The sequence below is a fragment of the Theropithecus gelada genome, chromosome 11 (genome assembly GCF_003255815.1).
Source record: "Theropithecus gelada isolate Dixy chromosome 11, Tgel_1.0, whole genome shotgun sequence".
In the NCBI taxonomy this organism is placed as follows: domain Eukaryota; kingdom Metazoa; phylum Chordata; class Mammalia; order Primates; family Cercopithecidae; genus Theropithecus; species Theropithecus gelada.
In genome coordinates, this window is record NC_037679.1 from 51,397,330 (window position 1) to 51,469,418 (window position 72,089).

At 39.4% G+C, this 72,089-nt stretch overlaps 1 protein-coding gene and 1 long non-coding RNA gene across 2 annotated transcripts; one reads left to right on the forward strand and one right to left on the reverse strand.

The window, feature by feature from the left end:
* Window positions 1-9,643: 9,643 nt before the first annotated feature.
* BTG1 (BTG anti-proliferation factor 1) lies at window positions 9,644-13,138 on the reverse strand. The gene is made up of 2 exons (XM_025400855.1): window positions 11,904-13,138; window positions 9,644-10,963 (listed from the first exon to the last, which is right to left on the reverse strand). Exons 1-2 carry the CDS (start codon window positions 12,049-12,051, stop codon window positions 10,596-10,598), a joined length of 516 nt encoding a protein of 171 aa, XP_025256640.1. The 5' UTR covers window positions 12,052-13,138; the 3' UTR covers window positions 9,644-10,595.
* LOC112633990 lies at window positions 12,601-31,189 on the forward strand. The gene is made up of 4 exons (XR_003121708.1): window positions 12,601-12,754; window positions 13,172-13,275; window positions 15,818-16,082; window positions 30,748-31,189. It is a non-coding gene; the product is annotated as an uncharacterized LOC112633990 (long non-coding RNA).
* The last annotated feature ends 40,900 nt before the right edge of the window (window positions 31,190-72,089 follow it).

The window sequence follows — 72,089 nt, forward strand, 5'->3', positions numbered from 1 at the left end:
TCTGATCCTCAGCACCTGTCACCATCTAATACAGCATACGTTTTCTTTGCTTGTTTACCTCTCTGAGGGCAGGGATTTTTGTTTGGTTCACTGCTATGTCTCCAAGTGCCCAGAACAATGCTGGGTGCATAGTAGGTGCTAAATAAATATTTATAATTGAACAATCTGTTCATCTAATGTTGGCATCTTCTAAAGCTGTGGTCTAAGAGTTGTCCCTGACTTTAATATCTTCCTGTCTAATGGAAAAATCAGAATGAGTGCAAACAATTACAACGCAATAGGATCAGAAAAGAAACCAATGCTTGAGGAGGTGATATGTATTGGTTAGAAGCTAGTGCTTGATCTTACACAAACCTGGATGCTAGCCCCAAGTCGGTCCATAGCTGTGTGACCTTGGGCAAGTGATATAACATCTCTGTATCATAACATCCTCAAATGACAGATGACTATAACAGCAAATGTCTACACTTCAGGCTTGTGATGAGGAGTCAGTGAGGGGATGCACGAAGGTATTTAGCACAGTCCCGGCACTCAGGAAGGCTGCGGGAAGTGCCTGAGGCATCAGGACAGACTTTTACAGAAGCAGAGCAGCAGAACAGGGGGTCAAAAGCCGCCTGGTGGCACTGGGACGGCTTGCCAGGAAGCCAGGAAGAGGAGGTAGGAATGAAGAAAAAATTGTCCTCAATATGCATAGCATTAAATGTCACATTGACTAGTCCTGTGCTTAATGAGCGAAATTTCCTTTTTAAAATGAGGAACAAACCTACTAGTGAAATGAATGTGTAATCAGAGTAGCAGCTTCTCCAGTTGAAAATGGGTTATTAACAAGTCTTTCCACTGACCAAATCTGGCTTTAACCGATGTTATATCTTCACTGATTTGCCATTCTTTCTAAAATGGAGTATAGAGGGAAAAAAAAAAGGCAAAAAGCCCAACTAGTACTGAAATACTATGTATTACTGAACTGAAAAAGAAATGCCTACAAACCACCACCACAGCCCACCAGTGCTTTGACAGCAGAGGTTTTGCTAAGCAGAACAGATCGACTCTGTCAGGAAAAAAAATAGTTAATTCAAGATCTGGTCCCAGATCAGGCTCCAAAGGAGAATCTGAAAACTACAGGGGGAAAAAAAAAGGAGTAAGCTCCCTTTTCAATCACTATCCCTCAGTAGATCCCAAACTCATTAAGAACAGTGTTTTTAGGACAAGTCTTTGTCTCTGATTCAAGAATCTTTCAAGACAGTGACACATAACCCTTAAATTGAATCAATTTCACAACGAATTGCACTGTAACTTAGGTCAATATTCTAACTGCTCTCTGGCAACTGATGTTGAGAATTTTGAGAGGAAAAGAAGTCCTCAAGGCTAGGGACTCAGCTATAGAACACTGGCTTGACACTTGTCCTCCCTTCTTATTTTCATAACTCACTACAGAGTGCCATAAACAGGCTGAAATGAAAAATAAGGGAGGAGAGAAAGGTATTATGTAAATGTGACATTATCACAATCTTTTTCGATTGATCAAGATTCTAACGCTTAGGCCTAATAATAAACAAGCAATCCTTAGTAAGTTGATGAGTCAGTGATGGGGATATGACTCAGATTTTACTTTAAGGACAAAAAACCCATAGCAAATTGGGCAGGGATGTACTATATTACTAACCACTAAATCATAACTAGTCAAAAGGCAACGGTTTCTTCTGGAGACAATTGGATTCGTGTTTAAAGTAACCACTGCCACATGTTTAGGAAGCAAAAATAAAGTTATAAAAGGAGAGGGCAAACAACTTATTTCTAATCTGAGGCCTGGCTGCACAGCCGTATTTCTTAATCAAACTTTAAGTGTCCCAAAAGGGAATTTTCTGGGGTGGCAAAAATGTTCTATCTCTTAATCAGGGTGTAGATTACATGGGTGTGCACAATTCCCTGAACTCTTTGCATATTACACAAATTTTTACATCAACTTAAAGAAAATAATTTAAGCAGCCCATACTTTGGACGTTATTGTCCAGGAGGTACTTAAACTCAAAATGTAAACCTAAAAGGAAACTATTTTTTAAATCCTATTTAGGCCAGGTGCAGTGGCTCATGCTTGTAATCTCAGCACTTTGGGAGGCTGAGGCAGGTGGATCACTTGAGGTCAGGAGATCGAGACCAGCCTGACCAACATGGTGAAACCCGTCTCTACTAGAAATACAAAAACTAACTGGGCATGGCGTCTGTAATCCCTGCTACTTGGGACGTTGAGGTAGGAGAATCACTTGAACCCGGGAGGTGGAAGTTGCAATGAGCCGAGATTGCGCCACTGCACTCCAGCCTGGGCACTCTATCCTGGACACTCCAGCCTGGACAACAGAGTGAGACTCCATCTCAGAAAAAAAAAAAAAAAGAAATCCTATTTAAATAAAAATCCTTTGCAAAAATGACAAGTGTATAATTTTAAAATGTAGAAAATATTCAAGATCTGTTTGAATTGTGCTGTTTCATACACCATGAAAGTGAGTCTAATCTAGTAGCTCACAATAAAATCCATCTTTTTATGCCAAACTTTTAAAACGTAAAAGGGTCACTAATATCTATATCAAAAAAAAAAAAAAAAAAAAAAAAATTCAATCTAGCCGTTTGGAAAAACCCAGCCTTTGAGTTCCATTTGGATCCTTTTTGGACTAACTCCCTGACACTTTCATAGGAAGTAAACACACTGCTGGCTGCCAAGCCTTTAAAAAGAGATAATACTGTTAACAAGGCCTATAAAAGCGAGGTGACCATATGTCCTGGCTGATGCTTATAGTCTGTGTTTAATAATTAATAGCACCCTCTCTTACTCTCAAGAATCATGGTTTGGTTGATAAAATTATTTTATCAACCAAAATGGTCACTCAATCTGTAAATGGTTATCAATCAAATGGTCACTCTACCTGTAAAGCCCCATGATTTGGCCTCACTCCCATTAATTTCTCTCCACTCCAGTTGCACTGGTCTTTGTCCAGCCCCTCCCATTCACCATCATTCTTGAGCCAGATTTTGTGCATATTTCTCTCTCTCTCTTGCCTGCCTTCTCCACTTAAACCCCTACTCATTCTTCAGATCTCAGCTCAAGTGTCCCTTCCTCTGGGAAACCTTTCTATGACAGTTATATCTCTCTATTAGAGCTCTCAGGACACCACTTCACCACTTCCCTTCTCCTTAGCATGTCTCAGATCCAGCCCAACATTTGTTGGATAACCCTCTCTCTGCTACTAGGTTTCATGCTCATTGAGGGCAAGGACAGTGACTATTTTTGCAACCCTAATGCTTACCACAGTACTTGGCACATGGAGGGATTCAACAAGTATGTATTTAATAAATGAATGTAAGAGATATAGGTGACAGACACAAGACAAAACACCGTTTGTATATTAATGACCAGAAAATATCTCAGGAAAGTTAAAAAATAACTGACAGACTTGAAGGGTAGTAGAAAAAAATGCAAGAATCTGAGAGTTAGGGAAAAAGAGCTTGTATCTAGTGACATTACCTAAGAGGTCCATCTTTAACTGTAACAGTGACTACTGGCTTGAGAGAGGTAACTATTCCTGATAACACCGGCCACCTAACCCTTGTTTCAATGGGTTCCAAACTCTTATTCTTACATCACAATCTTAAATATTATAGGGGCACACTGACTGATTTATAAGGCTACACACAACTCCAAGCATGGCCTCAACTACACAGGGGCTTTAAGATGCAAAACTTCTGAAAAGGTCAGAGGCTGATTTTCCCTAAAGTCTCTTCAGGTTTTTTTAAGAATGAGCCCTTTGTTTCCTATAGGATTGCAAAATAAGTTAGCACAAAGCTCTGCTGGCTATCTACTTCCCTGATGTAAACCATAATGCTATACAAGCCCAACAGCAAGCTATTCAATGAGGATATCTGCACACAGAAAAGGCAACTTGAGTATAAACTAAAAGAATCAATGATCACTGACTCATTTATGACTGGCTAGGGGAAATCAATTACATTATTTGTGATTCAGACAAACATTGCATCAGGTTACATCACAAGAAGAAACTCAAATCCAAACTGACAATTTATGAAAAGGCTGTTTTTCTTTGCAGTGAAGGAAATACTCACACCACTCTAGATTAAGAAGAGATTGAGAACCACTGAGTTCTGTTTAAAAATCACTGATTGAAAATCTCTTGCAAAAGCATGACCACATACAAATGGTTTGAAGGACTAAAAACCCTGGGAAAAGTCAACTTCATATAGCAAAGTGGTGTTGTGAGGATTAAAAAACATAATGGAAGCAAACATGCTTTGTAGAGGGCTATATTGCTATATACGTTTAGTTGCATTACTCCATCTCTCAACTTAAGGTGTCTTCAGTATAGACAAAGGATCTGAAGGACTCTTTTTTACTGAGAAAATAGCTCTGAAAACCACAATGTTAAGCACACAGCTCAGGAAAGCTCTATAAAATAAGATGCAAGGCCTGGGTTGTCTATTTCCATCCTTCACAATGGAAGAGCAGTTCATTTTCCTTCCTGTATTACTGTATTTCAAAAATGCAAGTACATTTCTTGCAGCTATAGGCTTAAGCAATCTTTCAAGAAACTCCTAACAATCATACTGTGATTAAATTGTTAACACACACACACACGAAAACAATCAGCTATATTTTTTGGCCTCCATGATAGAGTATTCAAATTCCAAACATTCACTAGCTATATTATTTCATGTTTACCTTGACAACAAATGACTTGTCTCCATTATTACACATGGAATGATGGGCTCAGAGAGGCTAAGCAACTGGTCCAGAGTCACAAGTTGGTACAAGTCAAGATTGCAACTGATTGGTCTGAGTCCCAGATTAATATTCTTTATGCTAAATTCCAACTGCCTCTCAAAGAAAGGAGCCTAATTGTAGACTGCTATATGCCTCCTGAACATAGAGAGTGAAAGAGTTTCAAGGCTGAAAAATAACCAAAGATGGCCAACTGACAATGAGAGGTTAAAATACATGTTCCAACAGTGTGAAGGAAGGTAGATAAATCATGCATCACAATATAACAATAGTTAAGAGCTTGGATTCTGTGATCACAAAAGCCTGAATTCAAATTGTGAATTAGCTGTTTACTAGCTGTCTGGCTTTAGGGCAAATTACTTAAGCTCTCTAAGCCTCAGTTTTCTATCCATAAAATGAAGATTAAAAAATACTGACCTACTTGCCAACCTCATCCAGTTGTTGGAAGGTCAAATAAGAATATATATTGATAACTTGAAGACTCACAAGTATAATTTGTGGGAAATACAACTCCATTTAGTCTATTGACTTGAGGGGACAAAACTGCCATAAATCAAGACAACTACTAGAAATGTACTCAAATCTGCTCATAACGCAATTGTCAAGCCTAATCATTTTATGGCTTATGGTCATTTATGGAATCTTCTCAAATAAATTCCAATTTGTTAGTCATCTTTTCCTTCAAAAATTTAGGGATGCCTCAGAACAAGAGGGAAAAGATACAGGGCCTTTCTGGCTAAGCCATAACTACTAAAAATAATTAAATCACCCATCTACAACTTTGATAATTCAGTTCTCTTACAACCATGCATATCAATGTTACAAAGACCCTAAGATTTAAAAAAAAAAAAACTTCTGAGAAACAAAAATGTGAATTTCAACACACAGCAACACATAGTTGAATATATGGGAACATATAGATTTCAAATTGGTGTAACACAATTTGGATATCTGTTGGCTGTAAAGGATGACTTAATTTTATTATTATAAAGACTTACGCAGATAAGTTAAACTTATACAAGGCAATCTTCTTTGTCTTGCTGCAATAACTTGTCATTTTAAGACTTACCACTTAAAGAACATAATTATGAGTTATTTCGGGGACAGCAAATATTCATCTACTTTAGTGAAAATCAAAAGAAATAGTCTCTAAACATTTCTGATCATGCATCCTATCAACAAAATTTTTAGTGTATGTCAAATATACGTATATTTGTTTAGAAAATGTGCCACATGCTTTTGCAGGCACACATGAAAATACATACAAAAATATTCTAAAAGAATGACAAAATAACTTTGGAGATGACCATCTAGAGAATCACTAAAAGTAAATGTACCCATGGGTGAAGTAACTCCTATCAATGTTACAGTTTGAAATTATACGTAGTGTTTGATGTAATATTCTCCAAATACAGGAATCCAATTAACTGTAATGGTACTAATGTGACGTTATATGTCTGGCCCACACTTGGTCATTTTTCTACCACCAGAAATGGGGTCACAAATGGCCTTCACAACTTAAAGGTACAAGAAAAGAGGCTATAATCATCAAGTGGTTTACAACAGATACCTTAAAAAATATTCTCCCTTTAGAAAATACTGAGAGACATTTGTGCTTCCCATCCACACCTCCCCCAAGCCCAGTTCCCATGAAGTTCCACCTGTACTACCACGTTCACCTGCATGTTCACAGAAACAAATTGAGCGCAGTCTCTCCGACAATTCATGAACTGCAGAATCCCTAGAGTAGTGATTCCTAAACTCTGCCAAGAGACTGTGCTGTGCAAACCTCTTCATATACACCTATGACCATAGCGAATGAATTTTACCACCAAACCTTGCAATTCCTTCTCAGTTTAGCTTCCCAGTTTTCATTTTCCCCATCCTTTCCCTTTTTATCCAACTCTAGATTCAAATCATTTCACCTCTGAGCATCAGTACTCTCTTCTAAGCATACGTGATTGCCAAAAGAACACTGCATCTTCAATACTAAAATGATAAATATCATGAAAAGGCTCATCAATAACAGTCAGAAGTTGAAGTCCATTTTTTTTATTCCTATCTTGGACATACTGAGCAGTACGAAAAGTGATAAGCCAAGTTAAACCTGCAGTCAAAAAGAAACTGGCATCAATCATACTCCACAAAGTGTTGAGGAAATGGTATCAATCCTCAGGATTAATAATCTAAGGCTTACTTGTTTAGGAGCATTTCAAAAATACAACCCTTAACATCAGAAGAAAATGGTCTATAGGGACAAATAAAGATCTATAGGCATAACCAGAAATCAGATCAAATAATGTACAGGTTTCTCTATTTACAGTCCTATATATTAAATGACTTAAGGACTCAGTTAAGCAGCTCAGTCAGCTAGTAATACAAACTATCTTATTGTAAAAGATTTTGTGATACTGTTATATTATGTTCCAAATATGAAAATAAACCAGTTCTATTTTGATAGCAGCCATATATAAAAGTTCAGTGGCAGAGACTGAGAGATGAGTCTAAAATATTTGCAGTCTGTATACCTTCAGATAAGAAATCTATTCAGTTTTAGACAATCCAAGATATGTTTTTAAGACTTCTATGCATAGATAAAACTACTGACAAATATTCTCCATATAGCCTATCAAGAGCATTTTATCGCATCATCTGAAATAGGGGTGAAAAGGGGAGATTAAATATCTTTAAACTTCAATATGCAAACTACAACTTTAGTTATCATACCTCTCTTCTGTAAAGAGGAAGAAGAGAGAGTATCAGAAATGTTAAAAGTCACGCAGGGAAAAGTCCAATAGTAGATTTATTTGTTCCCAAGATTAAAGGGAGCCTGGAAACCTGTAGTCATTAAACACTAGCCATTGGGAATACTGCTTCCTTCCTTTTAACTTGAAGGCCAGTTTCATAATCTGCAACACCTATACAAAACAAAATTAATTACTTGCAATGTGTGAGTTATAATGACTTAAGGAAACTATTTGTGCAGTGTATCAGAAAGCCACTTTCTGGTGGCCTTTCCAGTCTATTATTATAGAAATATTGCGAATAAGGGTAAGAACATGTGATTCCCATTCCAGATGACAAAGATAACAGCCACATTATCCTGCGTGAACCAGGATAACTCTTGCTATACAATCCACTTGAAGCCTTGTTTCAACATTACAGAGGGAGGCACTACTTAAATTTGGAAAAAAGGAAATTTCAAAACTACCTGTTAAAACTTAGAAAGTAACATTCCTCAAACTTACTGCCAATCACAACTATGAATTCCTGGTGCCAACGGCAACAATAATTTTGAAAATAGTCATCCTATCTTAAAAGAATTTGTAATAAAATATTTCAAAACATTCCCTAGGAACAGTGAACAAGAAATACACAAACAGCTACTGTACTCAGATATAGGTTCAACTCAATTGTCTGGGGAAGGTTAAGGTTAAAGTCACAGGAAACAGCTGGTCTCAGAGTGATGTGTGCAAGCCTTTCAAAGAGAAACTTATGAACAGCTCCTCACAAGCCAGACATCACCTGAATTCTAAAACATTTTTATTAACTGTTTCCATTATTTTTAAAGATTGAAAAAGTCTGATGTCAAGATCTTCAAAAACAACTTTCCATTTGAAAAAAGGCTTTACAATACAAAAAAAAAAAAAAATGGTTGCGGTACTTAGTTTCAAAGGAGTTACCAGGTGAAATGTAGTTGGTAAACAATAGTAGTCAGCACGGGGGTTAAGACCCATTTAAAAACTACCCTATCGGGTGTTTTTATTGTAATTCAAGTTTGAAATACCGAGGAGCTTTTTCACAGAATAGATTTAAAATTAAAACCATAACAATTGGCAAGGGTAGTCATGTGTTGTGGGTCTACGAATTCAAACTCTCGAAAATGGCGTGCCAATAATACCCACATTGTACTCTAAATACCTGCATATTCAGCGGCCTATTCCTGTGTTGCCTACAAAATCAGAATTTAATCCTGCATGTAGAAATAACTTCTTGAAGTTATTTGAGATACTGACTTCAAGTAATTACAGATTTTAATGTAGACTGCGAACTTCCAGTGTCAACATGTTTATACATATATAGCAAAAAAAGGCCACTACATGTTAACTGTGTAGAGCAAAATTCAATTTTTCCACTTTCAATTTTCACTGAAAAACGCTGTTATCCTCTACAACGAAACAGCAAGTCCTTCTATTATATGGGGTAGTGGACTAACCTACACTACAGCATTATCAAGGTTCACTTAGGTTCTTAGTATTTATCTGAAATAAAAGTCTGAAAATGGGGAATCGAGAAAGTCAGCATTTCAACTCTTGAGAATAAAAGTTCATAAACATACCTTTTGTTGAATTCCAGCTTATGTGATTTTTATGTAAATCTTGCAGGTGATGAAAAGCAAAAAGCAACCAATCTCTCTGTAGTGTTTAGCCTGTTCTTTTAAGACTATGGGTCACCTGCCCCGGGAAATTTCTAATTGAACAAGGAATCCATGGGGCAAAGTAAACGTTTTTTCAAAGGTGGGTCAGAATGGAACATTTCTATCTTCACTTCAACAGGGAAGCAATGAAATGTAATCCTTTTGAGTTATCACATTTTTGGTAGATGCTACCGTGGTCTCTTATCCTTATTTCATGAGATCCTTAGCCTGTGAATGTGTCCATGTTTTGACTTTAGAAATTTTTAAAGCATGTTATTCCTATGTTGCCTCTAACACCTAAATATGTATACACAGAGCATCTTCATTCCTCAAATGTTTTTTCAGCATGACCAGTGTGCAACTGATATTCAGTTTATAGAACCTGTCTTCTAAGAAAAAATACTTTTAGCTAAACCTCTATAATCATGACAAGAGATTGATTAAAATGCCAAGATAAGAAACAATTTATTATAGAGAGAAGAAAAATTTCTCATCCAAAATATAGAAATCTGTACAACTTTGCCACAATCAATATACATGAACTGTACAAATTTACACCAGTTCATAATTTACCAAATAAAAGATGACTAACAAAGTTCACAAAATAGATGGTGGTTTGTGGAAAAGACTTTTACCCAATTAAGTACAAGGAAAGTTACAAACCAGACCTCCACTTTCTAAAAATAAGAAGTTTACTCAGTCTTAGAAAACTACAAGCTAGCAAATGTACAGAGAGCTGGCTGGTGCTACCACCACAGTTGAGACAGTGTCTTTTTTAAGGGTCTTTTTAAAAGCCTGTTGCCATGGCAGATTCTGGTCACTTGCTACTTTCAAGGCCAAAAACACAATACAAGGTCTGACCATTTCCCCAGGTCATGCTTACTAGTTTGTCTTTATGTACATTTATACATATTTTAAGTGCTAGGTAAAAGTCTTGTAAAATATCCAGTACTACCATGTTTAAAACGTTCAGCTTTCCTATTGAGCTGCCAAAAAGGTTAACAGTAACAATTTTCAAGTGTAATAGTGCAAATTCCTCTGCGAGATTTACTGCAGAGAAAGGTTCTTTGAAATACAGATTTTCTTTAAAGGGACTGATGTAAAAATTCAGGTGTGTCTGGGAGAAACTGAAACCACCCTAGGACTTCCCTCCCTAGCAAATAAAGTGATCATTTACTTGGACTCACAGGCTATTAAAATTAATCATTGAAAGGTACTGTCCAAACTATGGCACTGTCACTTAAAAAATTTTTTTTTACCATTCTATCTTGTGCCAGATCTTCACAGCTGTGACATGGTTTAAATTCCATAATCCATCCCCAAGAGGAGCCCACCCAAAGCAAAAATCAAATTTATCCATCATTATAAGATGATCCATCCACAGACTATATCTTAACCTGATACAGTCATCATATTGTAGTTTTTGGAAGGGCTCGTTCTGCCCAAGAGAAGTTCCTCCTTACAGCTGATTCGGCTGTCTACCATTTGCACGTTGGTGCTGTTTTGAGTGCTACCTCCTGCTGGTGAGGCTTCATACAGCACACAGATGGAGCCATCCTCTCCAATTCTGTAGGACACTTCGTAGGGGTCAACCCAGAGTGTGAGTTCACTTGGGAGAAGCCTGAACAGCTCTTGACTGCTCAGTCCGATCCGCTGTGCTGCCTGTCCAATCAGAGGATCCATTTTATGGTTGATGCGAATACAACGGTAACCCGATCCCTTGCATGGCTTTTCTGGGAACCAGTGATGTTTATAATGTTCTATAGAAAAAAAGAAGAACAGAGAAACAACGCTTAGGATCGTTAGCTCCCAGTGTGATTTCCTCCTACCCCAGGCTCCCTTGAGGAGCGAAAATGAAAACTATCAACTTTTTAAAATGTCCAGGATTGCATCCGTTGTTGTGTATGTGCGGGGATGGAGAAAAAGCGGGCAGGGTTTTAGAAATAACGCAGTAGTACGGGACAAAACAATCTCCAGGAACCAACTGGTTGAGCCGCCAAAACAGGAATCAGGCGCGCAGCCTCGGCCAGCCGGGAAACCAGTGGCACCTATGGCCAGGCGAGAAACTGTTTACTTTCTCCACCCCACCCCAGATGCACACAATGGAGTTGGTGGCTTTGGAGATGAGAAGCGCCACCGGACTGTTAAGCCCGAAGGGAAGAAAAACAAGCAACCCTAAACCACGCTCTGGGAAGGGCTGTAATTGTGCCGGTGACAAATCCGATGATTAATGGGCAGGAGCAAGAGGCGCGGGGAGACTGCACGTCCGTTCTGAGCTGGCTCCGGAGCAGTGGCGCGGCTTCCCACCCCGGGGCTGGGCCGCCGACCACGCAACGGTTGGAGAGGACTGAGGGAAGGGGGCGTCGAACCCACCCCAGCCCCGCGGCTCCTTTGTCCCCAAATCCGCCGACGGTCCTCGGACCGCAGCTCCCGCCTCGGTGGGTTTAAGTTTCTTTGTTGTGCGTGTTTTCTTCTCCACTTCGTTTTGCCAGCTGGGGGGAGGGGGCGCCCTCCGTCCAGCCCCCAAAGCCTCGCGGGCAGCCGGGGTTAGCGGCCACCCAGCGCGACCACACCGGTCCCGCGGTGGGGCCCAAGCGCGACCGGCCCCGGGGCGCTGCCGAGGTTCCCGCAGCCCCGACGGCCGGACTCTGACCCAGGGATGTGGGGCCCGCGTCCCTCCGACGCCCTCGCCCTGCTCACCTGCCAGCAGCTCCTGCAGGCTCTGGCTGAAGGTCTGCAGCTGTCGCTCGCTCGTGAGCCCCTTGGTGCGGAGGAACTTGGAGATGAAGGACACGGCGGCGGCGATCTCGCCTATCATGGTGGCGGCCCGGGTGTAGAAGGGATGCATGGGGGCGGCGTGCGGGGACGGCCCGGGGCGGCCGGGGCTCGGCGGCGCGGCCCCGACGGCGGAGCGGCCACCCCGGGCTTCCTCACCGGGCAGAAGGCTGAGAGAAAGAGAGGGCGTGAGGGGCGGACGGCTACTTTTTTTTTTCTTTCTTTAGACTAAAAAAGTTATTTTCGAGACAGGAGGCGGCAGGAGAGAAGAACAGACGAGCGATGGCGGCCTGGTCACATCGCTCGGACCTCCCCAGCCGCCTCCGCCTCCAGCTCCGCAGCATCCGAATATCTCAACAGTCGCATTTCCAGCTCCGAGGGGCGAAGAGATGCAGGCGCCGTGCAGCACCCTTTATAGTGCCACGAAAAGGAAGTGGCGTAGCTGGAGCGTGACGGCCGACTCCAGCCAATCCGAATATCGCACCATTGTGACGCAAGCCGGTTCGGGGCCGAAAGGGGCGGGAAAAGAGTCCAGGAGGCGGGTCCAGAGACAGGGAAGAGAGGGAGGAGCTGACGTAATCCGCTTGTAAACAAATAAACCCGGAGTGGCGGCTGGAGACCCAGTTGCTGTGTCGAAGGACGGAGGGAAGCGAGGGTGCGCGTGTGAAAGCTCCGCCCCCAGCCCTAGCTCCGCCTTCCCGCTTCAGCAGGTCCAGGCTCTGCGCCAGTGCATCCTTCTGCAAGAGTGCGCTGCCTGGGCCCGCTTGCCCTGGAGTGTAAGTGCTGGATAAATAAGAGCCGCCTGGCGCAGGCTGTGTCTACTCTCGCGCCGCCTTCTCAGATCGGGCTGCATGTTCCCACTCCGTGTTTACATCTCGTTCCCGCTCCGGATCTCGGTGACTGGCTCCTCAAGCCGGAGGCGCGTGTGGTGCCGGGCGATGCGGGCTCCAGCGCTGTGTGTGCTGGCGGTGCGCTCCGCGAGTGCGGGGGAAAGTGGAGGGAACGGTCCCGAGGGGCGTTCAGTCCAGGGAAAAAGACTGCAGCCTCGGGGAGCCAGGGTCCCTCGCAAACGAGCTGCCAACGCCGCGGAGCCGTTTCTGCTCCACCCTAGGAGAGGAGTAGTGGGATATCTTTGTAAAAGTGTAATTGCAAAATAAGTAGGTTAGTAAGGCCATTTGTGGTTACTGTTTCAGTAACTTCAGCAGTCAATGAAGAGAAGAGTGGAAACCTTACTGGATGCGGACAGGAGAGCCAGTTACTGAAGGCAAATATAATAACGCAGATCCTGTAAAGAGTGGTCTGTATCCAAAAAAAAAAAAAAATCTGTACAATGTATTTTAAAATTTGTGTACACAAAACCAAAGATTTTCTTTTTTACCTAGTCCAAATGCCCTCCTAGCCTGAGTCCTGCTCTTTATAAAAATAAAATAAAAAGAATTTGAAGCTTGTGAAAGTATTAAGTGTAGACATTTAAGTTTATTTGAAACCCTACCGAAAAAAAGAAAAAAAAAAAAAAAAAAAAACTTAGAAACCAGTGTAGCAGGAAGGCGGGAGCCTGCTACAACGATTAGGCCTAGGACAGGGTTAACCCCAACTCCATTAAGGAGAAGGGGGAAAAGAGAAAAAAAAGATGAAGGGAGGCAGGCAGATGGAGAAAGCAAACAGGAGGCAGAAGTTGAACTCTACCAGATGGAAATAAATATCCCGACCTTAGTTGGTCATCAATATTGCAAAACACACCACTTTGAGTTTTTTTTTTTCTTTTTAATACTGAGCTAAAGGATATAGAAATGAAGCAAAAATATGACATTATAAAACAGGATAAAACGTTTTATTGCTTAAAAATATGTAAAACTCGATTTGAAAAAATAACTTCTAGATTTTTTCATTAGGACACATAACTAAATAGTTATGTGTGAAAAAATTAAAGATAGTGGGTTTTTTCTTCTAGAACTTTTCAGATAGAACTATGCTTAAAAATAATAATTTCACTGAAGGCATGAAATCTCTTTTACAACTCAAAAAGAAGATAGAGAAGCAAAAGAAAATTCATGAAATTACTGTAACATTAGAATAAGAACTCCTGGTCTCCCACCTAACCTGACCCATCCTTAGTTCCCTGCGTTCACTTACATTGTCGTTCATGTGTCACTGAGTACAAATTAGAAGTCAAGTGAAAGTTTTTCTCTTCTAAACCTGGTCTCCAACTTGGCCTCTCGGTCATGTGCTTAAATTGACTCATCTAAAACACAGAAATATTAAATCAACAAAATGCTAGGATTGGACTCAGACTTCCCCCAAGCCCTTGTTCTCCACACTATTTTTAACTGCCTGCACTAGCAGCAGCAGGACCCCTTCTGAAAGCCTTATAAAACCAGTTGAACAGGGTTAACAGAAAGTTTAACCCACAGACTCAGGGAGAGTTACTTCCCGCCCTGAGTTTTTTTTTATTGTATATGTGTGTTTCCCACCTTAAATCATCCCATTAGGAGACAAATTGATTTGAGAAACTATAGCAATTTTTAACCTGGGAAATCTAGAGAGTACTCAGGAAAAAAACTGGAAATAAACATTAGTCTTAAACACAAGTCTTAGATGGTGCAGAATGTTAATTGCTAATAGTTTTCAATTCCTGACATATATATACGTTTAGTCACATTTTCTGGAAGTTTTGTCAGGCCCTTCCCATCTGGGAAACAAGCAGGTATTTCTTGACACTTTTTGAATTATAAAGGCGCTTTCTGTGTTGTTATGCTAAGTTTACCAAGGCTCTCCCAAGTACTGTGTTATTATCATGCAATTTGATAGTAATTTATGAAATTTCCTTTTTTTTTTTTTTTTTTTTTGAGACACAGTCTCACTCAGTCACCCAGGCTGGAGTACAGTGGCGCGATCTTAGCTCACTGCAGCCACCGACTCCCAGGTTCAAGTGATTCTCCTGCCTTAGCCTCCTGAGTAGCTGGGATTACAGGCATGCACCACCACACCTGGCTAAATTTTGTATTTTTAGTAGAGATGGTGTTTCACCATGTTGGCCAGACTGGTCTCAAACTCCTGACCTCAGGTGAGCCACCCGCCTCGGCCTCCCAAAGTTTAGGGATTACAGGCGTGGGCCACCACGCCAGGCCTGTCTAATTAATTTCTAAAACTTAGAACATTTCTAATCAAAGTATTAAAAATCTTAGGAATGCTGTCAAAACAAATTCAAAAAAATGAACCTGGGTTTTAAAACAAGTCGACAAATAAAAGCACAACTATTAGATATTGTTTCCCCAGTTGGACCCGCCCTTTCCCTGAAGGCACATTCAGGGCCAGGGCCTTCCAGACCGAGCCAGAGGCAACCTGCCTGTTGCTAGTCAGCTAGCTGCAGTTACTAAAGTTGTGCCTATTATGCACCAACTTCCAGATAGAGTGCTAGGTATCTAGAAAACTCACAACCAATAAGTAAAAAGTCAAGTGAGAGAGTTCTTGATGGAGTGTTGATGGCAAGTAGAAACAGGGCATTTATTTATTTGTGTGTTTCGGGGCAGAGGAAAAATAAGAAAGCCCCGAAAGTGAACAATCTCAGCTAAGCCAATGAAAGTGATCCAAGATGAGTTCTCCTTGGAGGAAAGGAAAGGGCCTGATCTTGGAGTATCATAAAGGTATAAACCAAGGAGGATAAGTATTGTTGACAAAACTGGTAAATGGAGGCAGGCATAGGGTACTTGAGAGTATTTTTAGCAGGCAGATTATATGATCAGATTTATTTATCTTTAAATAATTTAGCTTTTCTTGTGGGTTTATGTCTTCAACTAGAGACCTATGCCTCTTATTTATCTATTTTTGGTTACCCACAGAAAGGAGGAGACCACTTTTAATTGCCTCCCCGCTAACACCTGACTTGCTTTGCTTGCGTAAGTATCCAAGGACACAAGCTGAGACATTTGCACTGGGTTTAGATCTACTGCGATTCAGAAAACACAAAAGAACTTGCAATCAGAGGGTGACACATAATGATTTTAGACAAAACTCAGTTTCTTCTTGTGGAAGCTATTCAGATTGTTTGGAGAGTGGGAGGAAAAAGGAGTGAAGCGTTGCTTAACAACAAAAGTAATAATGCAGGTTATTATCATTTTATCATTAACAATGCATCAGTGCTAAGTGTTTTACATGCTTTTTTTTGTTTTTGTTTTTGTTTTTGTTTTTGTTTTTTTTTGAGACTCACTCTGTTGCCCAGGCTGGAGTGTGGTGGTGCGATCACAGCTCACTGCAACCTCCGCCTCCTGGGCTCAAGCTCATCTTTCCACTCAGCTTCTTGAGTGGCTGGGACTACAGGCGCGTGCCACCACGCCTGGCTAATTTTTGTATTTTTTGGTAGAGACGGGGTTTCACCATGTTGCCTAGGTTGGTTGTAAACTCCTGGGCTCAAGCGATTCACTCACCTCAGCCTCCCAAAGTGCTGGAATTACAGGCATGAGCCACCGCACCCTGCCATGCTTTCTCATTTAATTCTCTAAGAAGCTCAATCAAGTGAGTACAGTTGACAGCATTTAACATATGAGAATACACTCTTAAAGAAAATAAGTTATTTACCCAAGGTTTTACAACCAGATTTGAACTCTCAGTCGTGGACTACAAAATTTGAGCTCTAAATACCTGGTAGGGTTTTCAAGGGAGTTCCTGATACTGGCTTTCCTAAAAATGACCTTGAGAAAGAAAACCTGATAAAGTTAGAAGGCCATCTGGAGATGAGTAGAGATAGTAGAAGAAAAAAAAAAATCAAAACTCAAGGCAGCTGAGGGGACATCTCATAGCTGACATAAACTGGAAGATACAGCTACATTTATTAAAAGGCCCACTGGAAAATGAAACAAAGAACATATTAAAATGTTAATCTGCCAAATAATTTAACTGGAATGAAAATTATCCCTAGGTACAGATAAGAGAAAGTAGCAAAAGTGCTTTCTATTTAAGACCATTTCAACTTTTCATTTCCCCTTTGGCCTAAATTGACAAGAGGAACGAGGGGCCTGGTCAGTTCCACAGTCTCTCTTACCCAGCAACTGAGGGGAGCCCTGGAGGGTTCGGTGGGGGAGGTGGGAGGGCAGCCAGGAGGGATGGTTTTGTGTCCCGGTCACTGTTGAATCTGATCAGTGGCCTCCAGGAATTCTCACTCAACTTTCTGTTGCATAGCTGCAGGGCCATTTCTCAAAGCTGGGCTCCTCCCCAGACCTTTTCCTTCCTGGTGCCAGAACCTCCTGGCCTATCTCTTTTTAAAGCTCTCACCTTCTATTTTGTCACAGAAGGCAACTCCCTGGGTTACTGAGTGTTTATCTGCACCTTCCCAGCTGCCAAAGACCTCTTCAATTTTAAGGTTTAACAGTAGACAGCCGGGCGCGGTGGCTCACGCCTGTAATCCCAGCACTTTGGGAGGCCGAGGCGGGTGGATCACGAGGTCAGGAGATTGAGACCATCCTGGCTGACACGGTGAAACCCTGTCCGTACTAAAAATATTTAAAAAATTAGCGGGGCGTGGTGGCGGGCGCCTGTAGTCCCAGTTACTCTGGAGGCTGAGGCAGGAGAATGGCGTGATCCCAGGAGGCGGAGCTTGCAGTGAGCCGACATCGTGCCACCGCACTCCAGCCTGGGCGACAGAGCAAGACTCCGTCTCAAAAAAAAAAAAAAACCCTAAAAAATCCCACATTTTTTTCAGGTATATATCATATCCAATAGAAATCTCTTTCCTTAAAAGAAAACGTTAGCACATCAATTGAATAGGTAAAAGCTGCCTTTAAAATGAACTAAGTTTTTAGTGAGTTGTTAATTGCTTCCTTTAGGTTCTATAGTCTGGGTAAACTCCATTCTTCCCAGTTTCTGAGACACTAAGCAAGCCAGAGATACTCTTGTCCAGTAATGGTGTCCACATTTTGCTCTCAAGAGAGGGGATAATACTCAGGAAGCTTGGTAGAATACCCACATAATCAAATGTTGGCATATTCTATACTTTATTTTTACTTTATTCTACATTGTATTTTTAGTTTTTCTTTTATTTTCAAAGAAAAACAGCAGGGCTGGGCGTGGAGGCTCACACCTGTCATTCCAGCACTTCGAGAGGCCACAGCAGGAAGATAGCTTGAGGCCAGGAATTCAAGACCACCCTGGGCAACACAGTGAGAACCCCCTGTCTACAAAAAATAAATAATTTACCTGGGGTTGGTGGTGCATGCCTGTAAGTCCTAGCTACTTGGGAGGCTGAGGCAGGAGAATTTGAGGCTACAGTTAGCTATGATTGTGCCACTGCACCCCAGCCTGGGCAACAAGCGGGAACCTGTCTCAGAAAAAAAAGGAGAAGAAGAAGAAGACAAAACAGTAACTTTTTTTTTTTAATGGAAACTCAAATATATAATCTCAAAGTAGATTAGAATTTAAGTGCATTAAATTCTAATGTACTTAATTTAATTTAATTCTAATTAGAATTTAATGCATTAAATTAAGTGCATTAAATTTTTGTATTTTTAGTAGAGAGGGGGTTTCACCCTGTTGGCCAGGCTGGTCTCTAACTCCTGACCTCAAGTGATCCGCCTGCCTAGGCCTCCCAAAGTGCTGGGATTACAGGCATGAGCCACCATGCCCAGCCAAATTGCATGTTTTTTCTGATGAGGATGAGGATAAAGTGAGAGCCTCCCCACTATTTTGTGTTCTCTTATCCATTTGCTTAATAAATACTTATTTTCCCTAAGTGAAGCAGAAGCAGTCTTCAGCTAGATAACATAGTGGGCCTTCTGAATCCTCAAGTTCTGCACTCAGGAATTCAACCAACCATAGATTGAAAATATTTGGAAAAATCCCTGGCACGGTGGCTCACAGCTGTAATTCCCGCATTTTGGGAGACTGAGGTGGGAGGATCGCTTGAGCTTAGGAGTTCGAGACCAGCCTAGGCAACATGGCAATACCCCATCTCTACAAAAAATATAAACATTAGGCATGGTAGTCCCAGCTACTTGGGAGGCTGAGGTGGGAGGATGGCTTGAGACTGGGAAGCAAAGGTTACAGTGAACCAAGATCGTGCCACTGCACTCCAGCCTGGGCAACAGAGGGAGACCCTGTCTCAAAAAAAAAAAGAAAAGGAAAGGAAAATATTCGGGAAAAAACGAAACAATAAAAAATAACAATACAACAATAAAAATAATACAAAAAATTAAAATACAGTATAACAACTCTTTACATAGCATTTACATTTTATTAAGTGTTGTAAGCAATCTTGAGATGACTTAAATTACAGTCATGAGCATAGTGACATTTCAGTTAATTAGAGGCCGCTTATAAGAAGATTCTTCCCCTAAAATTATAATACCATATTTTTACAGTTCCTCTTATACATTTAGTTATGTTTAGATACACGAATACCATTGTGTTACTATTGTGTACAATATTCAGTACCTTAACATGATGGTACTGAAGTTTGTAGGCTAGGAGAAGAGGCCATATACCATATGCCCTAGGTGTGTAGCAGGCTCTACCATCTAACTTTGTGTAAACACACTCGATGATGTTGGTACATGATGAAATCGCCTACTGACACGTTTCTTAGAACTTTCTTTAAGCAATGCATGACTGTATACAAGAGGATGTGCATAGTTTGTATGCACATACTATGCTATTTTATATTGGGGACTGGGGTGGGGCATCTTTTAATTTTGGTATCCTTGGAGGTTGGGGACCCAATTCTCTGAGGATACCCAGGGAGAGCTGAGTTCACAGTCTGATGCGGTTGAATGTTGTTGGGTCAAAGAAAACAATTCCCCAAAATATGACACTTCGCCATACTGACTGCTTTGGAAATTGAAAGTTCTGAAAAATTAACCTCGGAACCACAGTATCTCTGTGGCCTTTCTCCTTTCTCCCTGCCTCTCATATCCTCTTTCCCAAAGCACCAGGAGAGACTCTGGAATTTCCTTATCTGACTAAGAAAGCTTAAATGCAGTTGTCTTAATACTTCCTCCCAAGAAATCTGGTCAAATAACCAGGAAAGATCAACCACCAGAGAAGAGCAGAGGCTGAAGTTACTATGCTAAGACAGATTTTTCATCTATTCTTCTGAGCGCAGCTCCAAGCAATTACCTGGGGGACTCTATCTGTGAAATATGACAATGGTTGTTTTTGCCCAGATCCACTCCTCACGTTCCCATAGTGTCTGCCTTCAGACAGTCTCCCTAACCTATCCATTCTCCCGAATGAGTTAATACCTACCAGAACAATTATCTACATTTCCCATCTCCCCTTGAGAAAGGGTATATAAGCATCTGAATCTGTGAAATTCTGAAATATACATTTGGTTTCCCTCCTGCTTCCTGGAATACAACCCCTAAAATCCTTGGAATCTCCAAAGTTCTTTCTTTTTGTATGCTAAACTAGACTGATCGCTTCAGGGTGGGACTGGTCACCTGAAAGCCAAAAGCATGATTAGAGGGTTGGGACTTTCAGCCCTACCTTCCAACTTCCATCGAGGGGAAAGGGGCTGAAAGTCCACTTGCTCACCAATGGGTTAATCAATCATGCTTATGTAATGAGGACGCCATAAAAACTCAAAAGGACAGGGTTCAAAGAGCTTCCAGATAGCTGAACATATGGAGTTTCCTGGAGGGTGGTGGGCCCAACGAGGGAATGGAAATTCCATGCCCCTTCCCCTATACCTCACCCGCCCAGATAGAAGGTCTTGGAAATCTCAACTTGAAGCCAGTAGACCAGAAGTTCCAGAGGCCTGCTTCTTGATGACTAGATAATGAAAAGAAAAGAAAAAAAAAAAAAGAAGAAGAAAGAAAGGAAGAAAGAAAAAGAAGTTCCAGAGGCCTGAACTTGCTACTGGTGTTTGGGGTGGTAGGCAGTTTTGGGGTCTGAGCCCTCAACATGTAGGATCTGAAACGATCTCCAGGTAGATAGTACTGGGATTGAATTGAAGGACACCCTTTTGTGTTCCCTGTAGAAGTGATTGGTTGGTTGATGGTGGAGAGAAATTCCCACATATTTTGGGGTCACAGAAGTCTTCTGTGTTGGTTGTTATTGTGTTGGTTTAAAAGCAGAGGAAAACATGGTTTTAGAATTTTTCTGAAACAGTACCACACTGGGTATTATGGTAATTACTCTGTGATTTCCACCCCATGCATGTTAATAAATTTGCATACCTATTCTCCTGTTTTACCTGTTGTCAAATTTTCAGTGAACCTTCAGGGGGCAAAGTGAAAGTTTTCCCTTTGACCCTAAAATATGAAAGCAAAGCATCCTTTTATTAGCATTAAAGCCTGTATTAAAAACATTCCGTATTTGCATGGTTTTTATTTAAACCTTCATCAAGCAAAATGTAGAAAACATTATCTTCTGAAAGCCAATTTGAATTTTAACTGTAATGCTAATCATCAAACTCGAAGAATGGTTGCCATGTGTTTTTTGTTGTTGTTGTTTGTTTTTAATGTCCGACCCTACTGCTTATTTCACAAGTAAATATAAAAAGCAAAACAGTAGTAAAAGATAAACCATTAGAGTACTCAAGGAATGGTTCTTTTCTTGGTTTTCTCCCTTGTAGAAACAAAGCTGACTGTACACTATTTAGATGATGGGAGATTGTAATAGTTAAGAGAACTTCTATCTTTATACTCAAAAAGTTCTATCCTTAGTCCCTTTGAACAGATGACGATCTTGCCTTTTTTTTAAGGAGCTTTATTGAGATATATTTTACATATTATAAAATCCTCCCATTCAAGTGTACAATTCAGGGATTTTTAGTTAATTTACTGAGTTATGCACCATTACTATAATCAGTTTCAGAACATTTTCATAACCTCTGATACAATTTCAACTTGCCCCCAGCCTCCTGCCCCCTGCCCTGCCACTGTCCACCTCCTCCTCCACCCCACCCCCAGGAAACTGCTAGTCTATTTTCTGTCTCTATAGATTTGCTTATTCTGGAAATTTCTTATAAATAAAGTCGTACAGTAAGTGGTCTCTTGTGTCTGACTTATTTTGCTTAGCACAATGTTTTTGAGAATCATCCATGTTTATCATGTATCAATAACTCACTATTGATGTACTTACCTATTTTGCAGTTGTATCTTCCCAGAATTTTCTCCTGAGGAAAACTATCTATCAGGAAAGCTTAATTTTACAGTTGCATGCCAGGCTCCACAGACTTTTGAAGGGTATTTCTACTTCTTTCCATGGCCTTTCCCTTTCAAACATTCTTCTCTCTTATCTAACGCCTTCAAGATGTCATTTCTCTATGGCTTAACCTAGGCAGTCCCCTCCTAGCCCCTTACCTGATGCAGGATTGATCGTGCTCACTTGTGGTGCCTAGCATATTTCATATACCCACACCCACACCCCAACATCCAACTGCACAAGGAATAGGTTAGCTGAATGAGAGGGAAAGCTGCTTATTCAAGACACTCACTTCCTGGTAGTCCTCAGGAGAGGGAGAGACACACATTTCAGATTGGAAAGAGAGTAATGAGCGGACTGTGGTTACATCATCCAAGGACAAATATTCGCCAGGTAATTTAGCCAAGAGGATTTAACTAAACAGTTAAGCTCTTAACAGAAACTTTATTTAGGCTCATTCTAACAAACATGATCAGCAGACAAGTTCTTTTTAGAGAAAGTTCTCTTTCATCTGGCTAAAAAGAAGGAACACATTTAAACCAAAACAGGAACTACTCTGGCAATATATGTGTGCAAAAATAAGCACCCTATGGGGTTCTTTTTAAATTAGCCAGAATGCACAGAGAAGTCTTTGAAAAGAAAACTCTGGGGGGAAAAACATTTTTCTTGATTTCATAAACACTCATTGTTTAATCATCTAAAGAAAAGGCAAACGTATGATTAAATTCCCCCACCTCCTAAACTGATGAACTCTTAGTTCACCTCCTCTCCCCAGCCTGATGTACTTAAGGAGGCAGGAGGAGTAACTTAAAAACCAGCCTACCAGAGAAGCAAGAAGTGGCCTAGGAGGTCCTAGCCTCAAACTGGATGCACACACGTAAGGCTACACCCTGCAGGTCTGGCACAGAAAGTAGTGTTGCCAAGTTGCTGCCACAGTATATTAATATGCTATTTACATTTCGTAAGCAGTGGATAACTGGCTTCAGTTTATTTTGCTAACTTAAAAAAAAAAACTATTAACTTCTAGGACATCACACCTACCCCTTTCCTCTCCCCCATGAGCAAGACAGTCATAGAATTTCAATCAGGACCCTTAGAACCTCTGAGACCAGCTGTAGCTTCCATCCTTACCAATTGTTCAGATATGGCCAAAGAAGTGCTATTTATATGCTTTTCTGGACTTACTCTGATGAGAAGAATGAGTCTTAAACAGAGTTAAGATGCAATTATGTGGCTTATGTGACCAGGTGCGGTGGCTCACCCTGTAGTCCCAGCACTTTGGGAGGCTGAGGCAGGAGGATTGCTTGAGCCCAGGAATTTGAGACCAGCCTGGATGACATAGTGAGATCTTATATCTAAAACAAAAACAAAAAACAAACTTGAAGAGACTTGATATGAAGCAAATACTTTTTTGATCCTCCTACCTGAGCCCCCCAAGTAGCTGAGACTACAGGCATGTGCCATCATGCCCAGCTAATTTATGTATTTTTAGTAGAAATGGGGTTTCACCATGTTGCCCAGGCTATGAAGCAAATACTCAACAGATTTAAAAATAAACAAAAAGGCTAATAAGCTGTGTAAATAAGATAGGAAGAAATTTTACCAGAAATGTGGGTTTGGAGAGCATTGCTATAAATAAACAATAAATTTATTTTTGAGCTTCCTGGTATCAATTAAGAAAAAAGAAATGCAATAAAGTATATTGCTTTCTTTAAAAAAAAAAGAAAAGAAAAAAGACTATAAAAAAAAACATATTAGCATTACACTCGAGTTAGTGGATCACTTCTTAATTAGATCTTGATAGAAGGAACAACTTCACATAATTTTGTAAGACATTCATGCTTCAGGTTGCGCACCTTTTTTTTTTTTTTTTTGTGATGGAGTCTCGCTCTGTCACCCAGGCTGGAGTGCAGTAGTGCAATCTCGGCTCACTGCAACTTCTGCCTCCCGGGTTCAATTCTCCTCTCTCAGCCTCCCAAGTAGCTGGGACTACAGGTGCGCACCTAATTAGGTGCCTGGCTAATTTTTTGTATTTTTAGTAGAGACAGAGTTTCATTATGTTGGTCAGGCTGGTCTCAAACTCCTGACCTTAAGTGATCTACCCGCCTCAGCCTCCCAAAGTGCTGCGATTACAGGCGTGAGCCACCGTGCCTGGCCCAGGTCACTCACTCTTAATTTGACTCCCAATAACTACCGAGTACAAATTTACTGCAAAATGTCTGATGTGTAAGTGTTCTAATTGTTCATAAATTCATTCCATGAATTTGACTGCTCTGTATCAGGTACTTGCTAAGCACTGGAGCTACATCCACTTACAGAAAAAAATCTGTCCTACACTTTATGGAATCTAGTAGAAACACAAAACTAAGGAAATAGCATAAACAAGTAGATATTTGCTATTCTGAAAACTGCTGTGGAAGAAAAATAGAGAAGCTATGAAAGTCTAACCTAGATAGGGACAGGGCAGAGGGACGCCACCGAAGTCTTTCCTAAAACAGTGATTTTTACTGAAGGATGTGTTGGAATTAACCTGGATGGAGGGTGGCAGAATAAGAGCTGCTGTTCAGACTAAGAAAACAAGTGTTCAAAGGGGACAGAGGTATGTTCAGAGTGGAAGTGTTTGATCTCCTAGTGAAGAGAATGAAACGAGAGACACCAAAGATAAGGCTGGAAAACTATGCGAGGTCAGAATCTGAAGCACCTTGTGATTGTATTTAAGATATTCATCATATCCAAAGAATGAGGAAGATGTTACCCAAGAGTTTTAAACCAAGCAATGACATGATCAGATTTGCCTGTTAAAAGTTACACTCACTCGGCGGGGCATGGTGGCTCACGCCTGTAATCCCAGCACTTTGGGAGGCTGAGGCGGGCAGATCACTTGAGGTCAGCAGTTTGAGACCGGCCTGGCCAACATGATGAAATCCTGTCTCCAGTAAAAATAAAAAATTAGCTGGGTGTGGTGGCGGACGCCTGTAATACCAGCTACTCAGGAGGCTGAGGCAGGAGAATCTCTTCAACCCGGGAGACAGAGGTTGCAGTGAGCCGAGATTGTGCTACTACACTCCAGGCTGGGCGACAGTGCAAGACTCTGTCTCAAAACAAACAAACAAAAACATTCATTAAGCACCAGGGGCAATGGCGGCAAAGCATTCTAATATTATGAAAATGTGAAGGTAAAGATCTGCTCCTTATTTGCTTTTCAGGAGAGATATGAGCTCTGTAGGTAAGGCTGGATCCCTTATGAATGCAAGGCTGCATCCCTTTAGATCTGCTCAAATATTCAATAACACTGTACTTGAAGCCCCAGAAATCGAGATCAGTAATGGTCAAAACTTGTTCTATAAAGGGCTAGGTAGTACATACTTTTTGACTTTGTGGGCCAGAGGAGCTTTGTCACAACTACTCAATTCTGTAAATTTTTTTCCATTTAAATTTCATCAATGTTTATATATCTAGAGGGTACAACACAGATTTCTTACGTGCAGATACTGCGTAATGGTGAAGTCTGGGCTTTTAGTGTGTCCATCACCTGAATAGTCAACATTGTACCCAACAGGTAATTTTTCAGCCCTCCTACCTTTTGGAGTCTCCAGTGTCTAGTATTCCACTCTATATGTCCATGTGCACCCATTGTTCAGCTCCTACTGATAAATGAGAACATGTGGTATTTGACTTCCTATTTCTGAGCAATTTCACTGAGGATAATGAACTCCAGTTTCACCCACATTGCTGCAAAAGACATGATTTCATTCTTTTTATGGTTGAGTCACATTCCATAGTATATATGCCACATTTTCTTTATTCATTCACTTATGGACATGTAGGTTGATTCCATATCTTTGCTGTTGTGAATAGTGCTAGAAAAAACATATGAGTGAAGATATCTTTTTGATGTAATACTTTCTTTCCTTTTGGGTGCCTACGTAGTAGTAGGATTACCAAACTAAATGTTTTATTTTTAGTTGTTTGAGGAATCTCCATGCTGTTTTCCATAAATGTTGCACACATTTACATTCCCACCAACAGTGTATAAGCATTCCCTTTCCGCCACGTCCTTGCCAACATCTGTTGCTTTTTGACTTTTCAATAATAGCCATTCTGACTGGTGAAAAATGATACCTCATTGTGGTTTTAATTTGCATTTCTCTGATGATTAGTGATATTGAGCTTTTTTTTTATATATGTTTGTTGGCCACTTGTTTGTCTTTTTTGAAAATTGTCTGTTCATGTCTCTTTTTTTAATTTAATTTTATTTTAAGTTCCAGGATACATTTGCAGGATATGCAGGTTTGTTACATAGGTAAACGTATGCTATGGTGGTTTGCTGCACAGATCATCCTATCACCCAGGTATTAAGCCCAGCATGCATTAGCTATTTATCCTGATGTTCTCCCTCTCCCTGTTCATGTCTTTTTCTTTTGCCTACTTTTTTTTTTTTTTGAGGTGGAGTCTCGTTCTGTGCCCTAGGCTGGAATGCAGTGGCACAATTTCGGCTCACTGCCACCTCTGCCTCCCTGGTTTAAGCAATTCTCCTGCCTTTCAGCCTCTTGAATAGCTGAGACTACAAGTGCCCACCACCATGCCTGGCTAACTTGTATTTTTAGTAGAGAGATGGGGTTTCACCATGTTGGCCAAGCTGGTCTTGAACTCCTGACCTCAGATGATCCACTCGCCTCGGCCTCCCAAAGCACTGGGATTATAGGCGTGAGCTACTGCGCACAGCACTTTTTTTTTTTTTTTTTTTTTTGAGACAGGGTCTTGCTCTGTCACCCAGTGCAGTGGCAAGATCTCGGCTCACTGCAGCCTCAACTTCCTAGGCTCAAGTGATCCTTCTTCCTTAGCCTCTCAAGTGGCTGGGACTACAGGTGCATGCCACCACGCCTGGCTAATTTTTGCATTTTTTTTTTTGTAGAGATGGGGTCTTCCTATGTTGCCCAGGCTGGTCTCAAACTCCTGGGCTCAAGGGATCCTCCCACCTAGGCCTCCCAAAGTGCTATGACTACAGGCATGAGCCACTGCACCCAACCTTTATCGAGTTTTTAATGGAATTATTTGGTTTTTCCTTGTTGAGCTCTTTGAATACCTTGTAGATTCTGGACATTAGCTTTTTGTCAGATCCATAGTTTGCAAATATTTTTTCCCATTCTGAAGGTTGTCTCTTTACTCTGTTGATTATTTCTTTTAAGCTTTTTAGTTTAACAGAATCCTGTTTGTCTATTTTTGTTTGTTGTATTTGCTTTCGAGGACTTGGTCATACATTCTTTGCCTAGGCTAATGTCCAAAATAGTTTTTCCTATATTTTCTTCTAGGATTTTTATAGTTTCAGGTCTTATGTTTATGTCTTTAGTCCATCTTAAGTTAATTTTTGTATATGATGAGAGGTATGAATCCAGTTTCATTCTGAATATGGCTATCCAATTTTCTCAGCACTATGGGTGTCCTTTCTCCAGTGTATATTCTCGTTGACTTTGTTGAAAATCAGTTGTTTATAGGTATGTGGCCTTATTTCTGGGTTCTCTATTCTGTTCCATTGATGTATGTGTCTGTTTTTATACCAATACCATGCTGTTTGAGTTACTCTATAGTCCTTTGGTATAATTTAAAGTTAGGTAATGTGATACCTCCAGCTTCGTTCTTTTTTCTTAGGGCTGCTTTGGCTATTTAGGCTCTCTTTTGGTTCCATATGAATTTTAGAAGTTTTTTTTTTTTTTCCCCCCCTCATTCTCTGGAAAACAACTTTGGTAATTTGATGAGGATTGAGTTGAATCTGTAGATTGCCTTGGACAGTATGTCACTTTATCAACATTGATTGTTCCAATCCATGAGCGTGGGATGTTTTTCCATTTGTTTGTGTCATCTATGATTTCTTTTATCAGTGTTTCATAGTTCCTCTTATAGAGATTTTTCACCTCTTTAGTTAAATATATTCCTAAAATATATTTATTAAATGAATAAATATATTCATTTTTTTTTTTTTGTAGCTATTGTAAATAGGATTGCCTTCTTGATGTGGTCCTTGGCTAGATCATTATTGGTGTACAGAAACACTACTGATTTCTGTACATTAATTTTGTATCCCGAAACTTTACTCAATTCATTTATCAAATCTAATAGTTTTTTGGTGAGGTCTTTAGGATTTTCTAGATAAAAGATCATATCTTCAGCAAACAGGGATAATTTGACTTCCAATTTGACTTCGTCTTTTCCAATATGCATGCCTTTTATATTTTTCTCTTGCCTGATTACTCTGATAAGGACTTCCAGTACTGTATTTAATAAGAATGGTGAAAGTGGTCATGCTAGTTCTGTGCATTTGCATTTGTATTTCTGTGGTATCATCAACTCTGCTGTTATAGTGTGGAAGCAGCTATAGACAATTCAAGTTTGGCTGTGTTCCAGTAAAGGTTTATTTACAAAAACAGAAGAGAGCAGATTTAGCTCTTGGGCAATACTTTGTCTATCCCTCATCTAGATCAACAAGCATCAAAGAGATGATCACTATTGTCCTCTAGGTATGGGGATTTAAAAAGCGGGGGAAAAAAGAGATGATCATGATAGAAGATTTTGGAGGCCAGAGTAACCATCTAAGCAAAAACACTTTTAACAGGATAACTTTACTTCCTTAGGGCTTTAGTTTTGAGCAGTACTGCATTGTGATGGGATTGCCAGTATTAATTAAGGACAAAACGCACCTTTTGTGAGCTGAACAAATTGACCTCATGAACAGAATTATCATCCATGTAGATTCTGAAGTTTATAAGCTCTTTAGAGGCAAGGATTTGTGTCTGTTTTGGTCAATGTTTTTTCTTGTTGTTGTTGTTAGTTTCTTTTTTGTTGTTTTTGGTTTTGTTTTTATCTCAACTGGATGAAAGGATACCCATTTTGTGAATAGAATAAGATGTTAATGAGGTGTACCTCACAAGACGAATGTTTAATTAATGACCTTTCAGCAATACAGCTCTTGCAAAGTCATATCACTATTGGTAAAACTCCTTTTAATTCCTAGCATAAAGACTTTTTAACCCAAATACATTAAATATACACACTAAGAGAAATTGTGTCAACATTATGATTCCAGGTATGAACACAGTCACCAAGTCACTCAGCAGAGTTTCTAGTCAAAATATCACAGGAAAAAAAAATTAAATGGAATCCCCTATTTGGATAATCCCAGACATGTTTGTTTTGCTTGTGAACACCAAGCAAGATATGAAGATATAGCATCTTCATCTCTTATAACCCTTTGGTCTGTGTGTGCATGCACTATTTCCATTCGGTGTATGTACATTGTTTGTGCTTTGCTTTTTTGTGCCTGAAAAATGATGTTTAAAGCTTATTTTAAGCAAAACTGACCTCGGTAATAAGATTCTTCAAAATATTAAAAAATTCATAAGAAAAATAGTGCAAAAAGAAGGAGCTTTCTAAATCCAGATTTTCTCACTTCTTTCCTGCACGTCCATCACCCACTATCAAGTCATCTCTTTCTCCTTCGCTGAGTACAAAAATTATTCGTTGGATTACTATGCTTGATTACTTTCAAATTCTTTATTATTACTTACACAGATGTACTTTTATTATAAACATGTATGGAGACATATGAAATATGTATATAATTTTTTGAAAATTATTTGGGAATCTTAGGTTAAGATGTACTACATAAACTTTCTCATTAAAATGAATGAAGTTTATTTTGTTTTGTTTAAAGAGGTTACTTAAAAGCAGGGCTTTAAGAAATTAACCTTAGTCTCAAAAAAAAAAAAAAAAAAATTAACCTTATTAATCAAGGTATAGGTCAATCAGTGTCCTTTGTAATCCAATGTATTTTAATTAGTACATTATAAAAATATTGTTCAGAGAAAAAGTTTATACTCTTACACTGCTAAAAAGCTCTATGACACACACACACACACGCACACACACACACACACACACACACACATCCTAGGCCTGAATCCTAGAACAGTACCTATATTCACTAGGGACTCAATAAATATTTCTTGAATACCAAATGACTTTTCACCCATAGAAACAATACTGGTTTTGTTAAAAAGATGCTAAACTATTTAGACAAAAATTGTTTAAAAAGTGTCATGATGATACCTACAGCATAAAAATCTTCTCTTTAGATAAGGAACAGCGTTGAACTTGATGTTTTTTATGGCAGAAAAGCATACAAAACACAAAAATCTGCATCATGTTAGTGTAAATGCTTCGAAGGAGAATTAAAGACAAAGAATGATTTCAATCACATTTAGAATTAGAATTTGCTCAAAGAAGTACATAACCACCCAGCACTGAGACTGTTTTGTTCACCAGTACATTCACAGCACTTAATATAGTGCTTGGTAAATAGTGGCATCAATAAATATTTGAGGAATGAATGAACTCCGAAATTCTGTGGCAGTAAAAGCTCTGACGGAAGATTAAAAATCTTGAATCAATATCAAAATCATATGGCCTGGCTAAGTGGTACCTGTCTATGGAATCAAAGACTGATGAGAGATCTATAAATATTGCAGAAGGAGTCTTGGGTTATTTTTAACTGCATTTCCCCCTCATCCCCTATAGATTTAAAAGTACCAAAAAGGTCAGTAGCAGAATAGCGCTGTTCCAAATGTTCTTTCTTTTGCAGGCAGAATATTAAATGAAGAAGCCAGACCTACAACACATAGAAAAGAAAGCTAGTTCAGAATGTTGAGAGACTTGGGAGCTGATTGATTGAAGGTGGCAATTAGAAGGCTGCCCTTTTTAAAGATAAAGGCTGATACTGTGACTCTGTCCCAGGGGAACTAAGTAAAGAACTCCTCAGAGATGTGGGACCACTGTTCAGAACAAGATTTGGAGAGCTGGGGCAGAGAAGATTTTACCTTGGGGATTTCTTCAGCTGGGAGTAGTAAACTGGTTGTGCCTTAATGAGTGAAGTTTGTCAGATTTTAAGATATGATGTTATTATGCCTTTTAAAAGAATGAGGTAGAGTATACCAACTGATTTGGAGTTCTTTCCAGCATTTTAAGGTCTTTAAAGAAAACAAACTGGAGAAAAATAAATAAATATAGATCATGCTGTACATATAGTATTTGTGTGTGTGTGTGTGTGTATCAAAGGATTATATATACATAGAAAAAAGTTTAAGACAACACATCAAGGGGGTACTCCTCTGAGGGGTATTTTTAGAGAAGTGGATAGTTATTTACTTTTTATAATCCTGAGTATTGACTTTCTAGATGAAAGAAAGTTAGATTGCTACATTGTATATAAAACAAATTCTATTTGAATTGCATTACTAAAATAAAGACCAATAAAAGAAAAATCAGGAAACGTGTAGATTTACAAGTGTGACTTTCTTTGTTTGTGGTGCTGTAACAGATACCATAAACGGGGTAACCTATAAACAACAAACACTTATTTCCCACAGTTCTGGAGACTGGGAAGTCCAAGATCAAAGCACCAGCAGATCTGGTGTCTGTGAAAGCCTGATTTCTGATTCACAGAGGGCCATCTTCTTGTTATAGCCTCACATAATGGAAGGGGCAAGGAAGCTCTCTGGGATCTCTTTTATAAGGGCATTAATTCTATTCATGAAGGCTCCACTCTCATGACTTAATCACCTCCCAAAGGCCCCACCTAAAAATAGCAACACATTGGGGATTAGAGTTTCAAGATATGAATTTGAATTTGGTGGGGAATACATTCAGTCTATGGCAGTGAGGATGGGTGGAAAAACTTTCTAAGTCATTCAGGAAGACAAGAATTCATAAAGGAAAAGATTAAAACATCTGTGAAAAACAAAGCAAAACTAGATGTTTGTTTATGATAAAAAGCATCATTAAAAAAAACAATATGGAAATGCTAGACAGTCCTTTGGGCAGGAACCAGTAATTCGCCAAAACGACAAACACAACAGGAAAGATGAGAGGCACCCCATATGTGATTTTTAGGCCTTTTAGAAAAGTTGTTCCTTTGGCCACATACATGCAAATCTGTAAGAAAGGTGATATTGTAGACATCAAAGGAGTGGGTACTGTTCAAAAAGGAATGCCCCACAAGTGTTACCATGGGGAAGCTGAAAGAGTCTACCTTGTTCCCTAGCACGCTGCTGGCATTGTTGTAAACAAACAAGTTAAGGGCAAGATTCCTGCCAAGAGAATTAAGGTGGGTATTGAGCACATTAAGCATCTAAGAGCTGAGATGGCTTCCTGAAATGCTTGAAGGAAAATGATCAGAAAAAGAAAGAAGCCAAAGAGAATGGTACCTGGGTTCAACTGAAGTGCCAGCCTGCTCCACCCAGAGAAGCAGACTTTGTGAGAACCAATGGGAAAAAAGCCTGAGCTGCTGGAACTGCTGGAACCTCTTCCCTATGAATTCATGGCATAGTAGGTGTTAAAAAAAAAAAAAATCCAAGACCTCTGGACTGTAAAAAAAAAAAAAAGCTAGACAGAAAAAGGAACATTGGTGACACATGTGAGAAACAAGGAATTAATAGTAATATTAAATATAGATGAAATAAAAATTAAGGTATAATAATATCTTCACATAAAGAACTACAAATTGAAAATGATAATTAAACAAAAGAAAAATAGGCAGAATAAAATAATAGGCAATTTATTAGAGAAAAGAGTGGATAATAAATATAGTAAGCATGCAATCTTAGTAGTAGTCAGGAAAACACAAAACAATACAATATGCCATTTATTATCAGATTGATGGATAGTAAAAGATTAATAATGTCTGGTGCTCATATAGTTATGGGAAATGGAAATATCATACTTTGTTTATGAAAGTATAATTAGCTATAATCTTCTTGGAAAGTATTTGGTAGAATTTATCAGTTAAAAATATGCTATGCTTTGACATCCCACTTTTGATAATTTCTTTAATATAAATTTTATAGAAAAACTCAATATATAAAAACATATAAACTAAACACATATGTTCCTATACATATGTGTTAAGGGTATATGTTTATTGCAGCATTTAAAAATAATGGCCCCAAACTGGAAATAACCCAAATGTCTATCAATAAGAGAATGATAATGTGAATGAATCATTCATACTATAGTAATCCCATATAGCTAATAAAAATTATTATATCTGTGTACATTGACCAAGTCTTAGAAGAATAAATATGATACATTTAAGTTAAAAAAGCAAGTTGCAGAGATATGAATATGATTTCTAAAATACTGTAATAGAAAAACCCTAGTGAGAATAGAGAGATATTAAAGGGTGCATATTAAAGTATGAATATACTCTATGACAATTTATTGGTAAACCTCAGTGTAATTTTTTTTTTTTTTTTTTTTACTGCAAAGAACAGTGATTTCAAGGGAAAGTTAGATCAAGAGGAATTTATGCCTCTATACCATTAGTAATGGGCCCCCAAACATGAATTATTGACCATAATTGCTAGGCTCAGGGCCTCTTGTAATCATCTTTGTTTTTTTTCTCCTCAAATATTCTTTATAAAAGTACTTATTAGTAAATTTCTGTATTGCTTGAAAATAGTATTAAAAAGTAAGGTTTTGAAGCAAGTAAAACCTTGTAGCAATTGACTGCTAAGCTTTTCATTGTTGCATAGCACTCCTTAGCAAATAAAAAACCAAATCAAAATCCTATTTCCTGCTTGCTCAGATTATGGGTGGGCCTTTTCTAGATGAAGTAAATAGTTACAGACTGCATGGAACACAGAAGACAACATACAAACTGAGAAACTCTGTCATGTAAATGTCATCTTTCTGAGCTCATCATCCGAGCTGAGTGTAGAGTCATTTGCAGAGTAGTGTTAAGTCAGAATAAGGGTTTGTTTGTTTGTTTGTGTTTTAGGCTAGCCAAGTGAAGCAGTGGAAGTGGAGGAGGAACAAATAAATCTGTAACTAGTTGTGATCAATTAGTTGTAGACACCATGCACTCAGACCAGCCAAGTCAGAAAAAGTTTAAAGCAGGAGTGATCACCTTTATCCCCAAATTACCCATCTCAGAGATGGAGATAAACAAAGAAGGCCTAAGTAATAGGTAGTTACGACTTATCCACATAGTACCTCCCTTCCTGGAAATCCCTCAAATACTCCCTCATTTTCTTTCCTCCTACTTCCATCCATGGCTACAGCAGTAGTCATGATGGGTACCTAAGCAGAGCCAGTGAATTATTCCCTGGGAGTTTTAGATCTGGAAACACTGGAGATCAAGGTGGTCTCTGTCCTATAGCTGTATGCTCTGCAAGTAAAATCCTGATACCATTGGCAGCCATTTTTTCCTACTATGTAAAGAATACGTAGAGAGAGAGAACAAAGAGAAAAGGAGATAAACGGTATAGAGAATACCTTAGAGATATTTAAGCTCCTGGCTTGAGTTGTTCCAGAGCATTATCCTGTCCTGTAGGCTGGCCCTTCTTGTGACTAGGTTATTCACCTTCCCCTTAGATTCTATGAGACCCCAATAATCTGCCAATAAGTTCCTTTTCTATTTTTTCTTAAGGTAGTGTTTAACTTATTATCCCTTGTAACCAATATAATCCTAAATAATTAAGGATTCTTATTAAATAATTAACATCTTGATAAGAATATTCCAGATGTAAGGACCTTGAGTTAACAATTACAAATATTAAGTGAAAGCAGATACTTGTCCTTCTCCTTCCACTTGGACTCTGACATCCCCTCTGGAGCACTCCAACTCCCCTGTCACCCACGGCCTTCCCCTGAAGCTCATGCCTACCATGCTTAACTCTACTTAACTTCTTTAGGACTGACTTTTCAGGAAAGGAAAGGGAAGAGGACAGGGAATGTCCGTAGAGCATTCTACAGAGAGCATCAGATCTGCATAGCTGGCATATGGTAGGGATCCGACAGGCATGCTCCACACTCTGTTACTCCATTATCATACTGCTAAACACCATGAAGCACTGTATAAGTTTGCGCTACTATAGTTATTTTAAACTGTTTTTATATTTAGTTGCTTACTGTTAAATTTATATTTACACCTAATTATTTTTAAAGCAGGAAGTACAAGAAACTGACGTGGAAATACACATTAATAAGGAGCACGGATTTGACTTCATTAAGTTTGTAAACTTCTGGCCACTAAAAAAATCAGAATGAACAAGGAAAACATGAATGACAAACTAGGAAAATATATTTTTAGTAGTTTAAAATAGTAAATATCCTTAATTAGACAGAAGAGCTGGCATCTTTTGAATTTCTCATTCAGCTAAGAGTCAGTGTGCAGAGAATAGGTTACAATTATATAATCACATCTTTTTTTTCTTCTTTGAGACCAGGTCTCACTCTGCCACCCAGGCTGGAGTGGCATGATCTCAATGTTGTCTCACAGCAGCCTCGACCTCCCAGGCTCAAGCAATTCTCCTGCCTCAGCCCCGCAAGAAGCTTGGACTATAGGTGCATGCCACCACGACTGACTAATTTTTGTTTTCATTTTGTTTTTTTGATAGAGACAGGGTTTCACCGTGTTGCCTAGGCTAGTCTAGAACTCCTGTGCTCAAGCAATCTGCCCACTGTGGTCTCCCAAAGTGTTGAGATTACAGGCGTAAGCCACCTCACCTGGCCAGATTATCATATTTTAGAAGACTCTTTTCAGATTCTGTCCTCTGCCTGAAGAGATCAAATAGGGAGCTAGTGTTATAAGCCAAAATGATAAACAACAAAGAAAAACCAATTTTAAACATATGACATGCATTCATATCCATGTACACCCAAGTAGAGAAACAGGCAGTGAATATGAAGAGGTAATTCCCAAATGAAATTCATTGACGAGGGAGCAGGGAGCAGAAAGAGTATAGCAAGGGCAATAGCAATTGCTGGTCCTAGCCTTTGATACATTATGAGCAGCCTCTGGGGTTCTCTTTTCTGGCAATTTTGGGAGGCTTTAGGGCTATTTACATTTTTCCTCAGAAGAGTAATTTAGCCTGTGGTCTTCCTAAATTCTATAGATGAATATATTTAACCTGTGTCTTTAAGGCTGTCTACCAGGCCTGGCAAGAAGATACAATTTGAAGCACAGGAAGGAAGCCTGCAGAGCTACCTCTGGGATGGACACTATTCTCTGAGGTGCTGCTTCCTCTTCCCCGCTGCTAAAAGTGAATTATTAAAGGGAGATTAAAATAAGCTAAAAATTTAATTAACAAAGTAATGAGATCATCAGAACCAGCAGACATAATAAAAACAGGACAGATCCACCCACAGACAGTCCTAAGTCAGAAATAACTGAAGGTAATAACTTGTTCTGAGTAGCAGATGTGAGGTTGAGGGCAGGGACATGTCTTAACCACAGTTACAAGGTCCTTGAGGCCTCAAGCCTAAGACATGCAAATTCTACACTGGACTACCCTGAGGCTTATGTGCCCTGATGTGTTTACCGGCTTTTAGGCTCTCAGCTGTTTGCAAGTTCTCTGCACTCTTGACCTCAAAGAAGTCACATGCAAATTCCTTCCTTCCTTCCCTCCTTCCCTCCTTCCCTCCTTCCCTCCTTCCCTCCTTCCTTCCTTTCTTCCTTCCCTCCTTCCCTCCTTCCCTCCTTCCTTCCTTCCTTTTCTTTCTTTCTTTCTGACGGAGTCTCTCTCTGTTGCCCAGGCTGGAGTGTCAATGGCACCATCTCGGCTCACTGCAACTTCTGCCTCCCAGGCTGAAGCGATTCTCCTTTCTCAGCTTCCCTGGTAGCTGGGATTACCGGTGCCTGACACCACGCCTGGCTAATTTTTTTATTTTTAGTAGAGACAGGGTTTTACCATGCTGGCCAGGCTGGCCTCAAACTCCCAACCTCAGGCGATCCGCCCGCCTTGGCCTCCCAAAGTGCTGGGATTAGGGGTGTGAGCCACCACGCCCGGCCGCAAATTTCAAACTGTAGAGTCGGAGTGTTTCCTTAGAAAGTGGCATATGCATGGTGCAAACCATGCTCCTATTTTAGATTCTGGTTTTGGCTGGGCGTAGTGGCTCACACCTGTAATCCCAACACTTTGGAAGGCCGAGGCAGGAAGATTGATTGAGGCTAGGAGTTTAATAGCAGCTTAGGTGACATAGCAAGACTTTATTTAAGTCTTTATTTAAAAAAATAGATTCTGCTCTTGGGGAACGTTCGTCTAGTTTATAGCTCATATCCCTATACATTCCCATGCCAGGTCCATAACTGATTTCTTTATCGACACCAGGGGTGGGTTTCCTAGAATTTGCAATATCTGTTACTTTAGCTTAGGAATTCTAGACTAGCCTGGGCAACATAGTGAGACCCCATCTCTACCAAAAAAAAAAAAAAAAAAAAGAATGCTGTAGAAAACCAGTTTGCAACAGTGAGAAGTAATAATACTACTAAAGTTATAAGCAAAAATAAATGGGGTCCCAGAAGAAAGCCTTTGAAAGTAGACGCTAACATTTTGCTAGTCTACAAGCACATTTTTAAAGCAGCTGTAATATTTCACTACTTTAGAAATTGCTGATTTTGGATATTAGTGACAACATTTTAATTACAATAGCATTTAGGATAAAATGATATCAGTCGGCATGATAGTATATTTATAAGAGCATTTCATTAAAGCAATTACATTTTTGGTATTCACCTCTCTCCCCATGAGAACTATGATATCAGTTAAGCTCATAAGAGCTGCTTTCAGCCAGAGAGGGGCGAATCCGAAATCCGTTTTCCAGACTTCACTTTACACATTCTAAATCTTATCAGATTTTCAGCAGGTGAAACAACAGAAATGACATGCAAATCAACCATTCTTTGCTTTCTAGTGTAGAAGGTTGAAACTTAGGGTTTTAATGATTTGTAGACCAGTCTTTCATGCATTATTGCCATAGAACCTGAAGAGTCTGCACCCGATAACTACCCACATTATCCTCATTTAATTTCTTCACTGAAATAGAAGGCAGACCTAGATTCAGAATAGGTGATGAGCTAGACCTGTAGCATTTGTTTTATTCAAAGACAAAATCCAAAATTCAAATCAGTGAGAAAGGGGAAAAAACAAACATCCTTCAAATGTGACAAGTATTACATGGAAGTAGCAATGGCTGACATGTCCTGTTCAGCTAAAAGGGTCAATGTCAGAGGGGGAATAAATAAATGCCGCCCGGCAGGGAGTGGTTTCTATGGAGGATTTAGCATTTCCCCTCTTGACTAGGTTTATAGAATAAAGAAGATGCTCTTTAAATTTGTGGACACCACTAAATTTAAGGGCTAACATATTTTATGAAGGTGAATTAAGATGAGAGTAGGTTTGCCAGATAAAATACAGGATGCTCAGTTAAATTAGAATCTCAAACAAACAACAAATAATTTTTAGTATACAAACAATTATAATTCTTAACTGTGTTTTAAGCGACATTTGGGACACACCTATATGAAAAAACTATTCACTGCTTATCTGGAATTCAAATTTACCTGGGTGCCCTGTGGTTTTTATTGGCAAACCTGGCACCCCTAAATGGAGGACTTGTGGGGGAAAAGAGACTAAACAGTGATGAAAACAAGGTATAAGACTTAGAGCAGTGAGCAGCTTGTTTTGGAACTCAAAATGATCCCATAAATCTAAAGAAATTCTCAGACTGCAAAACAATAAAATTGGTTGAGAGAAAAACCAACCAATCTTCTAAGATGGTAAAGCTAAAAAACCAACAGTGAAAACCTTGGTTGTATGCTTCTAAATGGCAATTTTTCTAAAATTTTCATTTTATGTTTATTTATTTATTTTTAGAGATGGAGGTTTTGCTATGTTGCCCAAGCTGGACTCAAACTCCTGAACTCAAGGGGTCCTCCCTCCTCAGCCTCCAGAGTAGCAAGTACTACAGGCTCATACCACCTCTGCCAACTTGGGCAGCTTTAATTTTCTTTCTTTCTTTCTTTCTTTCTTTCTTTTCTTTCTTTCGTTCTTTCGTTCTTTCGTTCTTTCGTTCTTTCTTTCTTTTTCTTTCCTTCTTTCTTCTTTCCTTCCTTTCTTCCTTTCTTCTTTTCCTTCTTCTTTCTTTCTTTCTTTCCTTTCTTTCTTTCTCTCTCTCTCTCTCTTTCTTTCTTTCTCTCTTTCTCTCCTTCTCTCTTCTCTTTCCCTTTCTCTTTTTCTCTCTTTCTCTCTTTCTTTCTTTCGTTTTGAGACAAGGTCTAGCTCTGTCACCCAGGCAGAGTACAGTGGCAAGATCACAGCTCACTGCAGCCTTGACCTCCCAGGCTCAAGTGATTCTCCCACTTCAGTCTCCCGAGTAGCTGGGACTGCAGGTGTGCACCACCACACCTGGCTAATTTCTTGCTTTTTTTGGTACAGATAGGGGCTCATTATGTTGCCCAGTCTAGTCTTGAACTCTTGGGTTCAAGCAATCCTACTGCCCTGGCCTCCCAAAGTGCTGGGATTATAGGCATGAACCACTGTGCTCAACCTTTTTGCTAATTATTTTTGTTTTCCCGGTCTGCAGGCTTTCACTTTAGGTAGTTAAGCAATAAGTGTTTTTGAACGAAGCAATCCTTTCCTTAAACATAACCTCCTTTCCAGTGCATTTACAAGGTTCTTAACAATTATTGGCTTTATTTTGTAAGAAAATCATGACACTTGCCTATTTCTTAAGAAAAAATCAGAGATATTTGTGTAGCCATCAAAGTGAGAAAATATCCAAGTTTGAGTGAAACCAGAGTCATTAGATTGTGACTACCGAGTCCACAGGAGCTCAGAGATGCAAATTACCTACTTGGATGAATCTGTCCCCAGGATAATTTTCAAAACACTGAGCTCAATTCAACCAATAAGCTAATCAGAAGAGATCCACTTTGAAAGGAAAAAGTCAGGCAGCAGCCTTCCAAGGATTTTTTTCTATAACCTTCGCAGCAAGGGAGTGAGGACCTTTTAAGAATTAAGCTTTGTAACTGCCCTATTGTTATTTGTGGACTCCCTCTGCTATTGTTTCCTCCATAGTGATTGACACACAAACCCCTAAAATGAGAAGGATCAGTGAGTCTGTCTGTAGAGAGTGACAGCATTGAAGCAAGACATTCAGAAGCCAGCCTGACACAAAGGGGACAAGGACAACTGCCACCCCAGCCCCCATCTCTTTCCAACCCAAGAGACGGTGAGTCAGAGTCTAAAGAGAGTGTGGGGGTCCAGGTGTGGTGACTGACGCTTCTAATCCCAGCACTTTGTAAGGCAGGAGGATTACTTGAAGCCAGGAGTTTGAGATTAACCTGGGCAACATAGTCAGACTCTGTCTCTACAAACAAAAAGGAATAAAGAGAATAGAGGAATAGATTTGGCTGTCGAGGGAAGGGAGACTGGGGAAGGGAAATGTGAATCTATTTGTACATATACAAATCCATTTGCATATATACATTATTTAGGAAGTAGGGTACATATCTTCTATAGCGTTTTTAAATTTTTAATTTTTTTATACTTTTTTTTTCATTTTTATTTTACTTTGAACCCTGAGAAGCTATCTATTTTAAAGAATTTTAAAGATGGCTTTGGCTGAAAGTTGGACAGGTAAAATGACTTTGAAGAAACAGCTGGAGGCCCAGCACAGTGGGCACACCTATAATGCTAATATAGTATTTGTTGGGAAGCCGAGTCAGGAGGATTGTTTGAGGCCAAGAGTTCAAGACCAGCCTGGGCAACATAGTGAGTCACTATCTCTATTTTTTTTTTTTTTTTTTTTCGAGATAGAGTCTCACTTTGTCACCCAGGCTGGAGTGCAGTGGTGCTATCTCAGCTCACTGCAACCTCTGCCTCCCAGATTCAAGTTATTCTCCTGCCTCAGCCTCCCAACTAGCTAAGAATATAGGCGCCTGCCACCACACATGGCTAATTTTTGTGTTTTTAGTAGAGATGGGGTTTCACCATGTTGCCAGGCTGGTCTGCCTGCCTTGGCCTCCCAAAGTGTTGGGATTACAGGTGTGAGCCACTGCACCCAGCCCCATCTCTATTTTAAAAAAGAAAAAGAAATTGTTGGAAAAAACTTGCTTCTTCTTGTAAGCAATAAGATGTCATGGTAGCATATTTTTTTCATGACAGCCCTATTGGTTCCTTACCATTTCCTAATTCTTAAAGGAATAAAACATTAAATTTTAAATAAATAAAGTTTTTGAAGCACATTGAAAATCTTTCTGTTCTCTTTGCTTATTCAGACTCAGTATATATAGCAAAGAGAAATAAGATAATGAAAAATTTACCTACTTTACACTTTCACTCATGGTCAAGTCCCCTCTGTTTACCTACCTCAGATTAATAATTGCTCCTTAGTAAATACCAAGGCCTTCTGAAAACAAAGGCATCCTTAATATAGCTTCAGAGCCTAGTTCTGGGGTGAAGCAGCTTTAGAACACCTGCCAACAGTATTTGTTGTGGAATTATAATAGAATCCTTGTGACATGCTTTGCTCATGTGCTTTTCTGTCTGAGGACAAAACCTCTATCACAGAAAACCTAACACCTACACTCACCAAGAATCTAGGTGGGATGGGAGGGGAGGTGGAGGTGAACTTCACAAAGTCTACAGATCACACATTTCACACATTCCAAGAGCTGAAAATAAGTGTTCTTGCACCTCCAAAGTTATTCTCACAAAACGAGGTGCAATGATAAGTTAACATCTAGGTTTCAGTTACCACTTAGCTGCAGGGGAGTTTTAAAAATTATTACATTTGTGAAATTAGATTTAATAAAAGGAATTTCTTTTACAAGAAGCCTTAAGGAGAGCCTATCTGTTGCCATGTATCATGGCAACTTGTGATCAATTGAACAATTGATCAGCGAACTGATAATAATAAATGTATACATTTTGCAATACAGTCCCCTCTTTTAAAAGAAATGCATTTTTTCATAAGCAGAAGACTCAAAATAAATGTTCTATTTTTAATATGATGCTACAGTGGAGGATTTTAATCTGTTATACACTGATATCCATGGGTCTGGAATGTTGGAGGCAACTCTACTTGAAGCAAGGGGTTGCGCACTCAAGAGACCATCTTCTGTTTAATCTAGAGGGTAAGAATGGCCTGTCCAACCAAGTCTGTGTCCTTCTTTCTCCCTTACACTTTCACTTTGCTCCTGCACCTTTGAATAGATAAGTAAAGAACTTGTGAGAACTATAGGTTTTATCTACTTCAGCAAGTACTCCCTATGCAGGGCATGGTGGCTCACATCTGTAATCCCAACACTTTGGGAGGCCGAGACCGGCGGATCCCTTGAGCTCAGGAGTTTGAGACCAGCCTGGACAACATGACAAAATCATGTTTCTACACAAAGTACAAAAGTTAGCAGGACATGGTGACACATGCCTATAGTCCCAGCTACTCAGGAGGCTGAGGTGGGAGGATCAGTTGAGCCCTGGAGAAAGAGGTTGCAGTGAGTTGAGATGTTGCCACTGTACTCCAGCCCAGGTAGCAGAGCAAGATCCTGTCTCAATAAAAAGAAAGAAAGAAAGTGCTCCCTGACCACCCCAAGATAATGCACTCTTTTCCCCCCCTCTTTGTTACTATAGCTCCTGAAGACCTGTTTAATATGCATCTTTCTAAAAATATTGCAAACTCCTTAATAAAGTAATCTTTGTGCCCCCATGGCCTGGCTCTGTATGGGACACACAGTAGATATTCCCTAAATGTACGTTGAGTGCATGAGTTAAAGTAAAATAAAGTAAATGGTGAGAAGGAGTTACATATTGTTGGGGTTCAGAAAGAGAAACCCTGAAGACTAGCACTTTGGCATGCTGAGAGGTTTTAGAAGCTGCCTTAGAATCAAGACCCTTCTAAGACCTTGTCCTGTCCCTGCCTCCCCAAGAACAGGGTGAGTTTCTCTTTCAGTTTTTCTTATCTGATCAGGAAAGCTTTTTTCCAAGAGAAATGCAATTGTCTTAAGACTCCCTCTTTAGAAATGTCATCAAAGAACCAGAAATGATCAACCACCAGAGAAAAGCAGAGACTGGGGTCACCATGCCCAGAAAAACTTTTTATTTATTTATTTATTTATTTATTTATTTATTTATTTATTTATTGATAAAGGGTCTCTCTCTGTCATCCGGGCTGGAGTGCAATGGTGCAATCTGGGCCACTGCATCACTGCAGCCTCGACTTCCAGGGCTCAAGCCGTCCTCCCATCTCAACCTCTCAAAGTGCTGGGGTTACAGGCATGAGCCACTGTACCCAGCCCCAGACAGACTTTTCATCTATTCTTCTGAGGGCAGCTCCAAGAGATTACCTGGGGCACTTTATCTGCATAAAGCAACGTGCGACACACCTTCCCGTAAGGTCTGCCTTCCACCTCCCTGACCCATTCATTCTCCCCAGTGATTTACTACCTGTCAAAAGAATTTGCATTCCTCATCTCCTCCTTCCCCTATAAAAAAGGGTATATAAGCTTTTGTACCACACTGGGTATTTGGGTAATTACTCTGTGATACTCCCCTCTGCCCTTGTGCACATTAATAAATTTGTACGCCTGTTCTCCTATCAATCTGCCTTTTGTCAGTGGCTTTTCAGCAAAACTTCAGAAGCAGAGGGTCTCTTTATCCCTCCAAGGCATTTGGAAAACCACTACTGTAGTGGATTGACTGGTGTCCCCTCAACATTTTTATCTGCTCAGAATCTTGGAATGTGACAATATTTGAAAACAGGATCTTTACAGATATGAGTTATGTATTTCAAGATGAAATAATCCTAGATTTGGAGTCTACCTTAAATATGATGACTAGTATCTTTGTAAGTAAAAGGAGAGGCCAGGCACGGTGCCTTGTGCTTGTAATCCCAGCACTCTGGGAGGCCGAAGTGGGAGGATTGCTTGAGCCCATGAATTCAAGACCAGCCTGGGCAACAGAGTGAGACCACATCTCTACAAAAAATAAAAAATAAGAAGAGAGCTGAGTGTGGTGGTACATGCCTTTACTTTCAGCTGCTGGAGAGGCTGAGTTGGGAGAAATGCTTGAGTCAAGGAATTCAAGGTGGCAGCGAGTCATGATTGTACCACTGCACAGGAGCCTGAGTAAGAGTGAGACTCTTTAGAAAAAAAGAGAGAGAGAGAAAAAAGGGAGATTGGAGACAGATATTCATAGAGAAGATGACCATATGAAGATGAAAGTAGAGACTGGAATTATGCTGCCATGAACCAAGATACACAGGAACCACCAGAAACTAGAATAATCAAGGAAGGATTTTCTTCTAGAGTCTGCACAGGGAGCATGGCCCTGCTAACACCGTGACTTTAGACTTCTGGTCTCCAAAACTATGAGAATACATTTATGTTGTTTTAAATCACCTAGTTTGTGATAATTTGTTATAGCAGCCCTAGAAAACTAACACACCATCGTTTGGACAGCAACTCTGATCCTAGATGATGGCAAAAGGGCTGCAAACTTATTTTCTCTTCTTATTCCCAGAGAACTAAGAAAAAAATATATACGTATACTTCAGAGATAGTGCAGGTTTGGTTACAGATGCCCACAGTAAAGATAACACCACAATAATAATAATAAAAAACTCATAAAATTTTTGGTTTCCCAATATATATAAAAGTTATGTTTAAACTATGCTATGTCTGTTAAGTTGCAGTAATATTATGTCTAAAAAACTCAATGGACAAAGCTTAATTTAAAAACATTTCTTTTTTCTTTTTTTTTTTTTTTGAGACGGAGTCTTGCTCTGTCGCCCAGGCTGAAGTGCAGTGGCGCGATCTTGGCTCACCGCAACCTCTGCCTCCTGGGTTCAAGTGATTCTCCTGCCTCAGTTTCCCACATAGCTGGAATTACAGGAGCATGCCACCATGCCTGGCAAATATTTGTATTTTTAGTAGAGATAGGTTTCACCATGTTGGCCAGGCTGGTCTCGAACTCCTGACCTCAGTGATCTGCCTGCCTCAGCCTCCCAAAGTGCTGGGATTACAGACACGAGCCACTGTGCCCGACCTAAAAATATTTCTTGCTAAAAAAATGCTAATGATCATCTGAGCCTTCAGTGAGTTGTAATCTTTTTGCTGGTGGAGGGCCTTGCCTTGATGTTGTTGGCTGCTGACTGATCAGGGCAGTGGTTGCTGAAGGCTAGGGTGACTGTAGCAATCTCTTAAGATGAAACAATAATAAAGTTTGCCACGTCAATGGACTCTTCCTTTCGTGAAAGATTTATCTGTGGCATGTGATCTGTTTGATAGCATTTCAACTGCAGAACTTCTTTCAAAATTGGAGTCTATCTCCTCAAACTCTGTCACTGCTTTATCAACTAAGTTTGTCATATTCTAAATCCTTTGTTATTTTAACAATGTTCAGAGCATCCTTCCCAGAAGTAGACTCCATCTCATGAAACCACTTTCTTTGCTTAACCATAGGAAGCAACTCCCCATCTATTCAAGTTTTATCCCAATATTGTAGCAACTCAGTCACATCATCAGACGCCACTTCTATTTCTAGGTCTCGCTATTTCTGTCACATCTGCCATTCCTTCCTCCACCAAAGTCTTGAATCCCTCAAAGTCATCTATAAAGAAGAAGAAGAAGAATCAGCTTCTTCCAAACTCCTGCTCATGTTGATATTTTGACCTCCTCCAATGACTCATAAGTGTTTTTAATGGCATCTGGAATGGTGAATCTTTTCTAGAAGGTGTTCAACTTTGCCCAGATTCATCAGATGAATCACTATCTATTGAAGCTGTAGCTTCATGAAATGTATTTCTTAAGTAAGAAGATTTGAAAGTCAAAGTTACTGTTTGATCCACAGGCTACAGAATGAATGCTGTATTAGCAGCCATGAAAACATTAATCTCTTTGTACAACTCCCTCAGAGCTCCTGGGTGACCAAGTGCATTGTCAAAGAGCAGTAATATTTTGAAAGGAATCTTGTATATATATATATATTTTTTTTCCTGAGCACTAGGTCTCAATGGTGGGCCTAAAATATTTAGTAAACCCTGTTGTAAACATATTTCCTGTTTGAAATATCTGAAAGTTTGAATTATTGAGAGAATCACCAAAACTGAACATGAGACACGAATTGAGCACGTGCTTTTGAAAGAATAAAACCAGTAGACTTGCTGGACACAGGGTTGCTACAAACCTTCAGTCTGTAAAAAATGCACCAACTGCAAAGTGCAATAAGGCAAAGCACCATGACTGCAAAGTGCCATAAGGCAAAGCACCATGAAACGAGATATATGCCTGTATTAGACTGAGTAAGTATATAATGTGATATCCGAGAACATACACATAACTTTACATATGTCATTACTAAAATTATTTCTCCATTTGACAAATGAGCACATAGGAGTTTAAATAACTGGTGTCAAAAAGTGTGTAACAATAAGACTAACATTTGAGTGATTACTATGTGTTAGGTACCATGCCAGACTCTTTATTTAAATTATCTTAGCTCATCCTGATAGCAAAACTATACAGCTAGGTACTTTTCAATATTTCTCTATTTAAAAAATGAAGAAACTGAGGCACAGAGTGTAAATGCTGTGCCCCAAATCTCTGGTACTTGGCAAAGGAAGAATTTGAACCCAAGGAGAATGAATCCAAAGCCCAGGTACTATGCTGTATGTGGACACTGTGTGCTCACCACTCTCTCCATCCCTGCCTCTGATTTCACAGGCACTCCACACACCCACTAACTGCCTTTTAGCATCCTGAACATGTGATTCTATTATCGCGGCCATTTCCAACAGAATGCTTTCTTTAACTTTCTTGCCCGTACTCTTATCACATCAAAATAGCAGTAAAGTATGCTTATTTTTCCTGATTTCAGAGCTAATCTTTACAAAATACTTCTGATATATGAAGCAAGTCTAGCAGTCAAAATATAACATAGGCTTCTACAATGTGTTCTGTTTGGGATTCCAGCAACAAAGCCACTTTGTTTTGTCTACATTGTTTGATCACAGTCAGTATTCTGCATGTATAGGTGTAGGCAGTTCTGAAGGAACCTTCTTATTTGTCACAATTATACAGTTGTAGTTTGATAAATGTTCAGCACCCTGGTACAACAACTGATTCTGCTTTTGCTGTTTTATCCCCTTTTCCAGAATTGTATGTTTCCACATATGCTGGACAATGGGCAGAAAGTGGAGACGCAAAGAACTTGCAATATGACCGAGGTAAGAAGCTTCAGTTGGCCTCAAATGTCAAATAATATCCTTCCTGAATAATCAAGCATGTCAAGCTTTTACTTTCTACATCTTGACTCGTACTTTGTACCAATCTCAAGTCCCATATGATGCACTTTCTAGTTGAAAAGTTTTTTTTATAGACCTTAAAATTTTCTATATTTACTTTTTAGAGTGATGGTATATATTAGTTTCACTGTGTTAGTAATTCATGTTACAGAAATGATAAGCCAAAGTAAGAAAAATAGTGAAATGAATTGTAAATCTAACTATGATTTTTAGTTTCCATAATTAGCACAGAAATTGCTGTTAGTGCACTTGATCCAAGAAAAGTCATTCACGATCTCTCCCTTGCATGTTTTCCTCCTGGGCACAGAAGATTCATTTAGAGGTCAGCCTCTGATCCAAGATCCGTCAATCCAATGCCTGCCATTATAGTTTAGGAAAAGTGCCTAAAAAGACATTAACTTTCCTTCAGATGACAGAAACTAAAGGCAGGTAAATGTGGCAGCTATTGGTGTACTTGGATGCTGAGGATCAGGTAGAGTGGCTTGGTGATAAGAAAGATGAATGAGGCAGACACCCAGAGAAAAACGAAATTAAGGAGCAGTAACAGCATTTTATGCCCCTCCCTCCACTCTGCCAACCCTCAGGGCTCATACACTTTTGCTAACTCTATCACTTATGTGCTGTTGTATACCAAATTACCTCAAAACTAAGTGGCTTAACACAACAGCATGTATTATCCCATAATTTCTGTGGGCTGAGAATCTAGACAGGGCATAGTTGGATCCCCTGTCTCAGAGTCTTTCACGAGATTGCAGTTAAAGTCCTGACTGAGGCTGTGGTTTCATCTGAAATTTCAAATGGGGAAGGATCCTTTCCCAAGTTCACTCATACGATTGCAGTAGGATTCAGTTCCCCGTAGACTGTTTCACTAAGAGCCTCAGTTTCTCACTGCCTGTTGGCCAGAAGCTGCCCTCAGTTTCTTGCCACATAACCTTCTCAGCTCACAGCATGACGTCTGCCTTCCTAAGGATGAAAAGAGAAAAAGCCACCAAGAAGGAAGTCATGGTCTAATCTTGGAGGAGAATCTTATGAGTTTTGCTGCATTCTACTTGTTAGAAGCTACTACATCCAGCCTCTACTCATGGGAAGGAAATGACACAAGGTGTGGGTTTCAGGAGGCAGAAATCTTTGAGAGCTGTTTTAAAAGCAATCTAACACACTGACATATTTCAGTCCTTAGGCACTATAAAATAACCCTAATATCCCTGCAATACATCTTAATGCTTGCCTAAATTAGCCAAATTTTTTTTCTTTTACAACCAAAACTTCTTACATATATCGAATAGTGTAATAAAATCCAAATTTAGAATCAAGAGGTAATTGTATTATGAGAAAATATATTACCACATTTCTAAGTTCCTTTGTCACACATACACAGACAAACACAACTAGCAGACTATTTAATAGTGATAAAAGGCTGAGATATGAGAAAACAAAATACTAAGAACTCTTACTACTAGGAAAATAAATCCTATAAAGATTAAAATTGCTGAAATTTTCAAGTAGCCAGTGAAAATATATGATGGTTGTGGCATTTCTTCCTCTCCTCTCCTTCTTCCTCCTCCTCCTATTCCTCTTCCTCCTTCTTCTTCTTTTAAACCGCTAAATACTATCACGGAGGACATTTATTTTTCCATGCTTTTAATTTTCTAAACATCTTAGTTTTCTCTCATCATCTTATACAGTGGAAAAAGTAAGCAAAAAAAAAAAAAATAGGATAACACTAATGAATTTGAATGTTTCTCTGCTTCAGATTACAAGGTACGTTTTTGTGGTAATTATAAAAATTGAAAAAAAATGGTGAAAACCCCTTATCTTGGGTTACTGTGTCAAGTAGGAAGTTGAGCGGTATTTCAAAAAACACCTTTAGCAAAAGTCCCCTCCCTGGCTTTTCCTGCAAACATTAACCTCAAGCGTTTACTTCCTTCCATATTATTTATATATTTAACCTCAAAATTTGATTTAAGAAGTCACAAGAAGATCTAAGAAAAGGCCCAAATGTCAGCCATCTGTGGACCAGACCTGAAAAGCTTCCTGGAGGAGATGAAAACCTCTCATTTCATAGAACTGAAAAAGGGCCATTGTATAGACCAGAAGCTGGTGTGCAGCTCCTCCAGGTCTCACCGCTGAATCAGGAATCCTATAAATATGCACCTCAACCACATAAACAGTTTCTCTTCAGTTTCTGGATTGGAGTTTATCTTTGCTGTGCAGAATCAATTTAGCTTTGGACAGAAAAATTTGCAAGAAATCAAAAGAGCGGGCTCAAAAAGCAAACAAAGAGACAGGATGGGCATGATTTCCTAAACATACCAGAACAGAGCCACGTGTTGGATGCTATGTAAGAAAGCAAAGAAATTCCCAAAAGATTACCTCAAGTTGGTTTCTCATTTTGGTAAAGATTTTTTGTGTCTCTTGATTCTATCAATTTAAATAGAGCCTGAAAGATACAATGACAGTATAAACTATGTCCGAAAGACCTCCGAATAGGAAAAGGAAGTTTGGTGCCTCCCAAAAGGAGGGTGAGGGGCAGGAGAACATGATGAATATATATCACTTTTCACAGGCGCCTCTTCTGGATTTTAACCATTATAAAGCAGAACAAATAGATAAAAGAAAGAAGACTCACAAACAGCTTTTTTCATTAAGATGACATACCTTTCATTTCTACTTTTTCTCAGTTGATAAGCCCCAAAATAGCACATAGACACTGAAAAAACCTTCTTACAACCTTCCTACAATTTTCTATACTGCCAGTTTCACCAACCGTTTAGGTGTTGGTTGGGACCCTACTGGCCTATAATACTGATTTTTTCAATAGTGTATCCACCAGCTGGTTCTGATTGGCACTTTTCATCTTCAAATCTGCAGTGTTCTGCCTCACTGACAATAGCAGATGGCCAGTAAATCTCAATCTTGACTTCACGGTAGGATCACCTGGGAAACTGTTAGAAAAACAAAATCCCAATGTCCAGGCTTCTCCCTGGACCAATCGAATCTGAATCTCTAATGGTAGGATTCATGCACTGATCTTTTTTGAAGCTTCCCGATGACTACCATGTGTAGCCAAAGCTGAAAACCCCTGTTAGATTCTATTTTGGTATATTAACTATGATCTTGACTAATGAAAGTTGCTGAACTGCTGGGGAACTTGGCTAAGCAATGGAAAATCCCTTAGAAACACAATGAACACCCACTCATTTTAGGCAGTAACACACAATTATTGGGGCCTTAATATTCTCTTTAGGGAGACACATTCCACAGAATTCCACAAGTTGTAGAAGATATGTTCTCTCTTATGAAAGGATATGCCACCAGGTTCATAGGAGAAAAAATATGGTGCTGCTTTTACTAAGCTACCAAAGAGAACAACACAAGAAAAGTATCAATTCCTAACTAGGGTGAAAGTGCTTATAATATGTCACAAACATGAGAAGCAACCTTTTCATCATTAAGTGGACTCTGACAAAGCAGTTAATAGAATCTCAAAGTCTAGAAGGAATCCTTTAAGAAGTATAATAATACTATTCTCCACTTGAGGAACTTAGGGTCAGAGATAAGTGGCTAGTCTGATAATTTACTGATCATGAGGGGTGTTATAAAAACCGCCCTTCTCCTCATTCTTAGTCCAGGGGTTGCATTTTTAATGTACACGAAAACATTTAACGTCATGTGTGGCCAATAGTAAATGCTCAATAAATTGTAGCTGTTGGGAGAAGAAGTAATGATGGTAACATTAATGATCACATTGGTAATAATAACGTCTACAGGGTGTTTCAGTATTATAAACACTGCCTTAAAATCCTTAGCAAATAAAAAACTATTTCTTGCTGGGCACAGTGACTCATGCCTGTAATACCTGCTACTCAGGAGGCTGAGGTGGGAGGATTGCTTGAGGCCAGGAGTTCAAGGCCACCCTGGGCAAACATAGCAAGACCCTGTCTCTAAAAACAATCAAACAAACAAAAACCTATTTCTTTTGTTGATGACGCCTTATTTATTTGAAACACAAGAAATTTAAAAAGCAAAATAATAAACAGAGGGAATAAAAAGGCTTTTATTTAGAGCTACAATGAAAATTTAGGATAGCCTTTCACTATTTAATGACGCATCAGTTGAACATTTTATGTAATTAATTATAAAATATATGTAATTGATCTGATTTTGTCTAGAAGATTCTAGAGTATCATTTTCCTGATGAAAATACTATACATATGTTTATATCTAAAGAGTTAAAGGTACTTTCACATGTTATTTAATTCAATTCTCACATATAATCAGAAAACAGAGATATTATCCCTCCTTCTTTAAAATTAAAAAACATAAGTTCAGAGAATGAAAGGGACCTGGCTAAAGTGTCTCCACTAATAAGTGGCAAGGCTAGTAGTTCATCACAGGTTTTCTACCTTTGAGACCTTCCTTAGGTTACTTCTTTGGACTGTGTCACTCTAGCCTTTTGAATAATTAACTTTTCTGAGCAACAGTGTAATGCTCTGTCCCTGACTTTCATCAGGCAAAATGTGAAACACATCTATTTGAAAACCTGCTTTTTGAAAACACAGGACTTCATTATGTTGTTCAGTGTTTCTCCCTTAAATTCTCAAAGGCAAATTATTCTCCGAGTTCAGAGTCAGGAAAGTATCTATATCATCCACCAAAGCTGGGAGCTTTCTTTTGTTAGATCCGGAGAGTTATATGATCCATTGAATGTCCCTCCTTGCTTTGGCTTCTAGGGCACTCAGAGCCAAGTTTTATACTTGGTCACTCTGGTTCCGGTTCTTCTCAGTCCAAATTTCTATTGCATCCTCTCTCTCTTTCCCTTCACCTCCCAAACCACTACCACCTTTAATATATTACTTTTGTGTTTTGTATTTATCAGTGATTCAATGTAATTTTACTGTGAGTTTGGTAAACATCTGTAGTGTTCAACTACTTGGAGGATTTGTCTCCCTTTTTGTGATACTAGAACTCTAACACTTCTTGGTTACATCACATTTTTTACTATCTGATGATTATGTTGGTCATCAGCCCTTCTTCTGCAAGGAACAAAATATAACAACATTACAATGCATCTTTCTTTGTTTTGTTTTTGCTGATTTGGGTAGAACTTGGCAAAAATAAAAATATGTTCATTTTCTGTCATTTTGGTAATAAATCTGAAGCCATGCTTCACAGAATAGTTTTAAATTTAAAATAAGATAATTTTATAAATATTTTACCCTTTTAAAACAAGGGTAACTGTCTCAGTTCTTATGGCATCAAGATGCTCACATTAAATTCACAAGGCTCCTCAGGACCAATTATATCAGTGTTTAACCCTCCCAGTGTCTTTTTTGCATCTTAATATCATGGATTTCTTTACCAATAATGCCAAATACATAAACCACTCCTGCTTATATGTGTACTTTGTGTATATGTGTATATGTGTAATTTGTGTATATGTGTATATTTGTGTACTTTGATTGTTTCTCTAACTGGTATTATTCAGATTCAGTGCCTCAAAATTTGTGATAGTCTTACCCATGGTCCTCTTCTCAAAGGTTCAAAATGTGACTTAAAGTATTTTATGTGTGCATGTTTTAAATCTTTTAGTTATACCTCCTGTTACTGACTGTTTATGCCACCTCAAAACTCATATGTTGTTTGGGCATGGTAGTTCACACCCGTAATCCCAGCATCTTGGGAGGTCGAGGTGGGAGGATTGCTCGAGCCCAGGAGTTTGAGATCAGCCTGGGAAACATAGTCTCCTCTTCTCTAGAAAAAAAGTCTGGTAAAATCAAGAATAAATAACCAGCTGGGTGCAGTGGTTCATGTCTATAATCCTAGCATTTTGGGGGAGGCCAAGGTGGGTGGATCACCTGAGGTCAGGAGTTCAAGACCAGCCTGGCCAACATGGTGAAACCCCATCTCTACTAAATACAAAAAATTAGCTGGGCGTGGTGGCACATGTCTGTTATCTCACCTCCTTGGGAGGCTGAGGCAGGAGAATCGCTTGAACCTGGGAGGTAGACGTTTCAGTGAGCTGAGATTGTGCCATTGCACTCCAGCCTGGGCAACAAAAGTGAAACTCCTTCTCAAAAGAGAGAGAGAGGGAAATAACCAACCTTGTAAAGTGGTATTTTATCTCCATGATGGGAAGAAGATTTCCCATTAAAAGACAAATCTTCCTTTTCAAAAGTTTGAAAGAGTTCCTTAAAAAGAATATCATCTGGTTAAATATAAGTTGCTGGAGACGCAAAACCCTAAGAAAAGTTTTTGGCTTTTATCCTGTAACAGTTTCATTTGAGAGTGAATTGGATACATTTTCATTCATGAGCAACTCTGACATTTCCTCCTTGTTTCTTCCCCCTTTATGGACAGGCAAACAATCACATACAGTCAGTTTCATTCTGTTCTTTCGATTCTTTCATATTGTCTTTTTTTTTTTTTTTTTTTTTTTTCACCCTTGGAGCTGTATGGTATGGTGGAAGAACACTGGTGTTAGAATTCTAAGACTTGTTTTATCCAAGAGAATTTGAGCAAACATTTAGTTTTCTCCCTGTTTTCCCATCAGTGAAATAAGAACACTGATGCCTGCTGAATTTAGCTCATGTGATTTTTGCAAGGATTATGTGACTACTTTAGCCAACTCTAATTTTATTCAACAAGCATAATCAACAAAGAGAATCTAACATGTGCCATGCACTGTGCAAGCTGCTTGGAATAGAATGATTAAAAAACACAAGTTAAAATTTTCTTAATTAATTAATTAATTTTTTTCAGACAGGGTTTCACTCTGTTGCTCAGGCTGGAATGCAGTGGCACAATCTCAGATCACTGCAGCCTCAACCTCTCGGGCTCAGGTGATCCTCCCACCTTAGCTTCCCAAGTAGCTGGACAATGGGCCCGTGCCACCACACCCAGCTAATTTTTGAGTGTTTTGTAGAGAGGCGGTTTCTCTATGTTGCCCAGACTGGTCTCAAAGTGCTAGGCTCAAACAATCTGCTCTCCTTGGCCTCCCAAATTGCTGGGATTACAGGCATAAGCCACTGGGCCTGGCCCTAAAATAAATAAATAAATTAATTAATTAATTAAATAACACATTGCTTTAGTCAAGAATCTCACATTCTGATAGAAAAAGTAGACAAATAAACTCATAAATGTGGGTCCAATAATGTGCTCTTTTGGAGCACTTTGTCCTATTAATTTTATTATAACTTATAACTCTTAGTATCTCTCCCCTTCTACTTCTTTTAATGCCTCTTTTCTTTACAAGGTTATGAACTCCATGAGGGCAGTGTCTGTTTTGCACACTGCTCTATCCACACTGCCCCCAGCATAATTATCTAGGAATTGGGAGGAAAAAAAAATAAGTCTGGTAAGCCACTTGAAACATTCAGTGTGATATTATTTTTAAAGCCATTAGATCTTAAGTGACATTTCCACTTTAATCTTAAGAAGAGGAGAAAATCTCAACCTTCCATTGTTACACAACCTGAGAGCTTATAATTCTTTACAAATCAGTTAACTATGTGTAATTCCTATCACCGGATGTCATTTCTTCTCTGCCCTGATTTTGTATTTGTAAAGAATCAAGTCAGGTACTAGTTCTCATCCTCTCAGACTAAATACATTAAACCAACAACAGTGAAAAAGGAAAATGAAATTGGCTTCATTTCCCATGTACACAAGGATGCTCAGTTTAAATAATAGCCTTTAATAATAGTGTTTATTGTATATTATAATATATATTATATATATATAATAACAGTTTAATAATAGTGTTCTGTGGTTAGACTCTTTCTACACGTTTCTGGTGTCAAGCTGCAACCTGGTTGTCCTTGCAGTAAATAAATCAACAAGGTGCATAATCTTGTTCTGTAACCTCCTGCAAATCCCAGGGATGTTCAGAATTCATCAGCTTCAAGGCATGTGAGGCTGGAATTTGAAAAGAAAATCCTTTCACTCTTAAAGAAATGCCTTTAGCAGGGATTTATACTGATAAGTCACCTTCACTGTTAGTGATGTGAATGTCTGTTTAATTCTTTTACCAAGAAGAGTTTATGGAAACTGGGATCCTGAAGGAATGCTGGGTTTCGCCAGTGTCTGCCATTAATTTGTTTTGTTTTCTAAAGTCTGATTCCCCAGCAAAAGGATGCATTTGAAATTATAATTAAAAACAGTTAATTCTGGTTCAGTTGACATTATATATCAAAAGGATATGCATTTATAATTTATATTGTGTCCTACAAATTAGAAAACCAAATCAGAATAATGTTCATAATTTGGAGAAATTTTAGAGATTCTCTAAGTTATTTTTCTACTTTCAAGAATGATGGGAAAGGAGAAGGGAATATATGGGTATAAAGTAAGCAGGCCCTCTGGCTCTGAAAATCAACTCAATGGTAAATGGCTGAGATTTTCTAGCCATTCTGACCCTATTTGAGAAGATTATATTGCTTTGTCAGATCAGACCTTGTGTCAGAGAACCAAGTGTCAACTTTCCACTTAAAGATTAAGCAGCAAGAGTCAGTACGTCTGGTTACACAGAACACAATCTCTTCTTGACCTGTAGCATTACGCTTCCTCTTTGCTGCAGAAACAGGTTTCCTAGAGATCTCAGAACAGTGCTGAGGTGTAGGAAAGAAACGTTCATCTCCGTATTTCTCCCCAAGCAGCAGACGCTACAATGTAATAGGAAAATGAGAAGTTTATTGAGTTTTCCTAAGGGCATCAACTTACTACCCTCAAGTCTGGTTTTGTTTTATTTTGTTTTCAAATCCCACTAAAGGCTAGAATCTACAGCTTTTTAAGAAACCCGTCCTGGCCGGGCACAGTGGCTCACTTTGGGAGGCCAAAGCTGCTGGATGACTTGAGGTCAGGTGTTCGAGATCAGCCTGGCCAACACAGTGAAACCCTGTCTCTACTAAAAATACAAAAGCTAGCCTGGTGTGATGGCCAGCACCTGTAATCCAATTTACTCCAGAAGCTGAGGTCGGAGGATCACTTGAACCCGGGAGGCAGAGATTGAGATGGTGCCACTGCTATCCAGTCTGGGTGACAGAGCCAGACTCCGTCTCAAAACAAACAAACAAAAACCACAAAGGAGAAGATTTTGCTATTGTGTATACTTGAATATTATGTCTTCAAAAGGTGTGAATAATAATTTATTATTGAAGAATAATCTAGTTTCATCACATTGTAACTTAAGAGCCATTTATAGTGTTTGAGAGAGAGAGAGAGAGGAAGAGAGAGAGGTATGTATATGTGTGTTGACGGTGGGGGGATTACTAAAATCTCTTAACCTAAGTTTGTCCGTGTAATTTGATCTTTCTGTCTGAGGTGCATAGGGAATAGCATTTACTGATACTAATGTTACTAAGATGGTGAAAACTGGCCATTGATATGTAGACTTTCAAATGCTGAAGTAAATGTAAATAGGCAATGCTACTCTTTGTTACTCAGTTAGTTAGGAACACTATAGTTCCTACCCCCTTTCCTGCTAACTCTCCTTTCTCAGCACATACTCTCCACCACACAAAATCTGTTTCTGAATTTATAATCAAATTACAGGCATCTGGAGAACCCAGCCACTGAAGTAAATTGTTTTCCATAAGTCATGTTTGTGATTTGCAAATGTTGAAAAAGCAAATACTAAAACTGTAATTTTTAGATGATATATTACCATTGGAAACATTTCATTTAAAAACAGCCATATAACCCCAAACCCTAAGCTTGGTGTATTTGATTTGGCTCTTTTTGCAAAAATCCATCTTTTTTTTTTTTTTTTTTTTGGCCCAAGTCTTAATACATATGATGAAAATTAAGATAATTAAAACCTAATATTGAAAAGTTTTAAAAATACTTACAAGTTGATGTTATCCTTCCTTTAGTACACTTTAAAAAATTGAATAGGCTCAGAAATGTTGGTATAAATTCAATTCACCATATGTCTGCTTAATAATTATTTGGAAACAACAAGGAACAGACCTCCCACAGACAACTCTCTGTGTTACTAGATTTCTTCAAAGCATGGACTCAGAGTACAATTTGTCTGGGTGACACAAAGGCTGATTGGGGGGGAAAAAAAAAAGAATACAATTTGTATTGAGCTTGAGAATGGGTAAGAAGCAGGCCCCATGTAGACTAGCTAATGAATTTAATGATTTGTTGGATGGTTACTCAGGATGACCTTTATTTAAATACATACAATGGGCCAGGTGAGGTGGCTCATGCCGGTAATCCTAGCACTTTGGGAGGCTGAGGTGAGCAGATCAACTCGGATCAGGAGTTTGATGGATCAGGCAACATGGCAAAACCCTGTCTCTGCAAAAAAAAAACAAAATTAGCTGGGTGTGGTGACAGCGTATCTGTAGTCCCAGCTACTTGGCGGGTTGAGGCAGGACGATTGCTTGAACCTGGGCAATCGAGGCTGCAGTGAGCCACAGTCATGCCACTGCACTCCAGCCTGGGTGATAAACTGAGACCCTGTCTCAAAAAATAAATAAACATATATATTTATGTATATATAAAATATATTTATATAAATATATATTTATGTGTATCTATATGTATATAAATATGTATTTGTGTATTATATGTATACAAATAAATATGTATTTATATGTATATAAATATATATTTATGTGCATTTATATTTATATAAATATACATTTATGTAATATCTATGTATTTATATAAATATATATTTATGTAGTATCTATTTATGTATTTATATTTATATAAACACATATTTATGTGCATTTATATTTATATAACTCTATATTTGTGTATTTATATTTATTTAGTAGTTGGTCCAAGGGTTGTGGGCATTGTTAAGCTTATTTAGCACTGTTTCTCCCTGCAACCATCACAACTATGCTTGACTAGCTAAAGTAATGATAATAATAATACTATAAATAAAATTAAATAAATAAATAAATACATACGATCAATTGTAGCCTTTGATCCTTTTGTATTCAAAGGCGTTATACATTCAACATTAGAAAATGTTGAAGGAAAAAAGGTTATAATGGCCTGTAGAAATGATGAAATCCAGAATTTAAAATGTGTGCAGTACCAAGGGATGTTGACGCTGGAGAGAAAAGATTAGGGCTCAAGTTTGGCCAATTACCCAGTTTTAGCATCTTTATTTCTAATATGGCAATGTAATAACTATTGCTCTTGGTTCTTGTAAAAATTAAAATAGATGAATATGGAAAATGTGAATTATAAAGCAAAAGCACTACACGAATAAGATACTTTATTATTCTTTGAATTATACAACAAAAAAGGTCTAGGACATCTATATATAGTAAAGCAGGTTTTTGGTGGGGGGATAATGTCAGTGTGTTAGATCTGGCTCATGCTGGTTTGCACTGGCTTGTGACAGCTGATAAATTTTTAGGAATTATGTGAGCTGGTTGACATCATGTTGATAGCCTGAAATCCTCACCTCCCTCCCAAGGACCAGTTGACCAGCACATCATTGGGTAACTTATTCTGTATGTTTGGATAGTGTTCTAGTAATCTGTTAGTGTGTAACAAAACCAGCTCAAAATTTGGCAGCTTAATGCAACAGCTATGCTACCATCTATTATATCTCACATTCTGTGCAGTGACTGGTCTCAGTTCAATAGTGATTCTGCTTCATGGATGGTCAGCTAGGGCTGCAGTCATCTAGAGGCTTAGCTGGACTGCATTACCCAAGATGGCTCATTCTCAGGTCTTACAGTTGGCACTAGCTGTTGATTGGGAGCATGCTTGAGACTGTCTATAGGAGCATGTAAATTATCCTCTACCTGGTCCCTCATATGATTTGAGCTTCTTACAGTATTAAAGCTGGGTTTCCAAGTGGGAGCTATGGATCTCTTAAGGCCCAGTCATCAGAATTATACAATATTACTTCCATTATAGTCTGTTGATCAAAATAAGTAGAATTTGCTACCATGTTTAATTCATCACAGATATTATGATACCCAAATTTATATAAACCCAAGAGTATTCATTAAGTTGCGGATGCCAACATTTTAAGTAATTCTCTCCTCTAATTTCTTACACTGGAGATAAGCTTTACCGCTTTATGCTACATATTTTGTCAAGCTTAAAGTTTCCTTGAGTGAGGTCAGGTATGGTGGCTCATGCCTGTAATCCCAGAACTTTGGGAGGCCAAGGTGGAAGGACCGCTTGAGGCCAAGAGTTTCAGACCAGACTAGTCAATGAAGCAAGACCCCATCTCTACATAAAAATTTTAAAAAATTAGCTGGGTGTGGTGGGCACCTACAGTGGTGGTGTGCACCTACAGTCCCAGCTACTCAGGAGGCTGAGGTGGGAGGCTCTTTGAAGCCCAGGAGGTCCACTGCACTCTAGCCTGGGTGATAACATGAGACCCTGTCTCAAAAAAAGAAAAAAAAGTTTCCTTTAGTCTTGGTGTACCACCTATGTATCTGGCCAAATATATCAAACTACCGAAGACTTTCTGAAAATAGAATTTTTAAAAAATTTACTACATATTCTTTAAAACAAAATGAGGGTTTAAAGGGGTGTATTAAATATTTTGAAAAATGAAAGGAAGCCAGTCATAAGCCTAATCAGAAAAAATGTGAGTGGCTGGATGATTCAAGTTTGTAAGGCACAAAAGACAGTCTCACATTCATCTTGTTATAGAAACTATAGATCTATCTATCTATCATCTATCATCTATCTATCTATCTATAGATCAATCGATCTATCTAGACAGCTAGGTTAGATGTAGACTGGAATGCTACAATACTTAAGTCTGGGGAGGTCTTGTGACTAGTAAACAATATAGGATATGGGATATGGTCAGTTAGAATGCTCCCAGCTTCAAGAAACAGAAAATCTAATTAAAAGAGATCTATCATCTCACATAATAAGCAGTCTTGAGTTTGGTGGTTGCAGGGTTGCTTAATTTAATAGCCCATTCATTCATATCAAGGTTTCTGCGTCTGCTTTCTGTTTTTTCTGTGGGCAATGGCCCTCACGGTGGGTGGCACTATATTGTATTGCCCAGACCCAAACATGAACTCCACATGTAGCAATGTCTACAGACAGAGCAGCCAATGGGAGCAGGTGAAGGGCAAAGAAGTGGTAGCTCTTCATCTCTGTCTCTCTTTTCATTTGGGAAGAAACATCTTCCTCAGATAATGCTTCTCAAATTCTTATTGCATCTCTTTGGCCAGAACTGATGCCCATCCTTTAACCAGGGGGATGGATTAATCATGGTTCAGTTCGGCCAGCCTTCTGGAACTCTATGGATAGCAGTCTAATCTTTCTTGAACACATTATTATCTGGTACCTGGACAAAACTGGAAATGTACCAGCAAGGAAGAAGTGGGATATGGCTACTGGGGCAATCAACAGTGTCTTCCAGGATTATCCTTAAAATCTCAATATGGTTCTGTGACATCATCTCCTTTAGTAGCACCATTTTTCAGGAGCTAGAAGCACAAAAACATGGTGAAAGACCCAAGGAGCAGGTGTAAGGCTCTAGACAAGTAGGGTGTGGTTCAGGGAAGTCTCCGCAGAGAACAGAATAATTACAGAAAGTAATTTAGATTTATTGGGCACTGACTATGGAACAACCACTATGTGAGGAACCCCTCCAGCCCATCCAACATCATATTTAATACTCAAAAGGAAGATATTATTAGCTCCATTTTAGAAATGAGGCTCAGAGAGAAAACTGTTAGGAGTTACTAGAGCTAGACAGTAAAATTCAAGTCTTTTTAACCCCAAGGATAATCTAACTCAACCCATGCTGATGAGCAGCTATTTCATGTTCTACCTGATAGTAATACTCCTCTTTCCCCACTTAACTCCCCAGCATCTTCACTTTCTCAATCATCCCCACACCAATGTTGAAACGGAGGAAGGCAGTGAATAGTAAGAGCCAGAAGCCTCCAAACTTTCCAATACATCCCAATCCACCCTCTCAATGTTCTGTCCTGAGGAAATAATGAGAAAAGCAAAAAATAGCCATACAAACCATAGTGACAATATGTTGCAATCCTTTATTTAATGTCACTGACCTCATCAATTTGACCAATTTGATGATTGGATGCATCAATATCAAGAGTGAACACCCTGAAATACTCAGATTAAAACTCAAATTGGTTTTGAGATTCAGAATTATTTCGATATTGGATATTTTCACGGCTAATGGTACTAAAAGACCTCACTGCATAAATGCTTTGACCTCAGAAATTTGGTGAGATATAGAAGGAGATTGCCTGTATGTCCTTATTCTTTCTAGCTGTTCTGATGGAGAAAGTGGATGACTGACCTCTGTTATAGAGGACATTGTAGCAAGAAAACAGCCATGGGACTCTTCATATAAATTTCCTTATCAGGCAGCCAAGTTTATCAAAGATTATTATGTTTTCCCCTTTATCTCCAGGAGGCCACTATATACAGGCTTCTGTCTTTGGGAAATATTTTCAAGAGGAACATATTCTAGGAGGCTTTCTTGTGGGATGAAGGTAGCCAGGGCTCCATTTTAACAGGATATTTTCAGCCCATAGATTAGGTTGTTTACGGGCCTGCAAACACATTGCCCTACGTTAAAACAGAGTGAAACAAACTTACCTCACTAACCATAACGTTTTCTAACATATAATGTTTCTTTTTTGACATAGAAGATATTTTGAAGGATGGCAAATATCCAGAGGGAATTGCAAAATTCAGGCAATTACTCAGATTCTCTAATCCCAAAATGTTTTCTTAAAATATTTTGCAAATGGCCACATAATTGTCTATCTAGGTTTTGCAGCTTTCATCCTAAAAAACAATGCCATTTAGACTGTGCTTTAACTTTAGGTATGCATAAGTGGTATCATGATTACAATTCTCTCTCTCTCTCTCTCTCTCTCTCTCTCTGATAATGCCTTGTTTTCAGTAAAAGAGATCAAGAACTTGGTGATAATGGAATGGGAAACAAAGGAACAGCAACAAGTAAACAATCCAATAGGGCCTTTATCCTGGTTTCTCTTGGCTCAAAACACTCCCTGCAAGTGGCAAGCATTTCTCTAGGGAGATGATCCAACCACCAGTTTGAAAAAATAGTGCTTCTAGAAGCCTTTGGTTGTGGGAATGAATTGAGGTGATTAGAAGGGTGTTTGCCTGGCCAGATTCTTTGTTTCAGTACTAAATTGGCAGTAGCGAAAGATGGAAGAAAAACTCACTCGAAGAAAAGAAAAGCAATTCAAACAAAAACGCATTGCACTGGCTATCGTGGTCCTTAGGTTCTGGGGCAATTGTCCCCATTGCCTCTGTGTCGGGTGTGTGGTACAGGCTTATATTGGGGAGGGGAGGGAGCCATCCTGCCACTGGGCATCTGGAGGGAAAAATCCATCCAGCTGTTGCTAATGGATCACCTAATTCATACATAATGCAAGCAGTCAATTCTGCATGCCCATGCATATTATCAGATATATATATATATATATATATATGTCACAGAGGGAACAAACAGTCATTTTCAACCTCAAGTCCTTCTAGGGAGGGAAGAATGAAAAACCCTTTTGTCTTTTTGTGTACCTTGAAGGTGGGTCTGAAGCTAGGTCTACAGGCAGGGCCTTGAGGGAATCCCTGGCACCTGGCACCCACTGGGAGCCCCTCTTTGACTCGTCTGAAGGAGAAATGTTTTGAAGCATATGTTAATAAAATATATATCTGATTATTAACTCACTTTGATGGGAAACATAAACTGTCTGCTTAGTTTCTCTTAGGATTTCACACACAATGCCATCAGAAAAATGTATCTTAAGGTTTTTCGTCACCTACTCTTTCGATTTAATCTCCTTCAGACATCATGATCAGGAAGAAATTAATTTCCTGCTTTGGTGGGGAAAGTTTTAGCTTCCAAAATAGACCAGGCTTTCCTTCCTGCTCTCTGTTTTTTAATCCCTTTCTCTTTGGACCTTACAAAGAAGAAATCCTATAATGACAAGGGTATACATTTAGAGCTTCTTTCCAACTAAACCCTGCCTGCCATCTTTTACTGAATTACTATGTTGTAAGGTGATATGTTTGACAGATATCTAAAGAAAATCAGAAAACTGCACGATGTACACATTTATGAAGCTGATAAGTTATAAATACACATGATGAATCTATATGGTGAAGTTCATTGGTCTCCCTCCCGAATGCTTCCCTTTCCAGAATCTTCTGTCTTTCTTTGTCAACTCCATCCACAAGGTGTAACAGAGACAAACATGTTACACTGTAACTCAGATCTTAATTTGGGGTTATTATTTCAAGGTTAGCTAATGAAGTAGGAGTTTTTTTTCCTCAGGACAAAGAAAATAGGCCATTCTTACTATTCAGAGCTGTAAAATTCCAAGATGTTGGCTGTAATGTTTTCCTCATGTGGCCAAAGCTGGTCTGTAGTGATAGAAAAGGTTACTCCTGACAATTTGGTTGTGTGTGGTTGCAATTTCTTTTTTCTGAGATCAAGTCATATTCCCTTCTTGATTTCCCTGAAACATCTCAGGGTCCTCATTAATAATAAATAATCATCTTTGCTTAAACTAGTTTGAATTAGGTCTCTGTAACTTACTGGGAAAAGAGTCCCAAGTGATACAGCAGCTATCGTTCAGAAGAAAGTCAAAACTTGGCTCCTGGTATGGGTCTGTGTTCCTTGCTGTGAATCAGGGGTAACACCTTGGCTTAGTGAAAAGACAAGAGGGTTTAGCACCGACGGTTGTTTTAAATTCTTGTTTTGTCATTTACTAGCTCTGTACCCTTGAGTAAATCACTTAACTTCTCTGATATTATTATCTCCCCTGCAGTGTTGTTCTTAGGTTTAGAAATAGCTCATGTAAAATAGCAAGCATAGTAAGTACCCAATGAACAGTTAACTCTACTCTAAAACTTCCTATTGCAATGACTTGAAAAGGACTCTCAAAAGTACAAAATGTCACAACTGGGTGCAGTGGCTCATACCTGTAATCTCAGCACTTTGGGAGGTCAAGGTGGGAGGATTGCTTGAGCTAAGGCATTCGAGACCAGCCAGGCAACATAATGAGACCCTGTCTCTAGAAAAAATTTTTTTAGATTAACCAGGCATGGTGAGACATTCCTGTGGTCCTAGCTACTGAGGAGGCTGAGGTGGGAAGATTGCTTGAGCCCAGGAGTTGGAGGCCGCAGTGAGCTGTAATGGTGCCACTGTACTGCAGCCTGGGTAATAGAGTGAGACCCTGTCTGAAATTTGAAAAAAAAAAAAGGACTAGGTATGGTGGCTCATGCCTGTTATCTCACCACCTTGGAGGGCTGAGGTGGGAAGATTGCTTGAGCCCAGGAACTCGAGACTGCAGTGAGCTATGATCATACCACAGAGTGAGCCTAGGCAACAGAGTGAGACTGTGTCTCTAATAAATAAATAAGTATAAAACTACAAAGCAGAGTCAGGATTTATTTGGCTCAGTTTTCCTTCTTTGCTCCCCTCTCTCTTCCCTCCTTTCCTCTTTCTATCCCTTTTCTCTCTTTTTCTTTCTTGTTTTAGTTTCCTTTTAGAGAACCAGAGATGGCAGAGGAGTTCAAGTATTCACTCATATGATTGCTAGGGGTCAGCTTCAGGTGTAGTGAGAACTCATTATGAGCATACGTTCTTGCCAGAAGAATTTTTGCAGTTGTTACAGATCCTACTGCTCTGGGTCCAGAATTCTCAATGTGACTCTCTGTCTTAGGTTGGAGGCCTCAGGGATTCAGAGGCAGAGATGTGCACACAGTGGTTGACTGGGGAGTGCTCTTGGGAGCAGCACCTATAGGCTAGCCAGAGAGCCAGCAACAGAATAGGGCAGAGGGAGAATTTGACCTGGGAGGCCGGTGCAACAGGGGCCTCAGCCCATCCATCCCATACACGAGGAGCTCTGGAATTGAGATGACCCTTCAGAGTTTTCCCTGGATCCAGTGTGAATCATGGAATCCAGGTAATTCCCAGGAAGGGAAGTAACCTGGGTCAAGGCTGTTTTCTTCATCCAAACATAAATTCTAGAGAGAGAACTCTCCACAGTCAGCAGTTAGCACGCCCAGCAGCTGGCAGAATGAAGGGTTCTGAAGTGTGTATCTGACCTGTGCAGCACAGCATCCACCACTCTCCAACTCAGGAGTAATCTATGTCTTTTAATTCATCATTGTAGTAACTGAATATTGAGCAAAGGGCTCTTTATACAACAGAGGAGTCGACCATATAAAACACCTTAAGAACAGATTTTTATTCTTTTAGTTAAAAAAAATTTTTTTTTGAGACAGGATCTCACTCTGTTGCCCACTGTGAAGTGCAGTGGCCCAGTCATGGCTCGCTGCAGCCTCAACCTCCTGGGCTGAAGCAATCCTCTTGACGTAGCCTCCCAAGTAGCTAGCACCATCGGCCTGTGCCACCACACCCAGCTAAATTTTTGAAAATTATTTTGTAGAGATGGGGGTCTCCCTATGTTGCCCAGGCTGACATCAACTTCCTGGGCTCAAGCAATTCTGCCTCTGCCTCCCAAAGTGTTGGGACTGGCATAAGCCATCGTGCCCAGTCAAGAATGTATTTTAAAAATGTTACTTTTTGCTTCCTTAACCTTGGAGTATCTGTTGACTTCTGTGATGTGGGAAAAATATTCTTCAGTCGCAGCCTACCACAAGAAAAAAAAAAATCCTGTGGTAGAAAGTAATAATAAGACATTACCAATTATAGCGTCCTTTTTAGTCTCCAAACAAGGTGCTGAATTCCATGATTTGAGGCCATCACTTCCATTTTAAGATGGTGCATTTTAAATCCCTAGATGGGCTGATCCTAAGAAATGTATCCACTAATCTCTGTAATCCAATAGGGCACAGAGACAAAAGACCTGCATTGTCAGCACAGGCTGGGAAAGGGCCCGATGTACTAAAACTGATGAGGCATGAAATTCAGGGCCTTTAAGGGCTAGATAGAATGGATTAATAAAAAAGAGAGAATAAATAGGGGAGAATTTAAACTTTCACCCTGCCTTTTTATGTCTTTCATTCAAAAGAGGATGACAATATGCGTGATTATTTTAATCAAGTTGAAAATCGTTCTCTCTGAGGATGTCTGAATGATTCATTATAAGCTTTATTTGAGTCTCAAAGCTGGGGCATTTACCCTTAAACGTTTCTGTTGTGAGAACGCCACATTTAGGATTTTGGTGAAGACTCAATTATTATTTTATTTATTAGGCTCCTACAATACTAAAAGGCATTGAGTAGCCTAATTATGTTTTCCAGTAATTCTTTTTGCTACCAATGTGCCTATCTAAACTCTAGTCAAGTGATTAAGTTCATAGTGGGAGAAAATATTACCTATTGTTTGGCATGATGCTTTTGAAATAATGTATTGATAGGACGATATACTTTTAAGCTAATAATGTTGATTTATGTACCATAGTAGATATTTGTGGGTTTGCAATGAATGTCTAGAATTTTTTTCTTTCTTTCTGCTGGAAACTATTGGCTTTCTAATCCCACTCATATTGTTGTATCAAGGAATACAAAGTTTTTATATGACCATGCCATGCGCCTGCCAGAGTTAATTGTCCTAAGGTTGAGCATTTGACCAAGACTGGGCCAATGTTTTCTGTTTCCAGAATTCTAAAGCTGGAATGAGGGCAGGAAGTAAGACTATCATTGCCAGTGGGATCCTCCAGATGTAGGCCTTGAAGACCAAAGGTGGCCTTAGCCCTCACCATGTAAACATGCCATTATATAGCAAGAAGGGAGAAAACTAATAGATGGAGAGAGAAAAAGAGAGCATACAATGCATAAGTACCTATTTCCAATTTTTTTTTTTGATACAGATTCTTGCTCTGTCACCCAGGCTAGAGTGCAGTGGTGTGATCATGGTTCACAGTAGCCTCAACATCCTGGGCTCAGGCAATCCTCTCACCTCAGCCTCCTGAGTAGCTGCCACTACAGGCATGCACCACCATGCCTGGCTAATTTAAAAAAAAAAAAAGTAGAGATAGGGTTTAGCCATCTTGCCCAGGCTGGTCTCAAGCTCTTGCACTCAAGCAATTCTCCCACTTCGGTCTCTCAAAGTGCTCACAGGTGTGAGCCACTGAGGCTGTCTTCCAATGTTTTTTGAGAGCTTAAATGAATCCCTAACCTTCACAAAGTTTGACCGGTCGGCCCTTATTTGATTATTTCTAATACCCCAATATCTTTTCCATGAATACCCTTTTCTGCTAGCCCAAACTGTTTACATAATCTCTAATTAACGATTACCACTTAATATACATGCTCTAATATGGAACATCAGAACAATGGTGATTAGTTTCTTAGGGCTACCATGGCAAATTACGGCAAACTTGGTGACTTAAAACCATAAATTTGTTCTCTTAAAAGTCCAGAAGCCAGAAGTTGAAAATCAAGGCTTTGGGAGAGCCACATTGTCTCCAAAGCCTCCAGGAAAGAATCCTTCCTTGCCACCTCTTGCTTCTGGTGGCCAGAGGTTTTCCTTGACTTAGGGCAGTATTACACCAATTTCTCTCATTGTCTGACATTGCCCTTTTCCCTGCCTGTCTGTATCTCTCCAATCTTCTCTGCCTTTCTCTTATAAGGACATCAGTCATTGCATTTAGGCTGGACCCTAAATCCAGGATTGTCTCACCTTGAAATCTGCAAAGACCATATCTGCAAAGACCCCTTTTCCAGATAAGTTCACGTTTACAGGTCAGCTCCTGGTGGGAGCATCTTTTAAGGGGCTACTATTCAAGGTACACTTGATTCTCATGCAGAAGTGATTTTGCCCTCTAGAGTTTGTCCAGCTTGGAAACATTTTTGAGTGTCCCTATTTGGGTGGATGGTGGCAATGACATGTAGGGGACCAAGGTAGGGCTACGGTTCAGTATCCTACAATGCCACAGGATGGTCTTTCACAGCAAAGGATTATCTGATTCATGATGTCACTGGTGGTTGAGAAACTCTGCTTTAGACATATGACTATTGCGGTAACATACAATCTGGCGAATGCACTGTGCACAACTAATACAAATGCTAACTAAATACTGAGACTGATCTCATAGAATTGACTCTCCCTTAGGGGAGTCATTATGACATAATTTAATAAGTAACCTATTGAAATTAATAGAAGTGTCATGAAGCAGAATAATTACCTAATTATTTCACACTTGTAAAGTCTTATAGTCCCCCAAAATCTTACACTGGTATTTCTGTAAGCTTAAAAGTCATATTTTTCACATTTTAATCTTTTGAAATCTGAAATGAATATAATATATACATTTAATATGTGCATTCGATGTGACATTGATTCTTACTTTGCCTTAAAAACTGTCTCAGGCACGGTGACTCGCACCTGTAATCCCAACACTAACTTTTCTTTGTTTCTTGACCTTGAAATTCTTGAAGATTGCGTGCCAGTTATTTTTTAGGGTGCCCTTCAGTTGGGGTTTGTCTGATGTTTCCTCATATTTAGTATAGGCTATGCATTTTGGCAGAAATGTCACTAAGTGGCATTGTGTTCTCATTGCATCACCTCAAGAGGCATATGATGTCATTTTGTCCTTATGCTGGTGATATTAGCTTTGGTCAGTTACAGTGATGTCCGCCAGGTTTATCTACCATACAGTTACTATATTTTACTTTGTAATCAATAATTAATTTGCAAGGAGATACTTTGAAACTATGTAAATTTCCTCTTCCTCATTAAAGTTTTACCACTAGTTCTAGCATCCATTGATGATTTTCTAACTCTGTGGCCCCTTCCTCTATGTAGTAGTTGACATCGTATTGTCAGGAAGAGCTGTCCTTTCTCCCTCATTTACTTACTCAACCCTTTGTTCGTGGTATTATATAGTGGTGGATTCTCTGAGTGTTTGCATTGGTCAAGATGATCCTAATGGACACTAAAGTTTGGGAACCACCATTTGAATGAAGAAAGTGATGTCCAAAGAGGTCAATTAACTTATTCAAGGTCATATAATTAGTGGAGGACAAAACCCCTCTCTCCAAAATTCATGTCTGTATGTTCTTCCTGCAGTAATCTCCAGATCTGAGGAGTGGGCACCTACTGATTATCTAAATGTGAATCACCTGAGAAACTGGTTCAAATGCAGCTTCCGGGTCTCATCTCCAGAGATTCTGATTCAATGCCTCTGGTATAAGGCCTTGAAATTTGTACAGAAATGAGAAAGAACTCATAAAGCACTTTTTCTCTACTTACCTCAGTACTTTTTAGAATGTAAATATAAATTACGATGTTATATCTTTGTTTCTAAGATAGCATGTATAATAAGAAGCACTATCAATTTAATATGTTATTTTTATATTTATTTATTTATTTTGAGACATTGTCCCACTTTTTCACCTAGGCTAGAGTGCAGTGGCACAATCATGGCTCACTATAGCCTCAACCTCCAGGCTCAAGCAATCCTCCCGCCTCAGCCCCCAGAGTAGCTACAACTACAGGCATGCTCCACCACACCTGGCTAATTTCTGTATTTTTTGTAGAGATGGAGTTTTGTCATGTTTTCCAGGCAGGTCTTCAACCCTGAGATCAAGCACTTCCGAAATGCTGGGAGTTTTATAAGCATGAGCCACCACACCAGGCTTTATTTACTTGTTAACTTTTGTGGAAGGCAATCAACACAGGCACTATCAGAAGATGAGTTCATGCACCTAAAAGGAGGGACAGAAAAGGCATTGAAGGCAGCTTTCAGGGAAGCCCTTTGTAAATGCCCTGGAATAGAAGTCTCATACTTCAACATGCATAAAAATTACATTGGGACCTTGTTAAATGCAGATTCTGATTCAGCAAGTCTGGAATAAGACCTAAGAGTCTGCATTTCTAACAAGTTCCCAGGATCCTACTGTTCTGAGCATGACACTTTAAAAGTAATGCTTAGTCAACAGCAGGCATCTTCAGACCTGCTGCCCACTTTTGTAAAGTTTTATTGGAACATCTAGTAGTGTCCGTTTGTTTACATATTCTCTGTGGCAAAGTTGAGTTGCTGCAACAAAGGCTATTTAGTCCACACGTCTTAAATGTGTATTAACTGACCCTTTTGCAGAAAAAGTCTGAAGACCTCTGGTCTAGAGTGATTACTATCACAGAAATCTGGAATCAGAATGTCTTAAGTTTGTGTTTGGGCTTTGCCACATTTGTCTTTGTGCCTTGTCAGTCAGCTTCTCTGAATCACAGTTTCCTGTCTGCAGGGAGAGGATAAGAATAGCACATGCTTCATAGAGCTGTTGAAGGATTAAGCAAAACAATACCAGTAAAGAGCTTAGCACACAAATATAAGTATGCTTCAGATACCTGGGGACCATGTATAAAGTTTATATTCTGGCCGGGTGCAGTGGCTCATGCCCATAATTTCAGCACTTTGGGAGGTTGAGGTGGGAGGATGACATGAGCCCAGGAGTTTGAGGTCAACCTGGGCAACAGGGCAAGATTCTGTCTCTACAAAAATATAAAAAATTACCTGGGTGTGGTGGTGTGGTGTGCATCTGTAGTCCCAGCTACTCGAGAGGCTGAGGTGGGGGAATCGCTTGTGCCTGGGAGTTTAAGGGTGCAGTGGGCCATGATCGCACCACTCACTACGGCATGGGTGACAGAGCAAGACACTGTCTCAATAAATAAATAAATAAATAAATAAATAAATAATAAATAAATAATACAAAATGCAATAAAAGCTGCCTAGAATGCATTTTCTTTTTTAAAAAAAAATTCTGCATTCCTAGGTTCCACTTGCAAAGATTTGGTTCAGGAGGTCTGGGGTGGGGCCTGAGAATCTGTTTTTGAAACATGTTTTCTAGAAGTTTTTTTTTTTTTTTTTTTTTTTTTTGTTTGAGACAGGGTCTCACTCTCTCACCCAGGCTCAAGTGCAGTGAAATGATCTCGGCTCACTGGGCTCACCTTGGCTCACCTGGGCTCAGGCGATCCTCCCACCTCAGTCTCCTGAGTAGCTGGGTCATGCCCGGCTGATTTTTGTATTTTTTGTAGAGATGGGATTTTGCCATGTTAGCCAGGCTAGTCTTGAACTCCTGGCCTCAAGTGATCCCCTACCTTGGCCTCCCAAAGTGCTGGGATTACAGGTGTGAGCCACTGCACCAGCCAGAAACATGCTTCCCAGAGCATTCAGATGCAAGTCATCCACAGGGCCACATACTGAGGCAAATATTTAGCAACTTCTCTTGTTCACTTCATGTTCACGCCCCCATCCCATTCTGCTTCCTTCCCTCCACCTCTCTTCACTATCTGTATCATCCCCAGGAAGGGCTGCTGGGCCTTGCTGCTCTGCATTTCTCTGGCTCCAGGTGCTCCACTCAACCAGCCCTATGCCTAAGATTGTTTTCCAGCTTGTCCCCAGGACTCCAGTTTTAGACTTTGATCCTAAATTAACAATACCTCTGAGTGGACATATTACTTACTTCGTGCTCAGAACTGCTTTTGAATGATTAGGTTTTCTCTCCTTTGCAGATCTGTTATTGCCCTCCCTTGACTCCATTTTAAGACAGTGTTCTGTAAGTCAGCCTGGCTATGGCCTGAACTCATGTTTCGGATGGCGTCCAACCATCATTTAGATGGTAGAAACTAGAATAGACCACTGAGTGTGGGTAAGTGGTTCTTACTGCTATTATCACAGGACAGATGATGGAGCAACTGATATCTGGTGCACAGGTGCTCTGAGAAGGTTATTATGGTTGCCGAACATGTGGCTCTTTCCTTTGAAAGTACTGTGCCCCAGAAATAGTAAGTTCAAAGTTTTTTGAAAACCAGTGTGATTCATATCCTGCCTCACAATATAGAGTCACTAATATAACAGATGACTTTGTAAGATTTCTCAACTGCCTACTTACTGCCTACACACACACATA

Excerpts from the sequence above, each read along its gene's own strand:
- BTG1 (XM_025400855.1), bottom strand. The coding sequence starts at position 12,051 with ATGCATCCCTTCTACACCCGGGCCGCCACCATGATAGGCGAGATCGCC. Across the intron at positions 10,964-11,903 it reads CCTGCAGGAGCTGCTGGCAG|AACATTATAAACATCACTGG; the intron begins GTGAGCAGGGCG and ends TTTTTTCTATAG.